The sequence below is a fragment of the Dendropsophus ebraccatus genome, chromosome 2 (genome assembly GCF_027789765.1).
Source record: "Dendropsophus ebraccatus isolate aDenEbr1 chromosome 2, aDenEbr1.pat, whole genome shotgun sequence".
Lineage (NCBI taxonomy): Eukaryota > Metazoa > Chordata > Amphibia > Anura > Hylidae > Dendropsophus > Dendropsophus ebraccatus.
This window is the reverse complement of record NC_091455.1, coordinates 218,499,768-218,555,518: the sequence shown is the minus strand read 5'-3', so window position 1 is coordinate 218,555,518 and position 55,751 is coordinate 218,499,768. Positions and strand designations below refer to the sequence as shown.

General features: G+C 48.2%; 1 protein-coding gene across 1 annotated transcript; it reads left to right on the top strand.

Annotated features, from left to right (window-relative positions):
- The first annotated feature begins 15,811 nt into the window (after nucleotides 1–15,811).
- Nucleotides 15,812–32,998, top strand: LOC138784238 (acid-sensing ion channel 2-like). Its single transcript, XM_069959743.1, has 5 exons — nucleotides 15,812–15,827; nucleotides 15,878–15,967; nucleotides 17,606–17,685; nucleotides 21,479–21,547; nucleotides 32,822–32,998. Exons 1-5 carry the CDS (start codon nucleotides 15,812–15,814, stop codon nucleotides 32,924–32,926), a joined length of 360 nt encoding a protein of 119 aa, XP_069815844.1. The 3' UTR covers nucleotides 32,927–32,998.
- Nucleotides 32,999–55,751: the final 22,753 nt, after the last annotated feature.

Below are 55,751 nucleotides of genomic sequence, written 5' to 3'. Positions count from 1 at the left end.
ACACTATTACACCAGGAGAACACTGCCCGATACAGACCCCATTCCACCAGAAGACCACTGCCCGTACAGACCCCATTACACCAGGAGAACACGGGCCGATACAGACACCATTACACCAGGCGACCATTGCCCGATACAGGCACCATTACACCAGGAGAACACTGCCCGATACAGACACCATTTACACAGGGAGAACACTGCCCGATACCGACACCATTACACCAGGAGAAACACTCGCCCGATAAAGACACCATTACAACAGGAGACACTGCCCGATGCAGACCCATACCCAGAGAACACTGACCGATACAGCACCATTACACCAGGAGAACACTGCCCGATACAGGCACCATTACACCAGGAGGCCACTGCCGGATACGACACCATTACACCAGGAGACCACTGCCCGGCAGACCCCATTACACCAGGAGAACACTGCCCGATACAGACACCAATACACCAGGAGACCACTGCCCGATGCAGACCCCATTACACCAGGAGAACACTGCCCGATACAGCACCATTACACCAGGAGAACACTGCCCGATACAGACACCATTACACCAGGAGACCACTGCCCGATACAGACCCCATTACACCAGGAGAACACTACCCGATACAGACACCATTACACCAGGAGAACCACTGCCCCGATACAGCACCATTACACAGGAGAACACTGCCGATACAGACCCCATTACACCAGGAGAACCACTGCCGATACAGACACCATTACACCAGGAGAACCACTGCCCGATACAGCACCATTACACCAGGAGACCACTGCCCGATACAGACACCATTACACCAGGAGACACTGCCCGATACAGGCACCATTACACCAGGAAGAACACTGCCCGATACAGACACCATACACCAGGAGAACACTGCCCCGATACAGACACCATTACACCAGGAGACCACTGCCCGATCAGCCACCATTACACCAAGAGACCACTGCCGATACCAGACACCATTACACCAGGAGAACACTGCCGATATAGACACCATTACACAGGAGACCACTGCCCGATGCAGGACCCCATTACACAGGAGAACACTGCCCGATACAGGCACCATTACACCAGGAGAACATGCCCGATACAGCCCATTACACAGGAGACCACTGCCCCGATACAGACACCATTACACCAGGAGACCACTGCCCGATACAGGCCCCATTACCCAGGAGACCACTGCCGATACAGCACATTACACCAGGAGACCACTGCACGATACAGCACCATTACACCAGGAGAACACTGCCCGATACAGGCACCATTACACCAGGAGAACACTGCCCGATACAGACACCATTACACCAGGAGACCACTGCCCGATACAGGCACCATTACACCAGGAGAACACTGCCCGATACAGGCACCATTACACCAGGAGAACACTGCCCGATACAGCACCATTACACCAGGAGACCACTGCCCGATACAGACACCATTACACCAGGAGAACACTGCCCGATACAGGCACCATTACACTAGGAGAACACTGCCCGATACAGCACCATTACACCAGGAGAACACTGCCCGATACAGACACCATTACACCAGGAGAACACTGCCCGATACAGACCCCATTACACCAGGAGAACACTGCCCGATACAGCACCATTACACCAGGAGACCACTGCCCGATACAGACACCATTACACCAGGAGACCACTGCCCGATACAGACACCATTACACCAGGAGACCACTGCCCGATACAGACACCATTACACCAGGAGACCACTGCCCGATACAGGCACCATTACACCAGGAGAACACTGCCCGATACAGCACCATTACACCAGGAGACCACTGCCCGATACAGCACCATTACACCAGGAGAACACTGCCCGATACAGTCAACCATTTACACCAGGAGAACACTGCCCGATACAGCACCATTACACCAGGAGACCACTGCCCGATACAGACACCATTACACCAGGAGACCACTGCCCGATACAGGCACCATTACACCAGGAGACCACTGCCCGATACAGGCACCATTACACCAGGAGACCACTGCCCGATACAGGCACCATTACACCAGGAGACCACTGCCCGATACAGCACCATTACCCAGGAGAACACTGCCCGATACAGCACCATTACACCAGGAGACCACTGCCCGATACAGACACCATTACACCAGGAGACCACTGCCCGATACAGGCACCATTACACCAGGAGACCACTGCACGATACAGCACCATTACACCAGGAGACCACTGCCCGATACAGACACCATTACACCAGGAGACCACTGCCCGATACAGACACCATTACACCAGGAGAACACTGCCCGATACAGACACCATTACACCAGGAGACCACTGCCCGATACAGCACCATTACACCAGGAGACCACTGCCCGATACAGCACCAATACACCAGGAGAACACTGCCCGATACAGCACCAATACACCAGGAGACCACTGCCCGATACAGACACCATTACACCAGGAGACCATTGCCCGATACAGGCACCATTACACCAGGAGAACACTGCCCGATACAGACACCATTACACCAGGAGAACACTGCTCGATACAGACACCATTACACCAGGAGAACACTACCCGATACAGACCCCATTACACCAGGAGAACACTGCCCGATACAGGCACCATTACACCAGGAGAACACTGCCCGATACAGCACTATTACACCAGGAGAACACTGCCCGATACAGCACCATTACACCAGGAGACCACTGCCCGCTACAGGCACCATTACACCAGGAGACCACTGCACGATACATCACCATACACCAGGAGAACACTGCCCGATACAGACACCCATTACACCAGGAGAACACTGCCCGATACAGGCACCATTACGCCAGGAGAACACTGCCCGATACAGGCACCATTACACCAGGTGAGAACACTGCCCGATACAGGCACCATTCACCAGGAGAGACCCTGCCCGATACAGACACCATTACACCAGGAGACCACTGCCCGATACAGCACCATTACACCAGGAGAACACTGCCCGATACAGGCACCATTACACCAGGAGAACACTGCCCGATACAGACACCATTACACCAGGAGAACACTGCCCGATACAGACACCATTACACCAGGAGAACACTGCCCTATACAGACACCATTATACCAGGAGACCACTGCCCGATACAGCACCATTACACCAGGAGAACACTGCCCGTTACAGACCCCATTACACCAGGAGACCACTGCCCGATACAGACACCATTACACCAGGAGACCACTGCACGATACAGCACCATTACACCAGGAGACCACTGCCCGATACAGGCACCATTACACCAGGAGACCACTGCCCGATATAGACACCATTACACCAGGAGAACACTGCCCGATACAGACACCATTACACCAGGAGACCACTGCCCGATAGAGGCACCATTACACCAGGAGAACACTGCCCGATACAGGCACCATTACGCCAGGAGAACACTGCCCGATACAGGCACCATTACACCAGGAGAACACTGCCCGATACAGGCACCATTACACCAGGAGACCACTGCCCGATACAGACACCATTACACCAGGAGACCACTGCACGATACAGCACCATTACACCAGGAGAACACTGCCCGATACAGGCACCATTACACCAGGAGAACACTGCCCGATACAGACACCATTACACCAGGAGAACACTGCCCGATACAGACACCATTACACCAGGAGAACACTGCCCTATACAGACACCATTATACCAGGAGACCACTGCCCGATACAGCACCATTACACCAGGAGAACACTGCCCGATACAGCACCATTACACCAGGAGAACACTGCCCGATACAGACACCATTACACCAGGAGAACACTGCCCGATACAGACACCATTACACCAGGAGAACACTGCCCGATACAGACACCATTACACCAGGAGAACACTGCCCTATACAGACACCATTATACCAGGAGACCACTGCCCGATACAGCACCATTACACCAGGAGAACACTGCCCGATACAGCACCATTACACCAGGAGAACACTGCCCGTTACAGACCCCATTACACCAGGAGACCACTGCACGATACAGACACCATTACACCAGGAGACCACTGCCCGATACAGCACCATTACACCAGGAGACCACTGCCCGATACAGGCACCATTACACCAGGAGACCACTGCCCGATATAGACACCATTACACCAGGAGAACACTGCCCGATACAGACACCATTACACCAGGAGACCACTGCCCGATAGAGGCACCATTACACCAGGAGAACACTGCCCGATACAGACCCCATTACACCAGGAGAACACTGCCCGATACAGACCCCATTACACCAGGAGAACACTGCCCGATACAGACACCATTACACCAGGAGACCACTGCCCGATACAGACACCATTACACCAGGAGAACACTGCCCGATACAGACACTATTACACCAGGAGAACACTACCCGATACAGACACCATTACACCAGGAGACCACTGCCCGATACAGACACCATTACACCAGGAGAACACTGCCCGATACAGACACCATTACACCAGGAGACCACTGCCCGATACAGGCACCATTACACCAGGAGACCACTGCCCGATACAGCACCATTACACCAGGAGACCACTGCCCGATACAGCACCATTACACCAGGAGACCACTGCCCGATACATCACCATTACACCAGGAGAACACTGCCCGATACAGCACCATTACACCAGGAGACCACTGCACGATACAGCACCATTACACCAGGAGACCACTGCCCGCTACAGGCACCATTACACCAGGAGAACACTGCCCGATACAGACACCATTACACCAGGAGACCACTGCCCGATACAGACACCATTACACCAGGAGACCACTGCCCGATACAGCACCATTACACCAAGAGACCACTGCCCGATACAGACACCATTACACCAGGAGAATACACTGCCCGATATAGACACCATTACACCAGGAGACCACTGCCCGATGCAGACCCCATTACACCAGGAGAACACTGCCCGATACAGGCACCATTACACCAGGAGAACACTGCCCGATACAGCACCATTACACCAGGAGAACACTGCCCGATACAGACACCATTACACCAGGAGACCACTGCCCGATATAGACACCATTACACCAGGAGACCACTGCCCGATACAGACACCATTACACCAGGAGACCACTGCCCGATATAGACACCATTACACCAGGAGACCACTGCCCGATACAGCCACCATTACACCAGGAGAACACTGCCCGATACAGGCACCATTACACCAGGAGAAACACTGCCGATACAGCACCATTACACCAGGAGACCACTGCCCGATACAGACACCATTACACCAGGAGAACACTGCCCGATACAGGCACCATTACACCAGGAGAACACTGCCCGATACAGCACCATTACACCAGGAGAACACTGCCCGATACAGCACCATTACACCAGGAGACCACTGCCCGATACAGACACCATTACACCAGGAGACCACTGACCGATACAGACACCATTACACCAGGAGACCACTGCCCGATACAGCACCATTACACCAGGAGACCACTGCCCGATACAGCACCATTACACCAGGAGAACACTGCCCGATACATCACCATTACACCAGGAGACCACTGCCCGATACAGCACCATTACACCAGGAGAACACTGCCCGATACAGACACCATTACACCAGGAGACCACTGCCCGATACAGACACCATTACACCAGGAGACCACTGCCCGATACAGGCACCATTACACCAGGAGACCACTGCCCGATACAGGCACCATTACACCAGGAGACCACTGCCCGATACAGCACCATTACACCAGGAGAACACTGCCCGATACAGCACCATTACACCAGGAGACCACTGCCCGATACAGACACCATTACACCAGGAGACCACTGCCCGATACAGACCCCATTACACCAGGAGACCACTGCCCGATACAGGCACCATTACACCAGGAGACCACTGCCCGATACAGCACCATTACACCAGGAGACCACTGCCCGATACAGCACCATTACACCAGGAGACCACTGCCCGATACAGCACCATTACACCAGGAGAACACTGCCCGATACAGCACCATTACACCAGGAGACCACTGCCCGATACAGACACCATTACACCAGGAGACCACTGCCCGATACAGACCCCATTACACCAGGAGACCACTGCCCGATACAGGCACCATTACACCAGGAGACCACTGCCCGATACAGCACCATTACACCAGGAGACCACTGCCCGATACAGCACCATTACACCAGGAGACCACTGCACGATACAGCACCATTACACCAGGAGACCACTGCCCGATACAGACACCATTACACCAGGAGACCACTGCCCGATACAGACACCATTACACCAGGAGACCACTGCCCGATACAGCACCATTACACCAGGAGACCACTGCCCGATACAGACACCATTACACCAGGAGAACACTGCCCGATACAGCACCATTACACCAGGAGACCACTGCCCGATACAGACACCATTACACCAGGAGAACACTGCCCGATACAGCACCATTACACCAGGAGACCACTGCCCGATACAGACACCATTACACCAGGAGACCACTGCCCGATACAGCACCAATACACCAGGAGAACACTGCCCGATACAGCACCAATACACCAGGAGACCACTGCCCGATACAGACACCATTACACCAGGAGAACACTGCCCGATACAGGCACCATTACACCAGGAGAACACTGCCCGATACAGACACCATTACACCAGGAGACCACTGCCCGATACAGCACCATTACACCAGGAGACCACTGCCCGATACAGACACCATTACACCAGGAGAACACTGCCCGATACAGACACCATTACACCAGGAGACCACTGCCCGATACAGGCACCATTACACCAGGAGACCACTGCCCGATACAGACACCATTACACCAGGAGAACACTGCCCGATACAGGCACCATTACACCAGGAGAACACTGCCCGATACAGACACCATTACACCAGGAGACCACTGCCCGATACAGGCACCATTACACCAGGAGACCACTGCCCGATACAGCACCATTACACCAGGAGACCACTGCCCGATACAGCACCATTACACCAGGAGACCACTGCCCGATACAGCACCATTACACCAGGAGAACACTGCCCGATACAGACCCCATTACACCAGGAGAACACTGCCCGATACAGGCACCATTACACCAGGAGAACACTGCCCTATACAGACACCATTATACCAGGAGACCACTGCCCGATACAGGCACCATTACACCAGGAGACCACTGCCCGATACAGCACCAATACACCAGGAGAACACTGCCCTATACAGACACCATTATACCAGGAGACCACTGCCCGATACAGCACCATTACACCAGGAGACCACTGCCAGATACAGACACCATTACACCAGGAGAACACTGCCCGATACAGCACCATTACACCAGGAGAACACTGCCCGATACAGACCCCATTACACCAGGAGAACACTGCCCGATACAGACACCATTACACCAGGAGAACACTGCCCGTTACAGACACCATTACACCAGGAGAACACTGCCCGTTACAGACACCATTACACCAGGAGACCACTGCCCGATACAGCACCATTACACCAGGAGACCACTGCCCGATACAGGCACCATTACACCAGGAGAACACTGCCCGATACAGACACCATTACACCAGGAGAACACTGCTCGATACAGACACCATTACACCAGGAGAACACTACCCGATACAGACCCCATTACACCAGGAGAACACTGCCCGATACAGGCACCATTACACCAGGAGAACACTGCCCGATACAGCACTATTACACCAGGAGAACACTGCCCGATACAGCACCATTACACCAGGAGACCACTGCCCGCTACAGGCACCATTACACCAGGAGACCACTGCACGATACATCACCATTACACCAGGAGAACACTGCCCGATACAGACACCATTACACCAGGAGAACACTGCCCGATACAGGCACCATTACGCCAGGAGAACACTGCCCGATACAGGCACCATTACACCAGGAGAACATTGCCCGATACAGGCACCATTACACCAGGAGACCACTGCCCGATACAGACACCATTACACCAGGAGACCACTGCACTATACAGCACCATTACACCAGGAGAACACTGCCCGATACAGGCACCATTACACCAGGAGAACACTGCCCGATACAGACACCATTACACCAGGAGAACACTGCCCGATACAGACACCATTACACCAGGAGAACACTGCCCTATACAGCACCATTACACCAGGAGAACACTGCCCGTTACAGCACCATTACACCAGGAGACCACTGCCCGATACAGACCCCATTACACCAGGAGACCACTGCCCGATACAGACCCCATTACACCAGGAGAACACTGCCCGATACAGCACCAATACACCAGGAGAACACTACCCGATACAGACCCCATTACACCAGGAGAACACTGCCCGATACAGGCACCATTACACCAGGAGAACACTGCCCGATACAGCACCATTACACCAGGAGACCACTGCCCGATACAGGCACCATTACACCAGGAGACCACTGCCCGATACAGCACCATTACACCAGGAGAACACTGCACGATACAGACACCATTACACCAGGAGACCACTGCCCGATACAGCACCATTACACCAGGAGACCACTGCCCGATACAGGCACCATTACACCAGGAGACCACTGCCCGATACAGCACCATTACACCAGGAGAACACTGCCCGATACAGACACCATTACACCAGGAGACCACTGCCCGATACAGGCACCATTACACCAGGAGAACACTGCCCGATACAGACCCCATTACACCAGGAGAACACTGCCCGATACAGACACCATTACATCAGGAGAACACTGCCCGATACAGACCCCATTACACCAGGAGAACACTGCCCGATACAGACACCATTACACCAGGAGACCACTGCCCGATACAGACACCATTACACCTGGAGAACACTGCCCGATACAGGCACCATTACACCAGGAGACCACTGCCCGATACAGACACCATTACACCTGGAGAACACTGCCCGATACAGGCACCATTACACCAGGAGACCACTGCCCGATACAGACACCATTACACCAGGAGAACACTGCCCGATACAGACACCATTACACCAGGAGAACACTGCCCGATACAGACACCATTACACCAGGAGACCACTGCCCGATACAGGCACCATTACACCAGGAGACCACTGCCCGATACAGCACCATTACACCAGGAGAACACTGCCCGATACAGACATCATTACACCAGGAGAACACTGCCCGATACAGACACCATTACACCAGGAGAACACTGCCCGATACAGCACCATTACACCAGGAGACCACTGCCCGATACAGCACCATTACACCAGGAGAACACTGCCCGATACAGACACCATTACACCAGGAGACCACTGCCCGATAGAGGCACCATTACACCAGGAGAACACTGCCCGATACAGACCCCATTACACCAGGAGAACACTGCCCGATACAGACACCATTACACCAGGAGACCACTGCCCGATACAGCACCATTACACCAGGAGAACACTGCCCGATACAGCACTATTACACCAGGAGACCACTGCCCGATACAGACACCATTACACCAGGAGACCACTGCCCGATACAGCACCATTACACCAGGAGAACACTGCCCGATACAGGCACCATTACACCAGGAGACCACTGCCCGATACAGCACCATTACACCAGGAGAACACTGCCCGATACAGACACCATTACACCAGGAGACCACTGCCCGATATAGACACCATTACACCAGGAGACCACTGCCCGATGCAGACCCCATTACACCAGGAGAACACTGCCCGATACAGACACCATTACACCAGGAGAACACTGCCCGATACAGACACCATTACACCAGGAGACCACTGCCCGATACAGGCACCATTACACCAGGAGAACACTGCCCGATACAGACCCCATTACACCAGGAGAACACTGCCCGATACAGCACCAATACACCAGGAGAACACTGCCCGATACAGACACTATTACACCAGGAGAACACTGCCCGATACAGACACCATTACACCAGGAGAACACTGCCCGATACAGACACCATTACACCAGGAGACCACTGCCCGATACAGCACCATTACACCAGGAGACCACTGCCCGATACAGACACCATTACACCAGGAGAACACTGCCCGATATAGACACCATTACACCAGGAGACCACTGCTCGATACATCACCATTACACCAGGAGAACACTGCCAGATACAGACACCATTACACCAGGAGAACACTGCCCGATACAGCACCATTACACCAGGAGAACACTGCCCGATACAGGCACCATTACACCAGGAGACCACTGCCCGATACAGCACCATTACACCAGGAGAACACTGCCCGATACAGACACCATTACACCAGGAGACCACTGCCCGATACAGGCACCATTACACCAGGAGACCACTGCCCGATACAGCACCATTACACCAGGAGACCACTGCCCGATACAGGCACCATTACACCAGGAGACCACTGCCCGATATAGACACCATTACACCAGGAGACCACTGCCAGATACAGACACCATTACACCAGGAGAACACTGCCCGATACAGCACCATTACACCAGGAGAACACTGCCCGATACAGACACCATTACACCAGGAGAACACTGCCCGATACAGACACCATTACACCAGGAGAACACTGCCCGATACAGACACCATTACATTAGGAGAACACTGCCCGATACAGACACTATTACACCAGGAGAACACTGCCCGATACAGACACCATTACACCAGGAGACCACTGCCCGATACAGCACCATTACACCAGGAGAACACTGCCCGATACAGCACCATTACACCAGGAGAACACTGCCCGATACAGACACCATTACACCAGGAGAACACTGCCCGCTACAGACACCATTACACCAGGAGAACACTGCCCGCTACAGACACCATTACACCAGGAGACCACTGCCGATACAGCACCATTACACCAGGAGACCACTGCCCGATACAGGCACCATTACACCAGGAGACCACTGCCCGATACAGACACTATTACACCAGGAGAACACTGCCCGCTACAGACACCATTACACCAGGAGAACACTGCCCGATACAGACACCATTACACCAGGAGACCACTGCCCGATACAGACACCATTACACCAGGAGAACACTGCCCGCTACAGACACCATTACACCAGGAGAACACTGGCCGATACAGACCCCATTACACCAGGAGAACACTGCCCGATACAGCACCATTACACCAGGAGAACACTGCCCGATACAGACACCATTACACCAGGAGAACACTGCCCGCTACAGGCACCATTACACCAGGAGAACACTGCCCGATACAGCACCATTACACCAGGAGACCACTGCCCGATACAGACCCCATTACACCAGGAGAACACTGCCCGATACATCACCATTACACCAGGAGACCACTGCCCGATACAGGCACCATTACACCAGGAGAACACTGCCCGATACAGCACCATTACACCAGGAGACCACTGCCCGATACAGGCACCATTACACCAGGAGAACACTGCCCGATACAGACACCATTACACCAGGAGACCACTGCCCGATACAGGCAGAAATTACACCAGGAGAACACTGCCCGATACAGCACCATTACACCAGGAGACCACTGCCCGATACAGCACCATTACACCAGGAGACCACTGCCCGATACAGACCCCATTACACCAGGAGAACACTGCCCGATACAGACACCATTACACCAGGAGAACACTGCCCAATACAGACACCATTACACCAGGAGAACACTGCCCGATACAGACACCATTACACCAGGAGAACACTGCCCGATACAGCACCATTACACCAGGAGACCACTGCCCGATACAGCACCATTACACCAGGAGACCACTGCCCGATACAGCACCATTACACCAGGAGACCACTGCCCGATGCAGACCCCATTACACCAGGAGAACACTGCCCGATACAGGCACCATTACACCAGGAGACCACTGCCCGATACAGGCACCATTACACCAGGAGAACACTGCCCGATACAGGCACCATTACACCTGGAGAACACTGCCCGATACAGACACCATTACACCAGGAGAACACTGCCCGATACAGACACCATTACACCAGGAGACCACTGCCCGATACAGGCACCATTACACCAGGAGACCACTGCCCGATACAGACACCATTACACCAGGAGACCACTGCCCGATACAGACCCCATTACACCAGGAGACCACTGCCCGATACAGGCACCATTACACCAGGAGAACACTGCCCGATACAGGCACCATTACACCAGGAGACCACTGCCCGATATAGACACCATTACACCAGGAGACCACTGCCCGATACAGACCCCATTACACCAGGAGAACACTGCCCGATACAGCACCATTACACCAGGAGACCACTGCCCGATACATCACCATTACACCAGGAGACCACTGCCCGATGCAGACCCCATTACACCAGGAGAACACTGCCCGATACAGGCACCATTACACCAGGAGAACACTGCCCGATACAGACACCATTACACCAGGAGAACACTGCCCGATACAGGCACCATTACACCAGGAGAACACTGCCCGATACAGGCACCATTACACCAGGAGAACACTGCCCGATACAGCACCATTACACCAGGAGAACACTGCCCGATACAGCACTATTACACCAGGAGAACACTGCCCGATACAGCACCATTACACCAGGAGAACACTGCCCGATACAGACACCATTACACCAGGAGAACACTGCCCGATACAGACACCATTACACCAGGAGAACACTGCCCGATACAGACCCCATTACACCAGGAGAACACTGCCCGATACAGACACCATTACACCAGGAGAACACTGCCCGATACAGCACCATTACACCAGGAGACCACTGCCCGATACAGACACCATTACACCAGGAGAACACTGCCCGATACAGACACCATTACACCAGGAGAACACTGCCCGATACAGCACTATTACACCAGGAGACCACTGCCCGATACAGCACCATTACACCAGGAGAACACTGCCCGATACAGACACTATTACACCAGGAGAACACTGCCCGATACAGACACCATTACACCAGGAGACCACTGCCCGATACAGCACCATTACACCAGGGAGAAAAGTGCCCGATACAGCACCATTACACCAGGAGACCACTGCCCGATACAGACACCATTACACCAGGAGACCACTGCCAGATACAGACACCATTACACCAGGAGAACACTGCCCGATACAGCACCATTACACCAGGAGAACACTGCCCGATACAGGCACCATTACACCAGGAGACCACTGCCCGATACAGACACCATTACACCAGGAGAACACTGCCCGATACAGCACCATTACACCAGGAGAACACTGCCCGATACAGACACTATTACACCAGGAGAACACTGCCCGATACAGACACCATTACACCAGGAGACCACTGCCCGATACAGCACCATTACACCAGGAGAACACTGCCCGATACAGCACCATTACACCAGGAGAACACTGCCCGATACAGACACCATTACACCAGGAGACCACTGCCAGATACAGACACCATTACACCAGGAGAACACTGCCCGATACAGCACCATTACACCAGGAGAACACTGCCCGATACAGACACCATTACACCAGGAGACCACTGCCCGATACAGACACCATTACACCAGGAGACCACTGCCCGATACAGACACCATTACACCAGGAGAACACTGCCCGATACAGCACCATTACACCAGGAGACCACTGCCCGATACAGCACCATTACACCAGGAGAACACTGCCCGATACAGGCACCATTACACCAGGAGAACACTGCCCGATACAGCACCATTACACCAGGAGAACACTGCCCGATACAGGCACCATTACACCAGGAGAACACTGCCCGATACAGACACCATTACACCAGGAGACCACTGCCCGATACAGCACCATTACACCAGGAGAACACTGCCCGATACAGCACCATTACACTAGGAGACCACTGCCCGATACAGACACCATTACACCAGGAGACCACTGCCAGATACAGACACCATTACACCAGGAGAACACTGCCCGATACAGCACCATTACACCAGGAGAACACTGCCCGATACAGGCACCATTACACCAGGAGAACACTGCCCGATACAGGCACCATTACACCAGGAGAACACTGCCCGATACAGACACCATTACACCAGGAGAACACTGCCCGATACAGGCACCATTACACCAGGAGAACACTGCCCGATACAGGCACCATTACACCAGGAGAACACTGCCCGATACAGGCACCATTACACCAGGAGAACACTGCCCGATACAGACACCATTACACCAGGAGAACACTGCCCGATACAGACACCATTACACCAGGAGACCACTGCCCGATACAGCACCATTACACCAGGAGAACACTGCCCGATACAGCACCATTACACCAAGAGAACACTGCCCGATACAGACACCATTTTACTAGAGACCACTGGCAGATAAGAGCATCATTCCATGATGAGTTATTGAGTGAACGGCCACACGACGGTTGTTGTATTCTTTGTCCCCCCGTCACCTCCCTCCCTGTTTATATGGGAAGATCCCAGTGATCGGCCAATAAATGTGGCTGTCCTGGCTGATAAGTGTGACGTTTATGTGGAGCAATAATCAGCATGTGAGGCCTCTCAGAAAGGTCCCGGTCTCCATCAGTATCTGACACTTCTTCCAGCTCTGGTAGGAATCATAGCCATGCCACTATTGTGAACAGAGTCATACACCAAGGGAACTGGAAAAGCTGATGGGTGATGTCTCTGATGAACACCTCCAGCTCTCTCATGACTGTCTCTGTGAGTCCGGTGTATGTCTCTGATGACTTTCTCTGTAAGTCTGGTGTATGTCTCTGATGACTGTCTCTGTGAGTCTGGTGTATGTCTCTGATGACTTTCTCTGTGAGTCTGGTGTATGTCTCTGATGACTGTCTCTGATGAACACCTCAAGCTCTCTCATGACTGTCTCTGTGAGTCTGGTGTATGTCTCTGATGACTGTCTCTGTGAGTCTGGTGTATGTCTCTGATGACTGTCTCTGATGAACACCTCAAGCTCTCTCATGACTGTCTCTGTGAGTCTGGTGTATGTCTCTGATGACTGTCTCTGTGAGTTTGGTGTATGTCTCTGATGACTGTCTCTGTGAGTCTGGTGTATGTCTCTGATGACTGTCTCTGTGAGTCTGGTGTATGTCTCTGATGACTGTCTCTGATGAACACCTCAAGCTCTCTCATGACTGTCTCTGTGAGTCTGGTGTATGTCTCTGATGACTGTCTCTGTGAGTCTGGTGTATGTCTCTGATGACTGTCTCTGTGAGTCTGGTGTATGTCTCTGATGACTGTCTCTGTGAGTCCGGTGTATGTCTCTGATGACTGTCTCTGTGAGTCTGGTGTATGTCTCTGATGACTTTCTCTGTGAGTCCGGTGTATGTCTCTGATGACTGTCTCTGTGAGTCCGGTGTATGTCTCTGATGACTGTCTCTGTGAGTCCGGTGTATGTCTCTGATGACTTTCTCTGTAAGTCTGGTGTATGTCTCTGATGACTGTCTCTGTGAGTCTGGTGTATGTCTCTGATGACTTTCTCTGTGAGTCTGGTGTATGTCTCTGATGACTGTCTCTATGAGTCCGGTGTATGTCTCTGATGACTGTCTCTGTGAGTCTGGTGTATGTCTCTGATGACTGTCTCTTGTTCCTTCTTCCTCCCTGTTGAGTGCCGATCTCCAGTGTCGCTGACCTTGAGGCATGACGGATGATCACCGTCAGTCACCATATGTCTGTCTAACTCTAACTGTCTCTTTTCTCTCAGAGAAAACATTCTGGTTCTGGACATCTTTTTTGAGGCGCTGAACTATGAGACTATTGAGCAGAAAAAGGCCTATGAAGTGGCTGGGTTACTGGGTGAGAACTCACACTCAATCTTCTTCCAGTTCTTGGTGAGGTATGGTGGCCTGAGGCACCGCCTGAATGTGTGCAGACCAGCTGAGGACCATAGGAGGACCAGCTGAGGACCATAGAAGGACCAGCTGAGGACCATGGGAGCACCAGCTGAGGACCATGGAAGGACCAGCTGAGGACCATAGAAGGACCAGCTGAGGACCATGGGAGCACCAGCTGAGGACCATGGAAGGACCAGCTGAGGACCATGGAAGGACCAGCTGAGGACCACGGAAGGACCAGCTGAGGCCCACGGGAGCACCAGCTGAGGACCACGGAAGGACCATCTGAGGCCCACGGGAGGACCAGCTGAGGCCCACGGGAGGACCAGCTGAGGCCCACGGGAGGACCAGCTGAGGCCCACGGGAGGACCAGCTGAGGCCCACGGGAGGACCAGCTGAGGACCATAGAAGGACCAGCTGAGGACCATGGGAGCACCAGCTGAGGACCATGGAAGGACCAGCTGAGGACCATGGAAGGACCAGCTGAGGACCATGGAAGGACCAGCTGAGGACCATGAAAGGACCATCTGCGGCCCACGGAAGGACTATCTGAGGCCCACGGGAGGACCAGCTGAGGTCCACGGGAGGACCAGCTGAGGCCCACGGGAGGACCAGCTGAGGCCCACGGGAGGACCAGCTGAGGCCCACGGGAGGACCAGCTGAGGCCCACGGGAGGACCAGCTGAGGCCCACGGGAGGACCAGCTGAGGACCATAGAAGGACCAGCTGAGGACCATGGAAGGACCAGCTGAGGACCATGGAAGGACCAGCTGAGGACCATGGAAGGACCAGCTGAGGACCATGGAAGGACCAGCTGAGGACCATGGAAGGACCAGCTGAGGACCATGAAAGGACTAGCTGAGGACCATGGAAGGACCAGCTGAGGACCATGGAAGGACCAGCTGAGGCCCACGGGAGCACCAGCTGAGGACCACGGAAGGACCATCTGAGGCCCACAGAAGGACTATCTGAGGCCCACAGAAGGACTATCTGAGGCCCACAGAAGGACTATCTGAGGCCCACGGGAGGACCATCTGAGGCCCACGGGAGGACCATCTGAGGCCCACGGGAGGACCAGCTGAGGCCCACGGGAGGACCAGCTGAGGCCCACGGGAGGACCAGCTGAGGCCCACGGGAGGACCAGCTTAGGCCCACGAGAGGACCAGCTTAGACCCACGGGAGGACCAACTGAGGCCCATGGATGGACCAGCTGAGGCCCATGGATGGACAAGCTGAGGCCCATGAAAGGACCAGCGGAGGCCCATGGATGGACCAGCGGAGGCCCATGGATGGACCAGCGGAGGCCCATGGATGGACCAGCTGAGGCCCATGGATGGACCAGCTGAGGCCCACGGGAGGACCAGCTGAGGCTCACGGAAGGACCAGCTGAGGCCCACTGAAGGACCAGCTGAGGCCCACGGATGGACCAGCTGAGGACCACGGATGGACCAGCTGAGGCCCACGGATGGACCAGCTGAGGACCACGGATGGACCAGCTGAGGACCACGGATGGACCAGCTGAGGACCATGAGAGGATCAGGCGGTGCCCAGAGTCACGTGGGATATTTCTGTTTTGCCTGATTATTAAATTGTGTCTCCAGGTGACATTGGAGGTCAGATGGGCTTGTTCATTGGGGCCAGCATCCTCACCATCCTGGAGATCATTGACTACCTGTATGAGGTGAGACATCGTTCACTAGTGTGTACATCCATCTACACCACACAGCACAACATGAATGATTGGTGGTGTGAAAATGTGACCTAAAGCATAACATAGGACATCATGTGACAGTAGCCGGCTGTGTGATGGGGGGACGTCATGTGACAATAGCCGGCTGTGTGATGGGGGGACATCATGTGACAATAGCCGGCTGTGTGATGGGGGGACATCATGTGACAGTAGCCGGCTGTGTGATGGGGGGACATCATGTGACAGTAGCCGGCTGTGTGATGGGGGGACATCATGTGACAGTAGCCGGCTGTGTGATGGGGGGACATCATGTGACAGTAGCCGGCTGTGTGATGGGGGGACATCATGTGACAGTAGCCGGCTGTGTGATGGGGGGACATCATGTGACAGTAGCCGGCTGTGTGATGGGGGGACATCATGTGACAGTAGCCGGCTGTGTGATGGGGGGACATCATGTGACAGTAGCCGGCTGTGTGATGGGGGGACATCATGTGACAGTAGCCGGCTGTGTGATGGAAGAGATCATGTGACAGTAGCCGGCTGTGTGAGGGGGGACATCATGTGACAATAGCCGGCTGTGTGATGGGGGGACATCATGTTAAAGTAGCCGGCTGTGTGATGGAGGGACATCATGTTACAGTAGCCGGCTGTGTGATGGGGGGACATCATGTGACATTAGCCGGCTATGTGATGGGGGGACATCATGTGACAGTAGCCGGCTGTGTGATGGGGGACATCATGTGATAGTAGCCGGCTGTGTGATGGGGGACATCATGTGATAGTAGCCAGCTGTGTCATAAGGGGACATCATGTGATGGCCGGCTGTGTGATGGGGGGGACATCATGTGATAGTAGCCGGCTGTGTGATGGGGGACATCATGTGATGGCCGGCTGTGTGATGGGGGGACATCATGTGATGGCCGGCTGTGTGATGGGGGGGACATCATGTGATAGTAGCCGGCTGTGTGATGGGGGACATCATGTGATAGTAGCCGGCTGTGTGATGGGGGACATCATGTGATGGCCGGCTGTGTGAGGGGGGGACATCATGTGATGGCCGGCTGTGTGAGGGGGGGACATCATGTGATGGCCGGCTGTGTGAGGGGGGACATCATGTGATGGCCGGCTGTGTGATGGGGGGACATCATGTGATAGTAGCCGGCTGTGTGATGGGGGACATCATGTGATGGCCGGCTGTGTGAGGGGGGGACATCATGTGATGGCCGGCTGTGTGAGGGGGGACATCATGTGATAGTAGCCGGCTGTGTGATGGGGGACATCATGTGATGGCCGGCTGTGTGAGGGGGGACATCATGTGATAGTAGCCGGCTGTGTGATGGGGGACATCATGTGACAGTAGCCGGCTGTGTGATGGGGGACATCATGTGATAGTAGCCAGCTGTGTGATGGGGGACATCATGTGATAGTAGCCAGCTGTGTCATAAGGGGACATCATGTGATGGCCGGCTGTGTGATGGGGGGGACATCATGTGATAGTAGCCGGCTGTGTGATGGGGGACATCATGTGATGGCCGGCTGTGTGATGGGGGGACATCATGTGATAGTAGCCGGCTGTGTGATGGGGGGGGACATCATGTGATAGTAGCCGGCTGTGTGATGGGGGACATCATGTGATAGTAGCCGGCTGTGTGATGGGGGACATCATGTGATGGCCGGCTGTGTGAGGGGGGGACATCATGTGATGGCCGGCTGTGTGAGGGGGGGACATCATGTGATGGCCGGCTGTGTGAGGGGGGGACATCATGTGATGGCCGGCTGTGTGAGGGGGGGACATCATGTGATAGTAGCCGGCTGTGTGATGGGGGACATCATGTGATGGCCGGCTGTGTGATGGGGGGACATCATGTGATGGCCGGCTGTGTGAGGGGGGACATCATGTGATGTCCGGCTGTGTGAGGGGGGACATCATGTGATGGCCGGCTGTGTGATGGGGGACATCATGTGATGGCCGGCTGTGTGAGGGGGGACATCATGTGATGGCCGGCTGTGTGATGGGGGGACATCATGTGATAGTAGCCGGCTGTGTGATGGGGGACATCATGTGATGGCCGGCTGTGTGATGGGGGACATCATGTGATGGCCGGCTGTGTGATGGGGGACATCATGTGATGGCCGGCTGTGTGATGGGGGGATATCATGTGATGGCCGGCTGTGTGAGGGGAGGACATCATGTGATGGCTGGCTGTGTGAGGGGGGGACATCATGTGATGGCCGGCTGTGTGAGGGGGGGACATCATGTGATGGCCGGCTGTGTGAGGGGGGACATCATGTGATGGCCGGCTGTGTGAGGGGGGACATCATGTGATAGTAGCCGGCTGTGTGATGGGGGACATCATGTGATGGCTGGCTGTGTGAGGGGGGGACATCATGTGATGGCCGGCTGTGTGAGGGGGGGACATCATGTGATGGCCGGCTGTGTGATGGGGGGACATCATGTGATAGTAGCCGGCTGTGTGATGGGGGACATCATGTGATGGCCGGCTGTGTGAGGGGGGACATCATGTGATAGTAGCCGGCTGTGTGATGGGGGGACATCATGTGATGGCCGGCTGTGTGAGGGGGGACATCATGTGATGGCCGGCTGTGTGATGGGGGGACATTATGTGATAGTAGCCGGCTGTGTGATGGGGGACATCATGTGATGGCCGGCTGTGTGATGGGGGACATCATGTGATGGCCGGCTGTGTGATGGGGGGATATCATGTGATGGCCGGCTGTGTGAGGGGGGGACATCATGTGATGGCCGGCTGTGTGAGGGGGGACATCATGTGATGGCCGGCTGTGTGAGGGGGGGACATCATGTGATAGTAGACAGCTGTGTGATAAGGGGACATCATGTGATGGCCGGCTGTGTGATGGGGGGACATCATGTGATAGTAGTCGGCTGTGTGATGGGGGACATCATGTGATGGCCGGCTGTGTGATGGGGGACATCATGTGATGGCCGGCTGTGTGATGGGGGGACATCATGTGATGGCCGGCTGTGTGAGGGGGGGACATCATGTGATGGCCGGCTGTGTGAGGGGGGGACATCATGTGATAGTAGCCGGCTGTGTGATGGGGGACATCATGTGATGGCCTGCTGTGTGAGGGGGGACATCATGTGATGGCCGGCTGTGTGATGGGGGGACATCATGTGATAGTAGCCGGCTGTGTGATGGGGGACATCATGTGATGGCCGGCTGTGTGAGGGGGGGACATCATGTGATGGCCGGCTGTGTGAGGGGGGACATCATGTGATGGCCGGCTGTGTGATGGGGGGACATCATGTGATAGTAGCCGGCTGTGTGATGGGGGACATCATGTGATGGCCGGCTGTGTGAGGGGGGACATCATGTGATGGCCGGCTGTGTGAGGGGGGACATCATGTGATGGCCGGCTGTGTGAGGGGGGACATCATGTGATGGCCGGCTGTGTGATGGGGGACATCATGTGATGGCCGGCTGTGTGAGGGGGGACATCATGTGATGGTCGGCTGTGTGAGGGGGCACATCATGTGATAGTAGCCGGCTGTGTGATGGGGGACATCATGTGATGGCCGGCTGTGTGAGGGGGCATATCATGTGATGGCCGGCTGTGTGATGGGGGGACATCATGTGATAGTAGCCGGCTGTGTGAGGGGGCATATCATGTGATGGTCGGCTGTGTGAGGGGGCACATCATGTGATGGCCGGCTGTGTGATGGGGGACATCATGTGATGGCCGGCTGTGTGATGGGGGACATCATGTGATGGCCGGCTGTCCATCCTGTCTTGTCTTACAGGTTATCCGTGACAAAGTTTTCAGCTATTTACAGAAGAGAAAGAAAGAACAAAGGAAAGAGAGCGACCTGGTAAAAATACCCGCCCTCCCCCGCACCCCAACCCCCGCCCCCCAACCCCCGCCCTCTTCTAGCCAGGAAAGGGTCCTCTCTGGGCTGCTCTGCAGGAGGGATGGGCTCAGCGTGGCCCCCAGAGGTCATCTGGCTCAGAAAGTGTTCAGTACCGCAGGCCGGTGGGAAGGCCGGATCGTCATTATGCCAGGGCGATAGGAAAGTCCGAATCCAGGTAACCGGCTGTGCCAGACTTAGAAGTTAGAACTTAGAAGTCACGGGTCCGGTATGGAGGCTAGGTGTGGACAGTGGATGGGTAGGATCCAGGGTCAGGTATGGAGGCTAGGTGTGGACAGTGGATGGGTAGGATCCAGGGTCAGGTATGGAGGCTAGGTGTGGACAGTGGATGGGTAGGATCCTGGGTCAGGTATGGAGGCTAGGTGTGGACAGTGGATGGGTAGGACCCAGGGTCAGGTATGGAGGCTAGATGTGGACAGTGGATGGGTAGGACCCAGGGTCAGGTATGGAGGCTAGGTGTGGACAGTGGATGGGTAGGATCCAGGGTCAGGTATGGAGGCTAGGTGTGGACAGTGGATGGGTAGGATCCAGGGTCAGGTATGGAGGCTAGGTGTGGACAGTGGATGGGTAGGACCCAGGGTCAGGTATGGAGGCTAGGTGTGGACAGTGGATGGGTAGGATCCTGGGTCAGGTATGGAGGCTAGGTGTGGACAGTGGATGGGTAGGACCCAGGGTCAGGTATGGAGGCTAGATGTGGACAGTGGATGGGTAGGACCCAGGGTCAGGTATGGAGGCTAGGTGTGGACAGTGGATGGGTAGGATCCAGGGTCAGGTATGGAGGCTAGGTGTGGACAGTGGATGGGTAGGATCCAGGGTCAGGTATGGAGGCTAGGTGTGGACAGTGGATGGGTAGGATCCAGGGTCAGGTATGGAGGCTAGGTGTGGACAGTGGATGGGTAGGATCCTGGGTCAGGTATGGAGGCTAGGTGTGGACAGTGGATGGGTAGGACCCAGGGTCAGGTATGGAGGCTAGATGTGGACAGTGGATGGGTAGGACCCAGGGTCAGGTATGGAGGCTAGGTGTGGACAGTGGATGGGTAGGACCCAGGGTCAGGTATGGAGGCTAGATGTGGACAGTGGATTGGTAGGACCCAGGGTCAGGTATGGAGGCTAGGTGCGGAGGGTGGAAGGTAGTTCCCGGGGTCAGGTACAGAGGCTAGGTGTGGACAGTGGATGGGTAGGACCCAGGGTCAGGTACGGAGGCTAGGTGTGGACAGTGGATGGGTAGGACCCAGGGTCAGGTACAGAGGCTAGGTGTGGAGGGTGGTAGGTAGTTCCCGGGGTCAGGTATGGAGGCTAGGTGTGGACAGTGGATTGGTTGTACCCAGGGTCAGGTATGGAGGCTAGGTGTGGACAGTGGATGGGTAGGACCCAGGGTCAGGTATGGAGGCTAGGTGTGGACAGTGGATGGGTAGGACCAGGGCCGCCATCAGGAATTCCAGGGCCCCATACTGCCACCTTGTCTGGGCCCCCACCTTACCAAAGACATTAATCCAAAAAAATCTTCAACTCAGGACATACGTTTGGCTATATAAAGCCCATAATATGTGTTACATCACGAGTCAGTTAGGTCAGGTTTTCAGCCTTAAAAATAACTATTGTTTTATAAAAGAATGGCTGAAAAATGTCATGTGTTTTCCCACAAATAATACTGACACATCATAATCACAATAATGTTTTGCCTGACTTCTCCTATAATATATATAGACAATAGATGCACAAACCCAACAGTACAAATAGGCAGATACACACATGTATGCACACACATCACACAGATACATATAGATCCACAATACATGTATACACACATATAGGCAGATTACAGGATACACAAATATACCAACATAGAGAAATTACAGATACAAACACATGCAGATTCTATATATATATATATATATATATATATATATATATATATATATATTTATTTATATACCTCTACACAGACACATAGCAGAGATGCAGACACACACATGCAGATTACATATATATATATACCTCTACACAGACACATAGCAGAGATGCAGACACACACATGCAGATTCCATATATATATATATATATACCTCTACACAGACACATAGCAGAGATGCAGACACACATGCAGATTACCCAGATACAAACACATGCAGATGACATATATACCTCTACTAGTACACACACACATTCATCCAGAAGCACACACATGCAGATTGCACAGATATATGATCAGGGGCTCAAACACACACACACACACACACACACACACTCTCACACACACACACACACTCTCACACACACACACACTCTCACACACACACACACACACACACACACTCTCACACACACTCTCACACACACACACACACACACACACACTCTCACACACACACACACACACACACACACACACACTCTCACACACACACACACACACACACACACACACACTCTCACACACACTCACACACACACACACACTCTCACACACACTCACACACACACACACACACACTCTCACACACACACACACACTCTCACACACACACACACATACACTCTCACACACACACACTCTCACACACACACACACACTCTCACACACACTCTCACACACACACACTTTTTATCCTTGAGGCCCCCAGTGATACAGTGCTCAAATACAGATTATAAGTGACTCGTCTATAGCTCAGATACAGATATCACACACACACTCAGTGGACAGTGGATGGGTAGGACCCAGGGTCAGGTATGGAGGCTAGGTGTGGACAGTGGATGGGTAGGACCCAGGGTCAGGTATGGAGGCTAGGTGTGGACAGTGGATGGGTCGGAAGCAGGGTCAGGTATGGAGGCTAGGTGTGGACAGTGGATGGGTAGGATCCAGGGTCAGGTATGGAGGCTAGGTGTGGACAGTGGATGGGTAGGATCCAGGGTCAGGTATGGAGGCTAGGTGGGGACAGTGGATGGGTAGGACACAGGATCTGGTATGGAGGCTAGGTGGGGACAGTGGATGGGTAGGACCCAGGATCTGGTATGGAGGCTAGGTGTGGACAGTGGATGGGTAGGACCCAGGATCTGGTATGGAGGCTAGGTGTGGACAGTGGATGGGTAGGATCCAGGGTCAGGTATGGAGGCTAGGTGTGGACAGTGGATGGGTAGGATCCAGGGTCAGGTATGGAGGCTAGGTGTGGACAGTGGATGGGTAGGATCCAGGGTCAGGTATGGAGGCTAGGTGTGGACAGTGGATGGGTAGGATCCAGGGTCAGGTATGGAGGCTAGGTGTGGACAGTGGATGGGTAGGATCCAGGGTCAGGTATGGAGGCTAGGTGTGGACAGTGGATGGGTAGGATCCAGGGTCAGGTATGGAGGCTAGGTGTGGACAGTGGATGGGTAGGATCCAGGGTCAGGTATGGAGGCTAGGTGTGGACAGTGGATGGGTAGGATCCAGGGTCAGGTATGGAGGCTAGGTGTGGACAGTGGATGGGTAGGATCCAGGGTCAGGTATGGAGGCTAGGTGTGGACAGTGGATGTGTAGGACCCAGGGTCTGGTACAGACCCTAGGTGTGGAGTGTGGTAGGTAGGACCCAGGGTCAGGTACAGAGGCTAGGTGCGGAGGGTGGTAGGTAGTTTCCGGGGTCAGGTATGGAGGCTAGGTGTGGACAGTGGATGTGTAGGACCCAGGGTCAGGTACAGAGGCTAGGTGTGGAGGGTGGTAGGTAGTTTCTGGGGTCAGGTATGGAGGCTAGATGTGGAGGGGGATTGGTAGGACCTTAGCACGGTGGTCCGTAGTGGAGTTGTGACCCACCCAGACTATTGGTACTGCCACCCACAGAAAAAGGAGATGACCCAAGGATAGAGTAGTGGCTGTGTAGGTGCCGGAACAGTAATCACTGAGTCCTGTTACCATAAATAAAATCTTCTTACTGTGAGGTTGTGTACAGTAGCCAATCACAGACTGCAGAGGTAACAGGACAGAACCTGCGCTAAAAGCCTTTGGAGTAGAACAGCTGAGCTGACTTGATTGTGCGACGAAAAGTAGAGTGAGCTGAGAACAGTAGAGAGGAGTTTGTGCTGAGAGTCCAACCCAGGGTAGAAGTGTGCTCTGCCGGAACTTTAGAAGAAGAAGAAGTAAAATACTGAAGAATAACTGAAATTAGAAGACTACTTGTGCCCGTGTTTCGACCTTTGTTGTTGTGATACCACCTGTTGCCCTACAGTGTCACGTGACCCAAGCCCCAGACCATGTTACCTGATTTGAGCAAGGTGGAGAAGATTACCTGGTTACACCTGCGCTGCAAGATAGAGTACGTAGGCTTGTAGCAACTTTGCTCTATCCGGATGAGTTCAGGATACTGTCCTAAACTTTTAGAAGCATTAACAGCGTGGGTTCGCGTGATCTCTGACTTGTCCTCTCCTGAGTAGTTTAGCACTGCATACTTGGACCAAAAATCTCTACGTCTCCATGTGCGTCCATCCACTACCACCCTCCTGACTAGACTACACTGGATACTGACTGGAGGGGGGACCTGGCAAAGGCAGGGCCCAGCTGGACCACAGCAGGGACTGTCTTGTCTTGCGTCTTGTCTTGGGTAAGACTCCCTAAGTGTGGGCGCGCACTTCCTCTCCCCATGTGACAACTTCCTACAGGAGGTGTAATATCCCCTGTGAGTGGTGAAGAAAGTGTGAAGAGAAAAGGAGAATAGAGATAGGTGAAAGGAAAGAACAGCTCTCATTGTTCACTGCAGCTGTGCAATATACAAGTGCATATACAGATATCAGTGACATCTAGTGGTAAAACTTTAGTATCACTTCATTACCATTACTCAACTTGTAGTACAGGTTTTTGCGAGGGGTGTATAAACTAATAACGTTCGTGGTGGGACACCACAATACCATGGCTGGGGAGTCTTTTTCTTTAAAGAGTCACTGTCGTATTTTTTTTTTTTGCAGAAATCAATAGTCCAGGCGATTTTAAGAAACTTTGTAATTGGGTTTATTAGCCAAATCTGCCATTATCTGCATGTAAAAAGCCTTTTCCCAGGTCCCCCCCCTCCTTCCTCTTTTTCATCCACTCTGAAAAATCTGAAAATTGTGACTTGTTGCAGGAGACGTCCCCTGTCTGCTCTAGGGAGAGGGGAGGGGGGAGGAGGAAGGAGGGAGTTAGCCGGCAGCAGAAAGCAGATAACAGAGGATTACAGGCATGGAGCTGGGTGACAGCTGTAATCTGAGCTCAGACAGGTCACTGGTGATGGTCAGAACAGATAACGGGTGAGGGATTTGTAGATTAACTCTTTGTTGTCCTGTTTTGGTCTTTTCTTTAGCTCTCTCCATAGGAGAACAATGAAGACAGGGGGGAGAGCTTCAAACTGCTTTTTCATGATAAAAATGCATTTTTCGGATAATAAACCCAATTACAAAGTTTCTTAAAATCGCCTGGACTATTGATTTCTGCAAAAAAAAAATTCACGACAGTGACACTTTAAACTGGTGTCAGAAAGTTATATAGTTTAAAAAATCTCCAGTCTTCCAGTACTTATAAGCTGCTGTATGCCCTGCAGGAAGTGGGGTTTTCTCTACAGTCTTCCAGTACTTATCAGCTGGTGTATGTCCTGCAGGAAGTGGTGTATTCTCCCCAGTCTGACACAGTGCTCTCTGCTGCCACCTCTGTCCATGTCAGGAACTGTCCAGAGCAGCAGCAAATCCCCATTGAAAACCTCTCCTGCTCTGGACAGTTCCTGACATGGCAGCAGAGAGCACTGTGTCAGACTGGAGAGTATACACCACTTCCTGCAGGACATACAGCAGCTGATAAGTACTGGAAAACTGGAGATTTTTACTAGCAATAAGTTACAAATCTATATAACTTTCTGACACCAGTATATTTGAAAGAAAAAGATTTTTGCTGGTGTTCCCCTTTAATGCTTCAGTTTTTGAGTATTCTTCAAACTTATCAAAGTCCTTGAGGATTGCCGGAATAGAGATGAGGGGGACAGCGATGCCCTGTATGAACCCTGCACCCCGTGTGCCGGAGCCCTCTGGGGTATCCTCTCAGGATTCCAGGCTGGTTCGCATATTTCTGATCCCCCAGCAGACACGGTGCACATTGCGGATAATGGTGACAGATTACTGGGAGGGGCTGGTGATCCCCCAGCAGTCATGGTGCACATTGCGGATCAGGATGACAGATTACTGGGAGGGGCTGGTGATCCCCCAGCAGACATGGTGCACATTGCGGATCAGGATGACAGATTACTGGGAGGGGCTGGTGATCCCCCAGCGGACATGGTGCACATTGCGGATAATGATGACAGATTACTGGGAGGGGCTGGTGATCCCCCCGCGGTCATGGTGCACATTGCGGATCGGGATGACAGATTACTGGGAGGGGCTGGTGATCCCCCAGCGGACATGGTGCACATTGCGGATAATGGTGACAGATAACTGGGAGGGGCTGGTGATCCCCCAGCGGACACGGTGCACATTGTGGATAATGCTGACAGATTACTGGGAGGGGCTGGTGATCCCCCAGCAGACACGGTGCACATTGCGGATCAGGATGACAGATTACTGGGAGGGGCTGGTGATCGCCCAGCGGACATGGTGCACATTGCGGATCAGGATGACAGATTACTGGGAGGGGCTGGTGATCCCCCAGCGGTCATGGTGCACATTGCGGATAATGGTGACAGATTACTGGGAGGGGCTGGTGATCCCCCAGCAGACACGGTGCACATTGTGGATAATGGTGACAGATTACTGGGAGGGGCTGGTGATCCCCCAGCAGACACGGTGCACATTGTGGATAATGGTGACAGATTACTGGGAGGGGCTGGTGATCCCCCAGCGGACACGGTGCACATTGCGGATCAGGATGACAGATTACTGGGAGGGGCTGGTGATCGCCCAGCAGACACGGTGCACATTGTGGATAATGGTGACAGATTACTGGGAGGGGCTGGTGATCCCCCAGCGGACACGGTGCACATTGCGGATCAGGATGACAGATTACTGGGAGGGGCTGGTGATCGCCCAGCGGACATGGTGCACATTGCGGATGATGGTGACAGATTACTGGGAGGGGCTGGTGATCCCCCAGCGGACATGGTGCACATTGCGGATCAGGATGACAGATTACTGGGAGGGGCTGGTGATCCCCCAGCAGACACGGTGCACATTGTGGATAATGGTGACAGATTACTGGGAGGGGCTGGTGATCCCCCAGCGGACATGGTGCACATTGTGGATAATGCTGACAGATTACTGGGAGGGGCTGGTGATCCCCCAGCGGTCATGGTGCACATTGCGGATCAGGATGACAGATTACTAGGAGGGGCTGGTGATCCCCCAGCGGACATGGTGCACATTGCGGATAATGGTGACAGATTACTGGGAGGGGCTGGTGATCCCCCAGCGGAGACGGTGCACATTGCGGATAATGGTGACAGATTACTGGGAGGGGCTGGTGATCCCCCAGCAGACACGGTGCACATTGCGGATAATGGTGACAGATTACTGGGAGGGGCTGGTGATCCCCCAGCAGTCATGGTGCACATTGTGGATAATGGTGACAGATTACTGGGAGGGGCTGGTGATCCCCCAGCGGACATGGTGCACATTGTGGATAATGGTGACAGATTACTGGGAGGGGCTGGTGATCCCCCAGCGGACATGGTGCACATTGCGGATAATGGTGACAGATAACTGGGAGGGGCTGGTGATCCCCCAGCGGACACGGTGCACATTGCGGATCAGGATGACAGATTACTGGGAGGGGCTGGTGATCCCCCAGCGGACACGGTGCACATTGCGGATCGGGATGACAGATTACTGGGAGGGGCTGGTGATCCCCCAGCGGTCATGGTGCACATTGCGGATCAGGATGACAGATTACTGGGAGGGGCTGGTGATCCCCCAGCAGACACGGTGCACATTGTGGATAATGGTGACAGATTACTGGGAGGGGCTGGTGATCCCCCAGCGGACACGGTGCACATTGTGGATAATGCTGACAGATTACTGGGAGGGGCTGGTGATCCCCCAGCGGTCATGGTGCACATTGCGGATCAGGATGACAGATTACTGGGAGGGGCTGGTGATGCCCCAGCGGTCATGGTGCACATTGCGGATCAGGATGACAGATTACTGGGAGGGGCTGGTGATCCCCCCGCGGACATGGTGCACATTGCGGATCAGGATGACAGATTACTGGGAGGGGCTGGTGATGCCCCAGCGGTCATGGTGCACATTGCGGATCAGGATGACAGATTACTGGGAGGGGCTGGTGATCCCCCAGCGGACACGGTGCACATTGCGGATAATGGTGACAGATTACTGGGAGGGGCTGGTGATCCCCCAGCAGTCATGGTGCACATTGCGGATCAGGATGACAGATTACTGGGAGGGGCTGGTGATCCCCCAGCGGAGACGGTGCACATCGGCATCAATGATAAAGTTAGAGGCAGGTGGAGGTTCCTTAAAACGATTTCAGAGATTTATGGTGAATACACACAGAAAGATTTACCTGACAGATCTTTGAAGCCAAAGCCAGGAACAGACTATACACAGAGACCAGGTCATAAAGGAAAGAGGGATCTATCCTCTTTTCAAATCCATTCCTGGCTTTGGCTTTAAAAATCTGTCAGATAAATCTCTCAGTGTGAACGCACCCTTAGACAGGAATCTTAATGGTCCTGTTCCACTGGCCGACTTCGGCCCCTTCATTTCAGTACAAGCGCCATTCTGCAGTATGGGCAGTAGGGGTGGGGGTAGTAGTGGGAGCAGTATGGGCAGTAGGGGTGGGGGTAGTAGTGGGAGCAGTATGGGCAGTAGGGGTGGGGGTAGTAGTGGGAGCAGTATGGGCAGTAGGGGTGGGGGTAGTAGTGGGAGCAGTATGGGCAGTAGGGGTGGGGGTAGTAGTGGGAGCAGTATGGGCAGTAGGAGCGGGGGTAGTAGTGGGAGCAGTATGGGCAGTAGGGGTGGGGTAGTAGTAGGAGCAGTATGGGCAGTAGGGGTGGGGGTAGTAGTGGGAGCAGTATGGGCAGTAGGGGTGGGGGTAGTAGTGGGAGCAGTATGGGCAGTAGGGGTGGGGGTAGTAGTGGGAGCAGTATGGGCAGTAGGGGTGGGGGTAGTAGTAGGAGCAGTATGGGCAGTAGGGGTGGGCGTAGTAGTAGGAGCAGTATGGGCAGTAGGGGTGGGGGTAGTAGTGGGAGCAGTATGGGCAGTAGGAGCGGGGGTAGTAGTGGGAGCAGTATGGGCAGTAGAGGTGGGGGTAGTAGTGGGAGCAGTATGGGCAGTAGGGGTGGGGGTAGTAGTAGGAGCAGTATGGGCAGTAGGGGTGCTGGTAGTAGTAGGAGCATTATGGGCAGTAGGGGTGGGGGTAGTAGTGGGAGCAGTATGGGCAGTAGGGGTGGGGGTAGTAGTGGGAGCAGTATGGGCAGTAGGGGTAGTAGTGGGAGCAGTATGGGCAGTAGGGGTGGGGGTAGTAGTGGGAGCAGTATGGGCAGTAGGGGTGCTGGTAGTAGTAGGAGCAGTATGGGCAGTAGGGGTGGGGGTAGTAGTAGGAGCAGTATGGGTAGTAGGGGTGGGGGTAGTAGTGGGAGCAGTATGGGCAGTAGGGTTGGGGGTAGTAGTGGGAGCAGTATGGGCAGTGGGGGTAGTAGTGGGAGCAGTATGGGCAGTAGTAGTGGGAGCAGTATGGGCAGTGGGGGTAGTAGTGGGAGCAGTATGGGCAGTATAGGTGGGGGTAGTAGTGGGAGCAGTATGGGCAGTGGGGGTAGTAGTGGGAGCAGTATGGGCAGTATAGGTGGGGGTAGTAGTGGGAGCAGTATGAGCAGTAGTAGTGGGAGCAGTATGGGCAGTGGGGGTAGTAATGGGAGCAGTATGGGCAGTAGGGGTGGGGGTAATAGTGGGAGCAGTATGGGCAGTAGGGGCAGGGGTAGTAGTGGGAGCAGTATGGGCAGTAGGAGCGGGGGTAGTAGTGGGAGCAGTATGGGCAGTAGGGGTGCTGGTAGTAGTGGGAGCAGTAGGGGTTGGAGTAGTAGTGGGAGCAGTATGGGCAGTAGGGGTGCTGGTAGTAGTGGGAGCAGTATGGGCAGTAGGGGTGGGGGTAGTAGTGGGAGCAGTATGGGCAGTAGGGGTGGGGGTAGGAGTGGGAACAGTATGGGCAGTAGGAGCGGGGGTAGTAGTGGGAGCAGTATGGGCGGGGGTAGTAGTGGGAGCAGTATGGGCAGTAGGGGTGCTGGTAGTAGTGGGAGCAGTATGGGCAGTAGGGGTGGGGGTAGTAGTGGGAGCAGTATGGGCAGTAGGGGTGGGGGTAGTAGTGGGAGCAGTATGGGCAGTAGGAGCGGGGGTAGTAGTGGGAGCAGTATGGGCGGGGGTAGTAGTGGGAGCAGTATGGGCAGTAGGGGTGGGGGTAGTAGTGGGAGCAGTATGGGCAGTAGGAGTGGGGGTAGTAGTGGGAGCAGTATGGGCAGTAGGGGTGGGGGTAGTAGTGGGAGCAGTATGGGCAGTAGGGGTGCTGGTAGTAGTGGGAGCAGTATGGGCAGTAGGAGTGGGGGTAGTAGTGGGAGCAGTATGGGCAGTAGGCGTGGGGGTAGGAGTGGGAACAGTATGGGCAGTAGGAGCGGGGGTAGTAGTGGGAGCAGTATGGGCGGGGGTAGTAGTGGGAGCAGTATGGGCAGTAGGGGTGGGGGTAGTAGTGGGAGCAGTATGGGCAGTAGGGGTGCTGGTAGTAGTGGGAGCAGTATGGGCAGTAGGGGTGGGGGTAGTAGTGGAAGCAGTATGGGCAGTAGGGGTAGGGGTAGTAGTGGGAGCAGTATGGGCAGTAGGGGTAGGGGTAGTAGTGGGAGCAGTATGGGCAGTAGGAGCGGGGGTAGTAGTGGGAGCAGTATGGGCGGGGGTAGTAGTGGGAGCAGTATGGGCAGTAGGGGTGGGGGTAGTAGTGGGAGCAGTATGGGCAGTAGGAGTGGGGGTAGTAGTGGGAGCAGTATGGGCAGTAGGGGTGGGGGTAGTAGTGGGAGCAGTATGGGCAGTAGGGGTGGGGGTAGTAGTGGGAGCAGTATGGGCAGTAGGGGTGGGGGTAGTAGTGGGAGCAGTATGGGCAGTAGGGGTGGGGGTAGTAGTGGGAGCAGTGTCACCCCCCCATGTCCCCCCATCTCTCCTCCATAATAACTGAGACCTCCATGTGTCCCGGCCCCCCCCCCCCCCCCCCCGGCTCACTCTGCTCTCTCTTCTGCTCAGGACCCCTGGAACACCCTGCGGAGCGCCCCCTACTGTCCGAAGTGCTCCCCGCACACCTTGCCGCGTCACCAGGCTGTAGGCTCCATACGAGAGTTCGCTTGCTGACTGCACAGACGTTATTATATCATCACGAGGATTATAAACTACAAGCCGGTGTGAATCATGATGCAGGAGAAGCATGGAGCCAGAAGGTGGAGCCAATAACACCGCCATACGCTGTCACTGTGTCCTACCGAACACTACTGCAATAAACCTAATCCCTGGTATCCGGATATCCATCTAATATCATTGTGTCTGACTATAGAGGGTGATACATGAGCTGGGTATCTAATCCGATCATTTGTGATATCACCCCATCAGCCACCATCTTATGATATCACTGTATATACATCACTGGTGAGAGGGCACTAGTATAGTGATCAGTACTACACACCAGTATATATAGAGAGCAGTGATATCACTGTATATACATCACTGGTGAGAGGGCACTAGTATAGTGATCAGTACTACACACCTGTATATAGCAGTGATATCCCTGTATATACATCACTGGTGAGAGGGCACTAGTATAGTGATCAGTACTACACACCAGTATATATAGAGAGCAGTGATATCACTGTATATACATCACTGGTGAGAGGGCACTAGTATAGTGATCAGTACTACACACCTGTATATAGAGAGTAGTGATATCACTGTATATACATCACTGGTGAGAGGGCACTAGTATAGTGATCAGTACTACACACCAGTATATATAGAGAGCAGTGATATCACTGTATATACATCACTGGTGAGAGGGCACTAGTATAGTGATCAGTACTACACACCAGTATATATAGAGAGCAGTGATATCACTGTATATATACATCACTGGTGAGAGGGCACTAGTATAGTGATCAGTACTACACACCTGTATATATAGAGAGCAGTAATATCACTGTATATATACATCACTGGTAAAAGGGCACTAGTATAGTGATCAGTACTACACACCAGGATATATAGAGAGCAGTGATATCACTGTATATACATCACTGGTGAGAGGGCACTAGTATAGTGATCAGTACTACACACCAGGATATAGAGAGCAGTGATATCACTGTATATACATCACTGGTGAGAGGGCACTAGTATAGTGATCAGTACTACACACCTGTATATAGCAGTGATATCACTGTATATACATCACTGGTGAGAGGGCACTAGTATAGTGATCAGTACTACACACCTGTATATATAGAGAACAGTGATATCACTGTATATACATCACTGGTGAGAGGGCACTAGTATAGTGATCAGTACTACACACCTGTATATAGCAGTGATATCACTGTATATACATCACTGGTGAGAGGGCACTAGTATAGTGATCAGTACTACACACCAGGATATAGAGAGCAGTGATATCACTGTATATACATCACTGGTGAGAGGGCACTAGTATAGTGATCAGTACTACACACCTGTAAATATAGAGAGCAGTGATATCACTGTATATATACATCACTGGTGAGAGGGCACTAGTATAGTGATCAGTACTACACACCTGTATATAGAGAGCAGTGATATCACTGTATATACATCACTGGTGAGAGGACACTAGTATAGTGATCAGTACTACACACCTGTATATAGAGAGCAGTGATATCACTATATATACATCACTGGTGAGAGGGCACTAGTATAGTGATCAGTACTACACACCAGGATATAGCAGTGATATCACTGTATATATACATCACTGGTGAGAGGGCACTAGTATAGTGATCAGTACTACACACCAGGATATAGCAGTGATATCCCTGTATATACATCACTGGTGAGAGGGCACTAGTATAGTGATCAGTACTACACACCAGTATATATAGAGAGCAGTGATATCACTGTATATACATCACTGGTGAGAGGGCACTAGTATAGTGATCAGTACTACACACCTGTATATAGCAGTGATATCACTGTATATACATGACTGGTGAGAGGGCACTAGTATAGTGATCAGTACTACACACCAGTATATAGAGAGCAGTGATATCACTGTATATACATCACTGGTGAGAGGGCACTAGTATAGTGATCAGTACTACACACCAGGATATATAGAGAGCAGTGATATCACTATATATACATCACTGGTGAGAGGACACTAGTATAGTGATCAGTACTACACACCAGTATATATAGAGAGCAGTGATATCACTATATATACATCACTGGTGAGAGGGCACTAGTATAGTGATCAGTATTACACACCTGTATATAGAGAGCAGTGATATCACTGTATATACATCACTGGTGAGAGGGCACTAGTATAGTGATCAGTACTACACACCAGGATATAGCAGTGATATCACTGTATATACATCACTGGTAAGAGGACACTAGTATAGTGATCAGTACTACACACCAGGATATATAGAGAGCAGTGATATCACTGTATATACATCACTGGTGAGAGGGCACTAGTATAGTGATCAGTACTACACACCAGGATATATATAGAGAGCAGTGATATCACTGTATATACATCACTGGTGAGAGGACACTAGTATAGTGATCAGTACTACACACCTGTATATAGAGAGCAGTGATATCACTGTATATACATCACTGGTGAGAGGGCACTAGTATAGTGATCAGTACTACACACCTGTATATAGCAGTGATATCCCTGTATATACATCACTGGTGAGAGGACACTAGTATAGTGATCAGTACTACACACCAGGATATAGAGAGCAGTGATATCACTGTATATACATCACTGGTGAGAGGACACTAGTATAGTGATCAGTACTACACATCAGGATATATATAGAGAGCAGTGATATCACTGTATATATACATCACTGGTGAGAGGGCACTAGTATAGTGATCAGTACTACACACCAGGATATAGAGAGCAGTGATATCACTGTATATACATCACTGGTGAGAGGGCACTAGTATAGTGATCAGTACTACACACCTGTATATAGCAGTGATATCCCTGTATATACATCACTGGTGAGAGGGCACTAGTATAGTGATCAGTACTACACACCTGTATATATAGAGAGCAGTGATATCACTGTATATACATCACTGGTGAGAGGGCACTAGTATAGTGATCAGTACTACACACCAGGATATAGAGAGCAGTGATATCACTGTATATACATCACTGGTGAGAGGGCACTAGTATAGTGATCAGTACTACACACCTGAATATATAGAGAGCAGTGATATCCCTGTATATACATCACTGGTGAGAGGACACTAGTATAGTGATCAGTACTACACACCAGTATATATAGAGAGCAGTGATATCACTGTATATACATCACTGGTGAGAGGGCACTAGTATAGTGATCAGTACTACACACCAGGATATAGAGAGCAGTGATATCACTGTATATATACATCACTGGTGAGAGGGCACTAGTATAGTGATCAGTACTACACACCTGTATATAGAGAGCAGTGATATCACTGTATATATACATCACTGGTGAGAGGGCACTAGTATAGTGATCAGTACTACACACCAGGATATAGAGAGCAGTGATATCACTGTATATACATCACTGGTGAGAGGGCACTAGTATAGTGATCAGTACTACACACCTGTATATATAGAGAGCAGTGATATCACTGTATATATACATCACTGGTGAGAGGGCACTAGTATAGTGATCAGTACTACACACCTGTATATAGCAGTGATATCCCTGTATATACATCACTGGTGAGAGGGCACTAGTATAGTGATCAGTACTACACACCTGTATATAGAGAGCAGTGATATCACTGTATATACATCACTGGTGAGAGGACACTACTATAGTGATCAGTACTACACACCAGGATTTATAGAGAGCAGTGATATCACTGTATATACATCACTGGTGAGAGGGCACTAGTATAGTGATCAGTACTACACACCTGTATATAGCAGTGATATCACTGAATATACATCACGGGTGAGAGGACACTAGTATAGTGATCAGTACTACACACCAGGATATAGCAGTGATATCACTGTATATACATCACTGGTGAGAGGACACTAGTATAGTGATCAGTACTACACACCTGTATATAGAGAGCAGTGATATCACTGTATATACATCACTGGTGAGAGGGCACTAGTATAGTGATCAGTACTACACACCTGTGTATATATAGGGAGCAATGATATCACTGTATATACATCACTGGTGAGAGGGCACTAGTATAGTGATCAGTACTACACACCAGGATATATAGAGAGCAGTGATATCACTGTATATATACATCACTGGTGAGAGGGCACTAGTATAGTGATCAGTACTACACACCTGTATATAGAGAGCAGTGATATCACTATATATACATCACTGGTGAGAGGACACTAGTATAGTGATCAGTACTACACACCAGGATATAGCAGTGATATCACTGTATATACATCACTGGTGAGAGGGCACTAGTATAGTGATCAGTACTACACACCTGTATATATAGAGAGCAGTGATATCACTGTATATACATCACTGGTGAGAGGGCACTAGTATAGTGATCAGTACTACACACCTGTATATAGAGAGCAGTGATATCACTGTATATACATCACTGGTGAGAGGGCACTAGTATAGTGATCAGTACTACACACCTGTATATAGAGAGCAGTGATATCACTGTATATACATCACTGGTGAGAGGGCACTAGTATAGTGATCAGTACTACACACCAGGATATAGCAGTGATATCACTATATATACATCACTGGTGAGAGGGCACTAGTATAGTGATCAGTACTACACACCTGTATATATAGAGAGCAGTGATATCACTGTATATACATCACTGGTAAAAGGGCACTAGTATAGTGATCAGTACTACACACCTGTATATATAGAGAGCAGTGATATCACTGTATATACATCACTGGTGAGAGGGCACTAGTATAGTGATCAGTACTACACACCTGTATATAGAGAGCAGTGATATCACTGTATATACATCACTGGTGAGAGGGCACTAGTATAGTGATCAGTACTACACACCTGTATATAGAGAGCAGTGATATCACTGTATATACATCACTGGTGAGAGGGCACTAGTATAGTGATCAGTACTACACACCAGGATATATAGAGAGCAGTGATATCACTGTATATACATCACTGGTGAGAGGACACTAGTATAGTGATCAGTACTACACACCAGGATATATAGAGAGCAGTGATATCACTGTATATACATCACTGGTGAGAGGACACTAGTATAGTGATCAGTACTACACACCTGTATATAGCAGTGATATCACTGTATATACATCACTGGTGAGAGGGCACTAGTATAGTGATCAGTACTACACACCTGTATATAGAGAGCAGTGATATCACTGTATATACATCACTGGTGAGAGGGCACTAGTATAGTGATCAGTACTACACACCAGTATATAGAGAGCAGTGATATCACTGTATATACATCACTGGTGAGAGGGCACTAGTATAGTGATCAGTACTACACACCTGTATATATAGAGAGCAGTGATATCACTGTATATACATCACCGGTGAGAGGTCACTAGTATAGTGATCAGTACTACACACCTGTATATATAGAGAGCAGTGATATCACTGTATATACATCACTGGTGAGAGGGCACTAGTATAGTGATCAGTACTACACACCTGTATATATAGAGAGCAGTGATATCACTGTATATACATCACTGGTGAGAGGGCACTAGTATAGTGATCAGTACTACACACCTGTATATAGAGAGCAGTGATATCACTATATATACATCACTGGTGAGAGGGCACTAGTATAGTGATCAGTACTACACACCAGGATATAGAGAGCAGTGATATCACTGTATATACATCACTGGTGAGAGGACACTAGTATAGTGATCAGTACTACACACCAGGATATAAAGAGAGCAGTGATATCACTGTATATACATCACTGGTGAGAGGGCACTAGTATAGTGATCAGTACTACACACCAGGATATAGAGAGCAGTGATATCACTGTATATACATCACTGGTGAGAGGGACACTAGTATAGTGATCAGTACTACACACCAGGATATAAAGAGAGCAGTGATATCACTGTATATACATCACTGGTGAGAGGGCACTAGTATAGTGATCAGTACTACACACCAGGATATAGCAGTGATATCACTGTATATACATCACTGGTGAGAGGGCACTAGTATAGTGATCAGTACTACACACCAGTATATATAGAGAGCAGTGATATCACTGTATATACATCACTGGTGAGAGGGCACTAGTATAGTGATCAGTACTACACACCAGGATATAGCAGTGATATCACTGTATATACATCACTGGTGAGAGGGCACTAGTATAGTGATCAGTACTACACACCAGTATATATAGAGAGCAGTGATATCACTGTATATACATCACTGGTGAGAGGGCACTAGTATAGTGATCAGTACTACACACCAGTATATATAGAGAGCAGTGATATCACTGTATATACATCACTGGTGAGAGGGCACTAGTATAGTGATCAGTACTACACACCTGTATATATATAGAGAGCAGTGATATCACTGTATATACATCACTGGTGAGAGGGCACTAGTATAGTGATCAGTACTACACACCTGTATATAGCAGTGATATCACTATATATACATCACTGGTGAGAGGGCACTAGTATAGTGATCAGTACTACACACCTGTATATATATAGAGAGCAGTGATATCACTGTATATACATCACTGGTGAGAGGGCACTAGTATAGTGATCAGTACTACACACCAGTATATATAGAGAGCAGTGATATCACTGTATATACATCACTGGTGAGAGGACACTAGTATAGTGATCAGTACTACACACCTGTATATATAGAGAACAGTGATATCACTGTATATACATCACTGGTGAGAGGACACTAGTATAGTGATCAGTACTACACACCAGTATATAGCAGTGATATCACTGTATATACATCACTGGTGAGAGGGCACTAGTATAGTGATCAGTACTACACACCTGTATATATAGAGAGCAGTGATATCACTGTATATACATCACTGGTGAGAGGACACTAGTATAGTGATCAGTACTACACACCTGTATATATAGAGAGCAGTGATATCACTGTATATACATCACTGGTGAGAGGACACTAGTATAGTGATCAGTACTACACACCTGTATATATAGAGAGCAGTGATATCACTGTATATACATCACTGGTGAGAGGACACTAGTATAGTGATCAGTACTACACACCTGTATATAGAGAGCAGTGATATCACTGTATATACATCACTGGTGAGAGGGCACTAGTATAGTGATCAGTACTACACACCTGTATATAGAGAGCAGTGAAATCACTGTATATATACATCACTGGTGAGAGGGCACTAGTATAGTGATCAGTACTACACACCAGTATATATAGAGAGCAGTGATATCACTATATACACATCACTGGTGAGAGGGCACTAGTATAGTGATCAGTACTACACACCAGGATATAGCAGTGATATCACTGTATATACATCACTGGTGAGAGGGCACTAGTATAGTGATCAGTACTACACACCAGGATATAGAGAGCAGTGATATCACTGTATATACATCACTGGTGAGAGGACACTAGTATAGTGATCAGTACTACACACCAGTATATAGAGAGCAGTGATGTCACTGTATATACATCACTGGTGAGAGGGCACTAGTATAGTGATCAGTACTACACACCAGGATATAGAGAGCAGGGATATCACTGTATATACATCACTGGTGAGAGGGCACTAGTATAGTGATCAGTACTACACACCATGATATATATAGAGAGCAGTGATATCACTGTATATACATCACTGGTGAGAGGGCACTAGTATAGTGATCAGTACTACACACCAGGATATATATAGAGAGCAGTGATATCACTGTATATACATCACTGGTGAGAGGGCACTAGTATAGTGATCAGTACTACACACCAGGATATAGCAGTGATATCACTGTATATATACATCACTGGTGAGGAGGGCACTAGTATAGTGATCAGTACTACACACCTGTATATAGCAGTGATATCCCTGTATATACATCACTGGTGAGAGGGCACTACTATAGTGATCAGTACTACACACCTGTATATAGAGAGCAGTGATATCACTGTATATACATCACTGGTGAGAGGGCACTAGTATAGTGATCAGTACTACACACCTGTATATATAGAGAGCAGTGATATCACTGTATATACATCACTGGTGAGAGGACACTAGTATAGTGATCAGTACTACACACCTGTATATAGCAGTGATATCACTGTATATACATCACTGGTGAGAGGGCACTACTATAGTGATCAGTACTACACACCAGTATATATAGAGCAGTGATATCACTGTATATACATCACTGGTGAGAGGGCACTAGTATAGTGATCAGTACTACACACCTGTATATATAGAGAGCAGTGATATCACTGTATATACATCACTGGTGAGGAGGGCACTAGTATAGTGATCAGTACTACACACCTGTATATAGAGAGCAGTGATATCACTGTATATATACATCACTGGTGAGAGGGCACTAGTATAGTGATCAGTACTACACACCTGTATATATATATATATATATATATATATATATATATATATATATAGAGAGAGAGAGAGAGAGAGAGAGAGCAGTGATATCACTGTATATACATCACTGGTGAGAGGGCACTAGTATAGTGATCAGTACTACACACCAGGATATAGAGAGCAGTGATATCACTATATACATCACTGGTGAGAGGACACTAGTATAGTGATCAGTACTACACACCTGTATATATAGAGAGCAGTGATATCCCTGTATATACATCACTGGTGAGAGGGCACTAGTATAGTGATCAGTACTACACACCAGGATATATATAGAGAGCAGTGATATCACTGTATATACATCACTGGTGAGAGGGCACTACTATAGTGATCAGTACTACACACCAGTATATATAGAGCAGTGATATCACTGTATATACATCACTGGTGAGAGGGCACTAGTATAGTGATCAGTACTACACACCTGTATATAGAGAGCAGTGATATCACTGTATATACATCACTGGTGAGAGGGCACTAGTATAGTGATCAGTACTACACACCTGTATATATAGAGAGCAGTGATATCACTGTATATACATCACTGGTGAGAGGGCACTACTATAGTGATCAGTACTACACACCTGTATATAGAGAGCAGTGATATCACTATATATACATCACTGGTGAGAGGGCACTAGTATAGTGATCAGTACTACACACCTGTATATATAGAGAGCAGTGATATCGCTGTATATACATCACTGGTGAGAGGGCACTAGTATAGTGATCAGTACTACACACCTGTATATAGAGAGCAGTGATATCACTGTATATATACATCACTGGTGAGAGGGCACTAGTAATAGTGATCAGTACTACACACCTGTATATATATATATATATATATATATATATATATATATATAGAGAGAGAGAGAGAGAGAGAGAGAGCAGTGATATCACTGTATATACATCACTGGTGAGAGGGCACTAGTATAGTGATCAGTACTACACACCAGGATATAGAGAGCAGTGATATCACTATATACATCACTGGTGAGAGGACACTAGTATAGTGATCAGTACTACACACCTGTATATATAGAGAGCAGTGATATCCCTGTATATACATCACTGGTGAGAGGGCACTAGTATAGTGATCAGTACTACACACCAGGATATAGCAGTGATATCACTGTATATACATCACTGGTGAGAGGGCACTAGTATAGTGATCAGTACTACACACCAGGATATAGAGAGCAGTGATATCACTGTATATACATCACTGGTGAGAGGGCACTAGTATAGTGATCAGTACTACACACCTGTATATAGAGAGCAGTGATATCACTATATACATCACTGGTGAGAGGACACTAGTATAGTGATCAGTACTACACACCAGGATATAGCAGTGATATCACTGTATATACATCACTGGTGAGAGGGCACTAGTATAGTGATCAGTACTACACACCTGTATATAGAGAGCAGTGATATCACTGTATATACATCACTGGTGAGAGGGCACTAGTATAGTGATCAGTACTACACACCTGTATATATATAGAGAGCAGTGATATCACTGTATATACATCACTGGTGAGAGGACACTAGTATAGTGATCAGTACTACACACCTGTATATATAGAGAGCAGTGATATCACTGTATATACATCACTGGTGAGAGGACACTAGTATAGTGATCAGTACTACACACCTGAATATATAGAGAGCAGTGATATCACTGTATATACATCACTGGTGAGAGGGCACTAGTATAGTGATCAGTACTACACACCAGGATATAGAGAGCAGTGATATCACTGTATATACATCACTGGTGAGAGGACACTAGTATAGTGATCAGTACTACACACCAGGATATAGAGAGCAGGGATATCACTATATATACATCACTGGTGAGAGGGCACTAGTATAGTGATCAGTACTACACACCTGTATATATAGAGAGCAGTGATATCACTGTATATACATCACTGGTGAGAGGGCACTAGTATAGTGATCAGTACTACACACCTGTATATACAGTGATATCACTGCTATATACATCACTGGTGAGAGGACACTAGTATAGTGATCAGTACTACACACCTGTATATAGAGAGCAGTGATATCACTGTATATACATCACTGGTGAGAGGACACTAGTATAGTGATCAGTACTACACCCTGTATATATAGAGAGCAGTGATATCACTGTATATACATCACTGGTGAGAGGGCACTAGTATAGTGATCAGTACTACACGCCTGTATATAGAGAGCAGTGATATCACTGTATATACATCACTGGTGAGAGGGCAGTAGTATAGTGATCAGTACTACACACCTGTATATATAGAGAGCAGTGATATCACTGTATATACATCACTGGTGAGAGGGCACTAGTATAGTGATCAGTATTACACACCAGGATATATAGCAGTGATATCACTGTATATACATCACTGGTGAGAGGGCACTAGTATAGTGATCAGTACTACACACCTGTATATAGAGAGCAGTGATATCACTGTATATACATCACTGGTGAGAGGGCACTAGTATAGTGATCAGTACTACACATCAGGATATATATAGAGAGCAGTGATATCACTGTATATACATCACTGGTGAGAGGACACTAGTATAGTGATCAGTATTATACACCTGTATATATAGAGAGCAGTGATATCACTGTATATACATCACTGGTGAGAGGACACTAGTATAGTGATCAGTACTACACATCAGGATATATATAGAGAGCAGTGATATCACTGTATATACATCACTGGTGAGAGGACACTAGTATAGTGATCAGTATTATACACCTGTATATATAGAGAGCAGTGATATCACTGTATATACATCACTGGTGAGAGGACACTAGTATACTGATCAGTACTACACACCTGTATATAGAGAGCAGTGATATCACTGTATATACATCACTGGTGAGAGGACACTAGTATAGTGATCAGTACTACACACCAGGATATAGCAGTGATATCACTGTATATACATCACTGGTGAGAGGGCACTAGTATAGTGATCAGTACTACACACCAGGATATAGCAGTGATATCACTGTATATACATCACTGGTGAGAGGGCACTAGTATAGTGATCAGTACTACACACCAGGATATAGAGAGCAGTGATATCACTGTATATACATCACTGGTGAGAGGACACTAGTATAGTGATCAGTACTACACACCTGTATATAGCAGTGATATCACTGTATATACATCACTGGTGAGAGGGCACTAGTATAGTGATCAGTACTACACACCAGGATATAGCAGTGATATCACTGTATATACATCACTGGTGAGAGGGCACTAGTATAGTGATCAGTACTACACACCAGGATATAGAGAGCAGTGATATCACTGTATATACATCACTGGTGAGAGGACACTAGTATAGTGATCAGTACTACACACCAGGATATAGAGAGCAGTGATATCACTGTATATATACATCACTGGTGAGAGGGCACTAGTATAGTGATCAGTACTACACACCTGTATATATAGAGAGCAGTGATATCACTGTATATACATCACTGGTGAGAGGGCACTACTATAGTGATCAGTACTACACACCTGTATATATAGAGAGCAGTGATATCACTGTATATACATCACTGGTGAGAGGACACTAGTATAGTGATCAGTACTACACACCTGTATATAGCAGTGATATCACTGTATATACATCACTGGTGAGAGGGCACTACTATAGTGATCAGTACTACACACCAGTATATAGAGCAGTGTTATCACTGTATATACATCACTGGTGAGAGGGCACTAGTATAGTGATCAGTACTACACACCTGTATATATAGAGAGCAGTGATATCACTGTATATACATCACTGGTGAGAGGGCACTACTATAGTGATCAGTACTACACACCTGTATATAGAGAGCAGTGATATCACTATATATATACATCACTGGTGAGAGGGCACTAGTATAGTGATCAGTACTACACACCTGTATATATAGAGAGCAGTGATATCGCTGTATATACATCACTGGTGAGAGGGCACTAGTATAGTGATCAGTACTACACACCTGTATATAGAGAGCAGTGATATCACTGTATATATACATCACTGGTGAGAGGGCAGTAGTATAGTGATCAGTACTACACACCTGTATATATATATATATATATATATATATATATAGAGAGAGAGAGAGAGAGAGAGAGAGAGAGAGCAGTGATATCACTGTATATACATCACTGGTGAGAGGGCACTAGTATAGTGATCAGTACTACACACCAGGATATAGAGAGCAGTGATATCACTATATACATCACTGGTGAGAGGACACTAGTATAGTGATCAGTACTACACACCTGTATATATAGAGAGCAGTGATATCCCTGTATATACATCACTGGTGAGAGGGCACTAGTATAGTGATCAGTATTACACACCAGGATATATAGCAGTGATATCCCTGTATATACATCACTGGTGAGAGGGCACTAGTATAGTGATCAGTACTACACACCAGTATATATAGAGAGCAGTGATATCACTGTATATACATCACTGGTGAGAGGGCACTAGTATAGTGATCAGTACTACACACCTGTATATATAGAGAGCAGTGATATCACTGTATATACATCACTGGTGAGAGGGCACTAGTATAGTGATCAGTACTACACACCTGTATATAGCAGTGATATCACTATATATACATCACTGGTGAGAGGGCACTAGTATAGTGATCAGTACTACACACCAGGATATAGCAGTGATATCACTGTATATACATCACTGGTGAGAGGGCACTAGTATAGTGATCAGTACTACACACCAGTATATATAGAGAGCAGTGATATCACTGTATATACATCACTGGTGAGAGGACACTAGTATAGTGATCAGTACTACACACCTGTATATATAGAGAACAGTGATATCACTGTATATACATCACTGGTGAGAGGACACTAGTATAGTGATCAGTACTACACACCAGTATATAGCAGTGATATCACTGTATATACATCACTGGTGAGAGGGCACTAGTATAGTGATCAGTACTACACACCTGTATATAGAGAGCAGTGATATCACTGTATATACATCACTGGTGAGAGGACACTAGTATAGTGATCAGTACTACACACCTGTATATATAGAGAGCAGTGATATCACTGTATATACATCACTGGTGAGAGGACACTAGTATAGTGATCAGTACTACACACCTGTATATAGAGAGGCAGTGATATCACTGTATATACATCACTGGTGAGAGGACACTAGTATAGTGATCAGTACTACACACCTGTATATAGAGAGCAGTGATATCACTGTATATACATCACTGGTGAGAGGGCACTAGTATAGTGATCAGTACTACACACCTGTATATAGAGAGCAGTGAAATCACTGTATATATACATCACTGGTGAGAGGGCACTAGTATAGTGATCAGTACTACACACCAGTATATATAGAGAGCAGTGATATCACTATATACACATCACTGGTGAGAGGGCACTAGTATAGTGATCAGTACTACACACCAGGATATAGCAGTGATATCACTGTATATACATCACTGGTGAGAGGGCACTAGTATAGTGATCAGTACTACACACCAGGATATAGAGAGCAGTGATATCACTGTATATACATCACTGGTGAGAGGACACTAGTATAGTGATCAGTACTACACACCAGTATATAGAGAGCAGTGATGTCACTGTATATACATCACTGGTGAGAGGGCACTAGTATAGTGATCAGTACTACACACCAGGATATAGAGAGCAGGGATATCACTGTATATACATCACTGGTGAGAGGGCACTAGTATAGTGATCAGTACTACACACCAGGATATATATAGAGAGCAGTGATATCACTGTATATACATCACTGGTGAGAGGGCACTAGTATAGTGATCAGTACTACACACCAGGATATATATAGAGAGCAGTGATATCACTGTATATACATCACTGGTGAGAGGGCACTAGTATAGTGATCAGTACTACACACCAGGATATAGCAGTGATATCACTGTATATATACATCACTGGTGAGAGGGCACTAGTATAGTGATCAGTACTACACACCTGTATATAGCAGTGATATCCCTGTATATACATCACTGGTGAGAGGGCACTAGCTATAGTGATCAGTACTACACACCTGTATATAGAGAGCAGTGATATCACTGTATATACATCACTGGTGAGAGGGCACTAGTATAGTGATCAGTACTACACACCTGTATATATAGAGAGCAGTGATATCACTGTATATACATCACTGGTGAGAGGACACTAGTATAGTGATCAGTACTACACACCTGTATATAGCAGTGATATCACTGTATATACATCACTGGTGAGAGGGCACTACTATAGTGATCAGTACTACACACCAGTATATATAGAGCAGTGATATCACTGTATATACATCACTGGTGAGAGGGCACTAGTATAGTGATCAGTAATACACACCTGTATATATAGAGAGCAGTGATATCACTGTATATACATCACTGGTGAGAGGGCACTAGTATAGTGATCAGTACTACACACCTGTATATATAGAGAGCAGTGATATCACTATATATACATCACTGGTGAGAGGGCACTAGTATAGTGATCAGTACTACACACCTGTATATATAGAGAGCAGTGATATCGCTGTATATACATCACTGGTGAGAGGGCACTAGTATAGTGATCAGTACTACACACCTGTATATAGAGAGCAGTGATATCACTGTATATATACATCACTGGTGAGAGGGCACTATTATAGTGATCAGTTCTACACACCTGTATATATATATATATATATATATATATATATATATATATATATAGAGAGAGAGAGAGAGAGAGAGAGCAGTGATATCACTGTATATACATCACTGGTGAGAGGGCACTAGTATAGTGATCAGTACTACACACCAGGATATAGAGAGCAGTGATATCACTATATACATCACTGGTGAGAGGACACTAGTATAGTGATCAGTACTACACACCTGTATATATAGAGAGCAGTGATATCCCTGTATATACATCACTGGTGAGAGGGCACTAGTATAGTGATCAGTACTACACACCAGGATATATATAGAGAGCAGTGATATCACTGTATATACATCACTGGTGAGAGGGCACTACTATAGTGATCAGTACTACACACCAGTATATATAGAGCAGTGATATCACTGTATATACATCACTGGTGAGAGGGCACTAGTATAGTGATCAGTACTACACACCTGTATATATAGAGAGCAGTGATATCACTGTATATACATCACTGGTGAGAGGGCACTAGTATAGTGATCAGTACTACACACCTGTATATATAGAGAGCAGTGATATCACTGTATATACATCACTGGTGAGAGGGCACTACTATAGTGATCAGTACTACACACCTGTATATAGAGAGCAGTGATATCACTATATATACATCACTGGTGAGAGGGCACTAGTATAGTGATCAGTACTACACACCTGTATATATAGAGAGCAGTGATATCGCTGTATATACATCACTGGTGAGAGGGCACTAGTATAGTGATCAGTACTACACACCTGTATATAGAGAGCAGTGATATCACTGTATATATACATCACTGGTGAGAGGGCACTAGTATAGTGATCAGTACTACACACCAGGATATAGAGAGCAGTGATATCACTATATACATCACTGGTGAGAGGACACTAGTATAGTGATCAGTACTACACACCTGTATATATAGAGAGCAGTGATATCCCTGTATATACATCACTGGTGAGAGGGCACTAGTATAGTGATCAGTACTACACACCAGGATATAGCAGTGATATCACTGTATATACATCACTGGTGAGAGGGCACTAGTATAGTGATCAGTACTACACACCAGGATATAGAGAGCAGTGATATCACTGTATATACATCACTGGTGAGAGGGCACTAGTATAGTGATCAGTACTACACACCTGTATATAGAGAGCAGTGATATCACTATATACATCACTGGTGAGAGGACACTAGTATAGTGATCAGTACTACACACCAGGATATAGCAGTGATATCACTGTATATACATCACTGGTGAGAGGGCACTAGTATAGTGATCAGTACTACACACCTGTATATAGAGAGCAGTGATATCACTGTATATATACATCACTGGTGAGAGGGCACTAGTATAGTGATCAGTACTACACACCTGTATATATATAGAGAGCAGTGATATCCCTGTATATACATCACTGGTGAGAGGACACTAGTATAGTGATCAGTACTACACACCTGTATATATAGAGAGCAGTGATATCACTGTATATACATCACTGGTGAGAGGACACTAGTATAGTGATCAGTACTACACACCTGAATATATAGAGAGCAGTGATATCACTGTATATACATCACTGGTGAGAGGGCACTAGTATAGTGATCAGTACTACACACCAGGATATAGAGAGCAGTGATATCACTGTATATACATCACTGGTGAGAGGACACTAGTATAGTGATCAGTACTACACACCAGGATATAGAGAGCAGGGATATCACTATATATACATCACTGGTGAGAGGGCACTAGTATAGTGATCAGTACTACACACCTGTATATATAGAGAGCAGTGATATCACTGTATATACATCACTGGTGAGAGGGCACTAGTATAGTGATCAGTACTACACACCTGTATATAGCAGTGATATCACTGTATATACATCACTGGTGAGAGGACACTAGTATAGTGATCAGTACTACACACCTGTATATAGAGAGCAGTGATATCACTGTATATACATCACTGGTGAGAGGACACTAGTATAGTGATCAGTACTACACACCTGTATATATAGAGAGCAGTGATATCACTGTATATACATCACTGGTGAGAGGGCACTAGTATAGTGATCAGTACTACACGCCTGTATATAGAGAGCAGTGATATCACTGTATATACATCACTGGTGAGAGGGCAGTAGTATAGTGATCAGTACTACACACCTGTATATATAGAGAGCAGTGATATCACTGTATATATACATCACTGGTGAGAGGGCACTAGTATAGTGATCAGTATACACACCAGGATATATAGCAGTGATATCACTGTATATACATCACTGGTGAGAGGGCACTAGTATAGTGATCAGTACTACACACCTGTATATAGAGAGCAGTGATATCACTGTATATACATCACTGGTGAGAGGGCACTAGTATAGTGATCAGTACTACACATCAGGATATATATAGAGAGCAGTGATATCACTGTATATACATCACTGGTGAGAGGACACTAGTATAGTGATCAGTATTATACACCTGTATATATAGAGAGCAGTGATATCACTGTATATACATCACTGGTGAGAGGACACTAGTATAGTGATCAGTACTACACATCAGGATATATATAGAGAGCAGTGATATCACTGTATATACATCACTGGTGAGAGGACACTAGTATAGTGATCAGTATTATACACCTGTATATATAGAGAGCAGTGATATCACTGTATATACATCACTGGTGAGAGGACACTAGTATACTGATCAGTACTACACACCTGTATATAGAGAGCAGTGATATCACTGTATATACATCACTGGTGAGAGGGCACTAGTATAGTGATCAGTACTACACACCTGTATATAGCAGTGATATCACTGTATATACATCACTGGTGAGAGGGCACTAGTATAGTGATCAGTACTACACACCAGGATATAGCAGTGATATCACTGTATATACATCACTGGTGAGAGGGCACTAGTATAGTGATCAGTACTACACACCAGGATATAGCAGTGATATCACTGTATATATACATCACTGGTGAGAGGGCACTAGTATAGTGATCAGTACTACACACCTGTATATATAGAGAGCAGTGATATCACTGTATATACATCACTGGTGAGAGGGCACTACTATAGTGATCAGTACTACACACCTGTATATATAGAGAGCAGTGATATCACTGTATATACATCACTGGTGAGAGGACACTAGTATAGTGATCAGTACTACACACCTGTATATAGCAGTGATATCACTGTATATACATCACTGGTGAGAGGGCACTACTATAGTGATCAGTACTACACACCAGTATATATAGAGCAGTGATATCACTGTATATACATCACTGGTGAGAAGGCACTAGTATAGTGATCAGTACTACACACCTGTATATATAGAGAGCAGTGATATCACTGTATATACATCACTGGTGAGAGGGCACTACTATAGTGATCAGTACTACACACCTGTATATAGAGAGCAGTGATATCACTATATATATACATCACTGGTGAGAGGGCACTAGTATAGTGATCAGTACTACACACCTGTATATATAGAGAGCAGTGATATCGCTGTATATACATCACTGGTGAGAGGGCACTAGTATAGTGATCAGTACTACACACCTGTATATAGAGAGCAGTGATATCACTGTATATATACATCACTGGTGAGAGGGCACTAGTATAGTGATCAGTACTACACACCTGTATATATATATATATATATATATATATATATATAGAGAGAGAGAGAGAGAGAGAGAGAGAGAGAGAGAGCAGTGATATCACTGTATATACATCACTGGTGAGAGGGCACTAGTATAGTGATCAGTACTACACACCAGGATATAGAGAGCAGTGATATCACTATATACATCACTGGTGAGAGGACACTAGTATAGTGATCAGTACTACACACCTGTATATATAGAGAGCAGTGATATCCCTGTATATACATCACTGGTGAGAGGGCACTAGTATAGTGATCAGTACTACACACCTGAATATATAGAGAGCAGTGATATCACTGTATATACATCACTGGTGAGAGGGCACTAGTATAGTGATCAGTACTACACACCTGTATATAGAGAGCAGTGATATCACTGTATATACATCACTGGTGAGAGGGCACTAGTATAGTGATCAGTACTACACACCAGTATATATAGAGAGCAGTGATATCACTGTATATACATCACTGGTGAGAGGACACTAGTATAGTGATCAGTACTACACACCAGGATATAGAGAGCAGTGATATCACTGTATATACATCACTGGTGAGAGGGCACTAGTATAGTGATCAGTACTACACACCAGGATATAGAGAGCAGTGATATCACTGTATATACATCACTGGTGAGAGGGCACTAGTATAGTGATCAGTACTACACACCAGGATATATATAGAGAGCAGTGATATCACTGTATATACATCACTGGTGAGAGGGCACTAGTATAGTGATCAGTACTACACACCAGGATATATAGAGAGCAGTGATATCACTGTATATACATCACTGGTGAGAGGGCACTAGTATAGTGATCAGTACTACACACCAGGATATAGCAGTGATATCACTGTATATATACATCACTGGTGAGAGGGCACTAGTATAGTGATCAGTACTACACACCTGTATATAGCAGTGATATCCCTGTATATACATCACTGGTGAGAGGGCACTACTATAGTGATCAGTACTACACACCTGTATATAGAGAGCAGTGATATCACTGTATATACATCACTGGTGAGAGGGCACTAGTATAGTGATCAGTACTACACACCTGTATATATAGAGAGCAGTGATATCACTGTATATACATCACTGGTGAGAGGACACTAGTATAGTGATCAGTACTACACACCTGTATATAGCAGTGATATCACTGTATATACATCACTGGTGAGAGGGGCACTACTATAGTGATCAGTACTACACACCAGTATATATAGAGCAGTGATATCACTGTATATACATCACTGGTGAGAGGGCACTAGTATAGTGATCAGTACTACACACCTGTATATATAGAGAGCAGTGATATCACTGTATATACATCACTGGTGAGAGGGCACTAGTATAGTGATCAGTACTACACACCTGTATATATAGAGAGCAGTGATATCACTGTATATACATCACTGGTGAGAGGGCACTACTATAGTGATCAGTACTACACACCAGGATATAGAGAGCAGTGATATCACTGTATATACATCACTGGTGAGAGGACACTAGTATAGTGATCAGTACTACACACCTGTATATATAGAGAGCAGTGATATCCCTGTATATACATCACTGGTGAGAGGACACTAGTATAGTGATCAGTACTACACACCAGGATATATAGAGAGCAGTGATATCGCTGTATATACATCACTGGTGAGAGGGCACTAGTATAGTGATCAGTACTACACACCTGTATATAGAGAGCAGTGATATCACTGTATATATACATCACTGGTGAGAGGGCACTAGTATAGTGATCAGTACTACACACCTGTATATATATATATATATATATATATATATATATATATATATAGAGAGAGAGAGAGAGAGAGAGAGCAGTGATATCACTGTATATACATCACTGGTGAGAGGGCACTAGTATAGTGATCAGTACTACACACCAGGATATAGAGAGCAGTGATATCACTATATACATCACTGGTGAGAGGACACTAGTATAGTGATCAGTACTACACACCTGTATATATAGAGAGCAGTGATATCCCTGTATATACATCACTGGTGAGAGGGCACTAGTATAGTGATCAGTACTACACACCAGGATATATATAGAGAGCAGTGATATCACTGTATATACATCACTGGTGAGAGGGCACTACTATAGTGATCAGTACTACACACCAGTATATATAGAGCAGTGATATCACTGTATATACATCACTGGTGAGAGGGCACTAGTATAGTGATCAGTACTACACACCTGTATATATAGAGAGCAGTGATATCACTGTATATACATCACTGGTGAGAGGGCACTAGTATAGTGATCAGTACTACACACCTGTATATATAGAGAGCAGTGATATCACTGTATATACATCACTGGTGAGAGGGCACTACTATAGTGATCAGTACTACACACCTGTATATAGAGAGCAGTGATATCACTATATATACATCACTGGTGAGAGGGCACTAGTATAGTGATCAGTACTACACACCTGTATATATAGAGAGCAGTGATATCGCTGTATATACATCACTGGTGAGAGGGCACTAGTATAGTGATCAGTACTACACACCTGTATATAGAGAGCAGTGATATCACTGTATATATACATCACTGGTGAGAGGGCACTAGTATAGTGATCAGTACTACACACCTGTATATATATATATATATATATATATATATATATATAGAGAGAGAGAGAGAGAGAGCAGTGATATCACTGTATATACATCACTGGTGAGAGGACACTAGTATAGTGATCAGTACTACACACCAGGATATAGAGAGCAGTGATATCACTATATACATCACTGGTGAGAGGACACTAGTATAGTGATCAGTACTACACACCTGTATATATAGAGAGCAGTGATATCCCTGTATATACATCACTGGTGAGAGGGCACTAGTATAGTGATCAGTACTACACACCAGGATATAGCAGTGATATCACTGTATATACATCACTGGTGAGAGGGCACTAGTATAGTGATCAGTACTACACACCAGGATATAGAGAGCAGTGATATCACTGTATATACATCACTGGTGAGAGGGCACTAGTATAGTGATCAGTACTACACACCTGTATATAGAGAGCAGTGATATCACTATATACATCACTGGTGAGAGGACACTAGTATAGTGATCAGTACTACACACCAGGATATAGCAGTGATATCACTGTATATACATCACTGGTGAGAGGGCACTAGTATAGTGATCAGTACTACACACCTGTATATAGAGAGCAGTGATATCACTGTATATATACATCACTGGTGAGAGGGCACTAGTATAGTGATCAGTACTACACACCTGTATATATATAGAGAGCAGTGATATCCCTGTATATACATCACTGGTGAGAGGACACTAGTATAGTGATCAGTACTACACACCTGTATATATAGAGAGCAGTGATATCACTGTATATACATCACTGGTGAGAGGACACTAGTATAGTGATCAGTACTACACACCTGTATATATAGAGAGCAGTGATATCACTGTATATACATCACTGGTGAGAGGGCACTAGTATAGTGATCAGTACTACACACCAGGATATAGAGAGCAGTGATATCACTGTATATACATCACTGGTGAGAGGACACTAGTATAGTGATCAGTACTACACACCAGGATATAGAGAGCAGGGATATCACTATATATACATCACTGGTGAGAGGGCACTAGTATAGTGATCAGTACTACACACCTGTATATATAGAGAGCAGTGATATCACTGTATATACATCACTGGTGAGAGG

Bases quoted from the DNA above. Each gene is read 5' to 3' on its own strand.
- LOC138784238 (XM_069959743.1), top strand. The intron at 15,968-17,605 runs GTGAGAACTCAC...TTGTGTCTCCAG, and splicing joins TGAAGTGGCTGGGTTACTGG to GTGACATTGGAGGTCAGATG. The intron at 21,548-32,821 runs GTAAAAATACCC...TCTTCTGCTCAG, and splicing joins AAAGGAAAGAGAGCGACCTG to GACCCCTGGAACACCCTGCG.